The following is a 72,089-nucleotide window of genomic DNA, read 5'->3' on the forward strand; positions in this document are numbered from 1 at the left end:
TGAACGTCGACAGGAAAACAACAGGTTCAGAAAACAGATCTGAGACGATTGTGTGGTTCAGACACTGACACACAACAGTTGTGAGCTAATGGAGTTACACAACCGGACGCTCCGGCCGACTCACAGAGAAAAACGACTCAATTAGCCGACAGCTTGTAGGAAGAGAAACGTCAAAGCCTGATGGATTCTGTAACGAGCTCAAAGACAAAGACACATTCATCATAATCCAGGAGTGTGTGTGTGTGTGTGTGTGGGGGGGGGGGGTGTTGCTCATTCCAACAGGTGCAGGTGAGCACCAGCTGCTGGAGGAAGAGACTCCACGGAGCAGCAGGAAGAAGACGACTCAGGCTGCACTTTGCAAAGCAACAGAAGCTGATGCTCATCAGCAAACAGCTTTCAAAGAACCAGGGACTCAGATTCTGTAGAGAAACACAACAACTACATCATCTGAAACAACACACGTGCAACAGATAAGAACACAACAACCTTCTTCTTCTACCGATTTGCCTCAAACACCCGAGGCTGCAGGATGAGATTCATGTAATAATTATCAGAACAACTCAGGTGAAAACACAACATGTTGATCACAGATGAAGTTTTGCAGCTCGTCCTGAAGAAACTCTTCACAGGTCGAGAGACAGAGACACACTCTGAATGTTTCTCTTCATTAAAACATTCACAACAAACAAATCTGCTCCGATTATAAAACGATTAAGAGACTTTCTGCTGTAAATCTCAAAAAATCACAAAACCAACGTTCAGGACAGAAAACAACACAACAAACATATGGTGTTGTCAGCGCCTCATTATTTCTAAACTAAACAAATGTGCTTTGGTGCTTTTACAAACCTCATCAAGGAGCCGTCCCACTAAACACCTCGGCTCCTCAGCTGCTTTTATTCTCCAGGTTTAATTTATGTGTCTGCAAACATTGTTGTTGCTCCGCCTCCAGGGTCACAGAGACAAAGACAGGGAATACTGATGCCATGCAAATCAGATTCATTCTACATTATTCATCCCTCCTCCCCTGGAGCCAGAGTCCTGTCCTGGTTCTGGTGAGGAGCAGTCGGGTCGTTGACCTTTGCCAACAATCATCATGATAACGTTTCAAGAGTCAGATTTTTTAGTGCGTGGAAATCTTTACCTGAAAAGTGGAGAAAAAAATGAAATGTAGAGAATCTGAGACATGTAGAGAATAAAGATGTGAAGGGAACTCTCAGACTTCAGCAGGTTCTAAAGGAAACATGTCTCCTGAGCAGAAGATCATTATTAATATGTTCCACTCACAGATCTGCTCGTTAATCTTCCCCTGCTTCACGCGGAGCAGAGAAACCACGACAAGCAACATGATGACTCACAATGTTTACAGGGAAATATAATAACCCTCAGAAGACCTGGTTCCGTGTGGCAGCGGTTTCCTGCTGGAGCGATTATTATTATTATAAAGAGATTAACTGGGATTTAGTTCCCGTTTCACATTTATTCTCTTTTCAATTTTCTCCGACGTGCTGGAGACCGAGGATCAAGTGCAGAGAGGAAACTGAGTTGGATGAGAGTCATCACTTACTGCCACTCAAACAGAAATCTATGGAGCTGTGGATTTTTTGCATTCGCAGAAACAAAATCAGATGTTGGTTGATGATGGAAACTTCTGATTAACTTCTGTAACTTCATATCCTGTGAGTTCAGTCCAGAGCCAGCAGAGCAGAGCAGAGCAGAGGAGAATGACCCGGGTGGTTTAGTGGTTTTAATTATTACTGCAACTCCGGTGAAGCCACATTCGATTCAGTCCAGGGAAGCTGAAGATCTCAGACACTGTTTCTCCTGGATTCTACTTTGTTCACCGATGCAGTAAATGAGACGAGGGACAAAAAGAGTTTGATCTGAAACGTCTCAGAGTCTGAACTCAATACGAGCATCGGATAAAGAGTTTGGATCAATATCACAACTCAATGACTGAGAGTTATGAGATTAGTAAAAGTCCCTCGAGCTTCTTTAAACACTTTGACAGTTTGACACGTGACCTCTCTGACTGTAACCATGACGATCTGAACCATGTTCACATTCTGCTCTGTATTAATAAGCTGTGGTCAGGTGTCGACGGATGGAAGCAGAATCACCAGATAATCACTCCCATGTTTATTGGGGGCTCATCAGTGTTTCCCACTAATTATGCATATTGCACTTTGACACTGTTCACTGTTTTGCATTTCACTTTTTACTTCACTTTTTATATCTTTTATATATTTTTATATAGATATGGTTATGTCTAAATAAATGCTGCCTTGTATAAATATTAGAAATAGTGAGTAAATATATATTGTTTTTTTATTATTATTATTGTTTTCTTATCTGTGGTGTATTTATTGTGTTTTTATGTTTCTATGTTCATTGTATGCACCAATAACCAGAGCAAATTCCAGGTAGGTGTAAACCTACTTGGCAATAAATACCTTCTGATTCTGATTCTGATTCTGATTCTGATTCTGATGATCCAGACACGACTCAGACCAGATGAACCAGCTCCTCATTAAAGCTTCTCAGTGAGAATCATCAGGAACCTGGAGACCAGTTCTGACGGATATGGATCGACAGCTGGTGGTTCGATCCCCTCGAGTGAAACCAGATCAATAACCGATAGAGATGAAGACGAGTGGATGAAGACGAGTGGATGAAGACGAGTGGATGAAAGTGGATGAAGACCAGTGGATGAAGACCAGTGGATGAAGACGAGCGGATGAAGACGAGCGGATGAAGACGAGTGGATGAAGACCAGCGGATGAAGACGAGTGGATGAAGACGAGTTGATGAAGACGAGCGGATGAAGACGAGCGGATGAAGACGAGTGGATGAAGACCAGCGGATGAAGACCAGTGGATGAAGACCAGTGGATGAAGACGAGTTGATGAAGACCAGTGGATGAAGACGAGTGGATGAAGACCAGTGGATGAAGACGAGTTGATGAAGACGAGTGGATGAAGACCAGTGGATGAAAGTGGATGAAGACCAGTGGATGAAGACCAGTGGATGAAGACCAGTAGATGAAGACGAGTGGATGAAGACGAGCTTCAGAGTCCAGCTTCTATGGAGCAGATACGTTAATAAGTACAGTGGAATATAGAGATCAAACGTTTATATGGATCAAGACGTATTCGTCCTTATCTTAAAATCTGTTGTTTCCTTTCCCTCCAGTTCCTCAAGCTGCTTTCAGACGTGAAGCGAACTCTGTGTTTCCTCCGGAGTGACGTGAAGCTCAGAGGTTTGTCAGAGTCTGAACTGGGTTCGGATGCAGAGTCGACCCAGTGGAGTTACTGGTTTCATTAGTGAGCAGCTGAGGCCGATGGTCAGGATTAGGGTTGCAAAATTCCGGGAATATTCAAAGTTGGAAACTTTCCATGGGAATTAACGGGAATTAACGGGAATTAACGGGAATTAATAAACTTGAAATGTTGTGGGTAATTTATACTAACTGTATTTACCTTGTCATATACAGACATAAACGTTTTGTTGTGTCATAGGCTGATTTGAGCCCTGAGGAAACTTTGGGCACTTGACTATATGCTTCTGCATCGTTGTGTCATTCTTAACATAGGTCTTTGCACAGTATTTGCAAATGTACACAGCCTTTCCTTCTACATTGGATGGGGTGAAATGTCTCCACACATGAGAGAGTGCACGTGGCATTGTTCTGTAGAATAAGATGAGAGAAAAGTTTGTAAAAAAACACTAATGCAATGCCAGAGATATAAATAGTTAGCCAAACAATTGGAATCGTCTGTAAACATATTTTACAATTGATGGATAAATGAATGGAAATAGTCTAGATGAACAGATGAACAATCCTCAATCAGCATGCTCATATATTTTCCCAGTAATATCATGGAAACTTACCTGACTAGTCCTTCACTCTACAGCAGGCCTCAATAGCCCTGCTGTAGAGTGAAGCATGCTGGGAGTTATCTGTGCATGTGATGGAAGAATGACCAGTGGAGGGTTGGAACTCAACGTTCCATACATCTTTAAAATAGAGTTTTGAATGATGTTTTTATTGCTCAGCGTTTAATTTGCATGGTTTGTTTTTTTTCTAAATTCCCCAAATTCCCGAGCTTAATATTCTTTAATCTTTAATTAAAGATAAAACCATCTAAAGAGAAAGTGAACTCATCCGTCAGCCTCCACCTTCTCAATCCTTACTCACGTGTTCATAAAGCAGCGAGCAGGCTTCCTAACAAAGACGTTCATTCAACACATAAACATAACCAGCACCAATGATTCTCCTGCTGGAGAAGAGACGTTTTCACAGTGAAAAATCCATCAATCCAATATGAATTTAGGACCTTTCAAGACTTTTTAAAGACCTGCAGCCACTCTGGTTCATATTCCCGACAATATGATGAAGACAAAGATGTTTCAGTTCACACAACAATAAAACTGTGTCACTGACTTCCAGCAGGAATCCTCCCAGCAGCCGGGTGCAGCTCTCGTTTCCTGAGGATTGATGGACACCATCTTTTCCTCCCGTGTGTTTCCACTGATTCGCGGCTGAAGTGAAAACAAGGTTGTGATGCAAAAACTGTCAAATTAAGACGAATGACCATAAGCCGTTGATTCACAGCTTTCTAAACCAGATGACATTAATCTACCCGAGCGTGTTCACAGTCGAACCAGCAGGAGGCGACAAGCAGAGCGGCACCGGGCTGTGTGAGGTTTCAACAGATATAGTTCATCTGAAGAGGAAACAGTTACAGTAACGAGACGATTTCCATCTCAAAACAATGTGTCAGAACTGAGAGAGGCTTGGACGAGCGGTTCTCAGACTCTGCAACAGAAGTGTCCCGTCACTTCCTGTCTCCGGCTGCTGGGACGTCCTCACCTGAAAGATCCAGAGAGTTCTGTATCGTTGTAAATCTCCTGCTGCGCGTTTCATTTTCCAGAATTAACGTCTGAAACGTCAGAACCTGAAAGTGACTTTCAGGTTCTGATTTGCTCCACTAATAAAACCATCAGCAGCTGTGACCGTTTATGTCCAAAGCATCTGTTGAATGAGGACAGCGATACATCAGGTTCGATTTCCCTTTTCAATCGAGGTCAAGACTAGGGTTGCAAAATTCCGGGAATATTCCAAGTTGGAAGCTTTCCATGGGAATTAACGGGAATATACGGGAAATGTTGTGGGTAATTAACACTGAACTGTATTTACCTTGTCATATACAGACATAAATATAAACATTTTGTTGTGTCATAGGCTGATTTGAGCCCTGAGGAAACTTTGAGCACTTGACTATATGCTTCTGCATCGTTGTGTCATTCTTAACATAGGTCTTTGCACAGTATTTTCAAATGTACACAGCCTTTCCTTCTACATTGGATGAGGTGAAATGTCTCCACACATGAGATAGTGCACCTGGCATCGTTCTGTAGAATAAGATGAGAAAAAAGTTTGTAAAAAAACACTAATGCAATGCCAGAGATATAAATAGTTAGCCAAACTATTGGAATCGTCTGTAAACATATTTTACAATTGATGGATAAATGAATGGAAATAGTCTAGATGAACAGATGAACAATCCTCAATCAGCATGATAATATATTTTCCCAGTAATATCATGGAAACTTACCTGACTAGTCCTTCACTCTACAGCAGGCCTCAGTAGCCCTGCTGTAGAGTGAAGCATGCTGGGAGTTATCTGTGCATGTGATGGAAGAAATTCCCAAAATTCCCGAGCTAAACTTCCCATGGAAAGTTTCCGGAAAGTTTCTGGAAATTTACCGGAAACTTTCCGCCCCTTTGCAACCCTGGTCAAGACGCCTCCAGACGTCCTCTTCATCAGCTCAGACGTCCACAACATGTCCAGGTCTTTAAAGAGGAAACTCTTCAGACTCTTTCATCTCTCTTTAAATCCCACGAACAAACACACGCAGGAGTTTCCTCCTCTTCTCCTGCTCGGAGGATCGTGATGCACGTTCCTGTGAATCAATTCTCCCAGAGGTTCAACGCTCGTGAAATCTGGAACAGAAAAGATGCTCCAGTCAAATCTTTATTTTTTAGATTGTTTGACAGCTCGGCTTCTTCTTTGCACCTTTTAAAATAAAGAGGATGATGAGCTGCACGTTGAGGTTATTAGTCGTCATGAGATGTTTCCCAAACACCTGTCGGACCTCAGAATGATGGAAATACACTTCTCCTGATCACGTTAACAAGAGACTTCTTTCAGGAGCGTCCACTGGAAGTCTCTGTGATCTACACCAGCAGCCACCGGACAAATGGAAAATAAATTCTCCTATCAATCATAAATCATCTTCTTCTGTCGGGAAGGCGTGGATCTGCCTTTGTGAAGCATTATTTACACAATCTGCTCACGAAGCCACTTCACAGCTGATTTATGTTCTCCTGCCTTATTTCATGCTTTTCATTATGGCTTCAGTATTTCATGGTCAAGTGGTCCATGAATCCTGGACACGCCTTCTATCTCCTGGGAAACGATTTACAGGAAAATACATTTGCATAGTTTACTTTGAGTTTTGTTAAAGTTTAGCTTTTAGTTGCTGAATGCCGAATACTCAGAATGTTACAGTTGGTGGAACTTTATGATGACGCCCCCCCCCCACCACGTCCCTGTCAATCTCACGCATGATGAGACAGATTCACTTCCCCCCCCCCCGAGGCTCATTAACCACCAGCGCACGTACCAACAGTCCATTTGGATTTTTTAAAGCACCGCCTTTCCTGACTCTGCTCCCGACAGGATATGAAAGATGAGGAGATCACAGACAGTGGGGGGGGGGGCAGACACAACAGGAGCGATGGCTATCAGCTCGGCCGGGACCCCCCGCCCCCCCGCCCCAGCCCTCCTTCTCTTTCCTAAAACCAGGACCAGAGACGACTTGATCAAAATGTGTGTCATCTCGGTCAAAACCTGTCAGAACTCAACTACAGATATTTCTGATTCTGGTTTGAAAGTAAATAAACAGTAAGAGTGAAATGTCAGTTTATTGATTTGCACACGACGACACTTTTCTCTTGAATCTGTTTTTTTTAATGACCAACTTCTGCTACTTCAAAGTTTTTTAATCAGGTTTGTGAAACTTAAATACAGAAACAAATCTGAGGAACTTTCCACGTCAGCACGAGGAGACGAGTCCGTGGGATCGATTCCCTTCAGTCTCTCGTCTCGGTTTGAAGAGTTTAAACATATTATCAGATTGTACGCTGATGCTGAACAGATGTTATGGAACTGAATAATCTTAAGACCTGGATTTTCTGAAGCAACAGATTGGAAATGTTCTCTTCATCTCTCAAACTCTTCACTTCCTGTTCTGTCTCTGTCTCTGAATCTCCAAACGTCCTGGAATCATTTCATCGGTAACTTTCTTCAGCGGTGGATTAATCCACATTTGGCGAAATAAGAAATTCCAGGCATTGATAAAACATCGACTGAGAGGATAAGGTATTTTTATTGGATTTATATAATCATATGTATCCTCTGATGAGATTTGAAGGTTACGTTTCCTTGTCGATATTCCTTCCTCGTCCCTCACACATCGCAGGGCTCTGATTGGAGGATCAGTCTGGTTTCAAACCTGCTTCATGTAGGTGAGAGAGAGGGGGGGGGGGTCTTATCTGCCTGAGGACGTGAGCAGACTTCCGATCCTCCACATGTAGATGGTGAATAAGGGAAACTCCTCTGACAGCAGGAGGAGATGCTGCTCCAGGTGCCGGAGGAAGCTCGTCTGCTCCGACCCGGTCTCCAGCCGGCCCCGCACCTCCGGGTTCTGCAGGAGCTGCTCCAGGATCCAGAGCAGGCGGCAGGAGTTGTGGTACCGGTCCACGGGAAACTGGTCCAGCCTGGAGCTGTCCTCGCCCTGCGGAGAGATGAGTCAGAATCAGGAGGACAGGAAACACTGATGATCACCATGGAGACCAAACACAGGAACCCGAGAGGAACCGGAAGGACACGTCCTCTGCTCTGAGGAACCGTTCACACCTGATGTTCAGGTTCAGGACTGAACTGAAGAGTCTGAAGCTCTGAACCAGGTGTGAACGAGTCCTTCAGCATCAGGTGAGATACGCCTGCTGATCCCACAGGAAGGAGACCTGTGGGATCAGGGACACGTGGGTGAGAAACCCTGGACCACAGTGTCCTCTCAGAGACGATGATGCAACATGAAGCAAGTCCACAGCAGCAGCTTCTCCACCACAGGCACTGTGTGAAGCTGGATTGTTTTCAGATCACACACCGAGTCAAGTTCAAAGACTACAACACAATCATTAATACCACATTTTAATTATTCAAATAAAAGCTAGTAGATTCCTTCTGGCTACAATATATAAGTGTGTGTGTGTGTGTGTGTGTGAGCGCCTGCATATGGATGTCAAACATTCCTCCAGGCTAAAACCTTTAGAGAGCAGATAGAATGTGACAACACCCATTAACCCCTAACAACACACAGACACACACAGACACACACACACAGACACACACACATGTCGTACTCAACTCAAATCTGAAGTTTCCAGCGTCATTTTAAATTCTTTTTGGGCGTATTTTTCCTGCAGAGTTTTCAAATATGCTCAGACTTCTATGAGAGTGAATTAACGATATTTACACAGTTTGCTGCGTTAACTGTGGAAGCGATGGAGGGAACATGTTTCCTGAGCGCCGGGTGAGGAAGGTGGATCTGCTCCTCTTCACCACGATGATCATCTGAGCTCCTCCTCTTCACCACGATGATCATCTGAGCTCCTCCTCTTCACCACGATGATCATCTGAGCTCCTCCTCTTCACCACGATGATCATCTGAGCTCCTCCTCTTCACCACGATGATCATCTGAGCTCCTCCTCTTCACCACGATGATCATCTGAGCTCCTCCTCTTCACCACGATGATCCTCTGAGCTCCTCCTCTTCACCTCGATGATCATCTGAGCTCCTCCTCTTCACCACGATGATCATCTGAGCTCCTCCTCTTCACCACGATGATCATCTAAGCTCCTCCTCTTCACCACGATGATCATCTGAGCTCCTCCTCTTCACCATGATGATCATCTGAGCTCCTCCTCTTCACCACGATGATCATCTGAGCTCCTCCTCTTCACCAGGATGATCATCTGAGCTCCTCCTCTTCACCACGATGATCATCTGAGCTCCTCCTCTTCACCTCGATGATCATCTGAGCTCCTCCTCTTCACAACGATGATCATCTGAGCTCCTCCTCTTCACCACGATGATCATCTGAGCTCCTCCTCTTCACAACGATGATCATCTGAGCTCCTCCTCTTCACCTCGATGATCATCTGAGCTCCTCCTCTTCACCACGATGATCATCTGAGCTCCTCCTCTTCACCACGATGATCATCTGAGCTCCTCCTCTTCACCACGATGATCATCTGACCTCCTCCTCTTCACCACGATTATCATCTGAGCTCCTCCTCTTCACCAGGATGATCATCTGAGCTCCTCCTCTTCACCAGGATGATCATCTGAGCTCCTCCTCTTCACCACGATGATCATCTGAGCTCCTCCTCTTCACCACGATGATCATCTGAGCTCCTCCTCTTCACCAGGATGATCATCTGAGCTCCTCCTCTTCACCAGGAATGACCATCTGAGCTCCTCCTCTTCACCACGATGATCATCTGAGCTCCTCCTCTTCACCACGATGATCATCTGAGCTCCTCCTCTTCACCACGATGATCATCTGAGCTCCTCCTCTTCACCACGATGATCATCTGAGCTCCTCCTCTTCACCACGATGATCATCTGAGCTCCTCCTCTTCACCACGATGATCATCTGAGCTCCTCCTCTTCACCACGATGATCCTCTGAGCTCCTCCTCTTCACCTCGATGATCATCTGAGCTCCTCCTCTTCACCACGATGATCATCTGAGCTCCTCCTCTTCACCACGATGATCATCTGAGCTCCTCCTCTTCACCACAATGATCATCTGAGCTCCTCCTCTTCACCATGATGATCATCTGAGCTCCTCCTCTTCACCACGATGATCATCTGAGCTCCTCCTCTTCACCAGGATGATCATCTGAGCTCCTCCTCTTCACCAGGATGATCATCTGAGCTCCTCCTCTTCACCTCGATGATCATCTGAGCTCCTCCTCTTCACAACGATGATCATCTGAGCTCCTCCTCTTCACCACGATGATCATCTGAGCTCCTCCTCTTCACCAGGATGATCATCTGAGCTCCTCCTCTTCACCTCGATGATCATCTGAGCTCCTCCTCTTCACCACGATGATCATCTGAGCTCCTCCTCTTCACCACGATGATCATCTGAGCTCCTCCTCTTCACCACGATGATCATCTGACCTCCTCCTCTTCACCATGATTATCATCTGAGCTCCTCCTCTTCACCAGGATGATCATCTGAGCTCCTCCTCTTCACCAGGATGATCATCTGAGCTCCTCCTCTTCACCACGATGATCATCTGAGCTCCTCCTCTTCACCACGATGATCATCTGAGCTCCTCCTCTTCACCAGGATGATTATCTGAGCTCCTCCTCTTCACCAGGATGATCATCTGAGCTCCTCCTCTTCACCACGATGATCATCTGAGCTCCTCCTCTTCACCACGATGATCATCTGAGCTCCTCCTCTTCACCACGATGATCATCTGAGCTCCTCCTCTTCACCAGGATGATCATCTGAGCTCCTCCTCTTCATCACGACGATCATCTGAGCTCCTCCTCTTCACCACGATGATCATCTGAGCTCCTCCTCTTCACCACGATGATCATCTGAGCTCCTCCTCTTCACCAGGATGATCATCTGAGCTCCTCCTCTTCACCAGGATGATCATCTGAGCTCCTCCTCTTCACCACGATGATCACCTGAGCTCCTCCTTTTCACCTCGATGATCCTCTGAGCTCCTCCTCTTCACCTCGATGATCCTCTGAGCTCCTCCTCTTCACCACGATGATTCTCTGAGCTCCTCCTCTTCACCAGGATGATCATCTGAGCTCCTCCTCTTCACCTCGATGATCATCTGAGCTCCTCCTCTTCACCACGATGATCATATGAGCTCCTCCTCTTCACCACGATGATCATCTGAGCTCCTCCTCTTCACAACGATGATCATCTGAGCTCCTCCTCTTCACCTCGATGATCATCTGAGCTCCTCCTCTTCACCACGATGATCATCTGAGCTCCTCCTCTTCACCACGATGATCATCTGACCTCCTCCTCTTCACCACGATGATCATCTGACCTCCTCCTCTTCACCACGATTATCATCTGAGCTCCTCCTCTTCACCAGGATGATCATCTGAGCTCCTCCTTTTCACCAGGATGATCATCTGAGCTCCTCCTCTTCACCACGATGATCATCTGAGCTCCTCCTCTTCACCACGATGATCATCTGAGCTCCTCCTCTTCACCAGGATGATCATCTGAGCTCCTCCTCTTCACCACGATGATCATCTGAGCTCCTCCTCTTCACCACGATGATCATCTGAGCTCCTCCTCTTCACCACGATGATCATCTGAGCTCCTCCTCTTCACCAGGATGATCATCTGAGCTCCTCCTCTTCATCACGACGATCATCTGAGCTCCTCCTCTTCACCACGATGATCATCTGAGCTCCTCCTCTTCACCACGATGATCATCTGAGCTCCTCCTCTTCACCAGGATGATCATCTGAGCTCCTCCTCTTCACCAGGATGATCATCTGAGCTCCTCCTCTTCACCACGATGATCACCTGAGCTCCTCCTCTTCACCACGATGATCACCTGAGCTCCTCCTCTTCACCACGATGATCATCTGAGCTCCTCCTCTTCACCACGATGATCCTCTGAGCTCCTCCTCTTCACCTCGATGATCCTCTGAGCTCCTCCTCTTCACCTCGATGATCCTCTGAGCTCCTCCTCTTCACCACGATGATCCTCTGAGCTCCTCCTCTTCACCAGGATGATCATCTGAGCTCCTCCTCTTCACCTCGATGATCATCTGAGCTCCTCCTCTTCACCACGATGATCATATGAGCTCCTCCTCTTCACCACGATGATCACCTGAGCTCCTCCTCTTCACCACGATGATCATCTGAGCTCCTCCTCTTCACCAAGATGATCATCTGAGCTCCTCCTCTTCACCACGATGATCATCTGAGCTCCTCCTCTTCACCAGGATGATCATCTGAGCTCCTCCTCTTCACCACGATGATCATCTGAGCTCCTCCTCTTTACCACGATGATCATCTGAGCTCCTCCTCTTCACCACGATGATCCTCTGAGCTCCTCCTCTTCACCAGGATGATCATCTGAGCTCCTCCTCTTCACCACGATGATCATCTGAGCTCCTCCTCTTCACCACGATGATCATCTGAGCTCCTCCTCTTCACCACGATGATCATCTGAGCTCCTCCTCTTCACCAAGATGATCATCTGAGCTCCTCCTCTTCACCAGGATGATCATCAGAGCTCCTCCTCTTCACCACGATGATCACCTGAGCTCCTCCTCTTCACCACGATGATTATCTGAGCTCCTCCTCTTCACCAGGATGATCATCTGAGCTCCTCCTCTTCACCAGGATGATCATCTGAGCTCCTCCTCTTCACCAGGATGATCATCAGAGCTCCTCCTCTTCACCACGATGATCACCTGAGCTCCTCCTCTTCACCACGATGATCCTCTGAGCTCCTCCTCTTCACCAGGATGATCATCTGAGCTCCTCCTCTTCACCAGGATGATCATCTGAGCTCCTCCTCTTCACCACGATGATCATCTGAGCTCCTCCTCTTCACCTCGATGATCATCTGAGCTCCTCCTCTTCACCACGATGATCATCTGAGCTCCTCCTCTTCACCACGATGATCATCTGAGCTCCTCCTCTTCACCTCGATGATCATCTGAGCTCCTCCTCTTCACCACGATGATCATCTGAGCTCCTCCTCTTCACCTCGATGATCATCTGAGCTCCTCCTCTTCACCACGATGATCATCTGAGCTCCTCCTCTTCACCAGGATGATCATCTGAGCTCCTCCTCTTCACCACGATGATCATCTGAGCTCCTCCTCTTCACCACGATGATCATCTGAGCTCCTCCTCTTCACCAGGATGATCATCAGAGCTCCTCCTCTTCACCAGGATGATCATCTGAGCTCCTCCTCTTCACCAGGATGATCATCTGAGCTCCTCCTCTTCACCAGGATGATCATCAGAGCTCCTCCTCTTCACCAGGATGATCATCTGAGCTCCTCCTCTTCACCACGATGATCATCTGAGCTCCTCCTCTTCACCACGATGATCATCTGAGCTCCTCCTCTTCACCACGATGATCCTCTGAGCTCCTCCTCCTCACCAAGATGATCATCTGAGCTCCTCCTCTTCACCACGATGATCATCTGAGCTCCTCCTCTTCACCACGATGATCATCTGAGCTCCTCCTCTTCACCACGATGATCCTCTGAGCTCCTCCTCTTCACCACGATGATCATCTGAGCTCCTCCTCTTCACCACGATGATCCTCTGAGCTCCTCCTCTTCACCACGATGATCCTCTGAGCTCCTCCTCCTCACCAAGATGATCATCTGAGCTCCTCACATCACAGAAGCAGTCGGAGGATTTCTTGGCATCGTCTGACTTTCACATATTGTTTTCGGTGAATCCATTTAAAACATGAGACGCGGCTCAGGACTGGAAATTAAAATGATTTAATGAAGGATTTGTTTTGCCAAGAATGTTGTGATTTATTTCAAACATAATTTCATCCGCACTGAAGAAACATTGCATCCTATTTCCAGGCGTGGGCATTAATTAATATGCTGATTGTGTTGTTTTTACACCAGAAAAACAACTGAAGCAGGAAACAAACATTCTCTGGTTCGACTGTAATGAGATTTGAACCAGTGAAAAAACACTTCTCCTTCTGAGTCTTTGCTGCGAACACCAACCGCCTGAGGGATGATTACGACTGTTGATTCTTAAGGTCTTCATTAAATGTTCTTTTAACAATTCAACTATGTTTACTTCATAAATGTAAGGAAATATCACAGCTATAAATATAATAGCTTCCTGTCAGGCTTCCTGGAAAGAGGAAGCCGCAGATGTTGTACTTTAATCTCCAAACTGTCCGGTGCTAACATGGCCAAAGAATTTATGAAGACGTGAGCCGTGAATCAATGGGATGAGAAATCGATATCAGGAATGAGAATGTGCCGGAGCGTCCGTGAAGAACATGGAGGAGACGGAAATTAATCAAACACAAACTGCTTCACATCTGAAGACATGTCCAACCACAGAGACGCCTGAGGACAGTTCTACCAACAACAGCCTCAACACACACAAGAGAATAAAAAGCTCTGGGACAGAATCAACCTTTATTACCCATGATCCTCTGCTTCCTGACCCTGAAGAGCTGCAGCTTTAACAAACTCTGTTCAGAATTCTTCATGTTTCTCAGTTTCCTGCTGAATCTTGGAGATAAACTCTGGTTGTTAATAACTTCAGAGTGTTTCTAACTCGGGGGACCCACTCACCAGGGGGGGGGACCCACTCACCAGGGGGGTGCCCACTCACCGGGGGGGGGGGAACCCACTCAGCAGGGTCACAGAGAACAGACGCTCAGGGAGAGAAGGAGGAAACTTTCTCTTCTTCACACTCACACATCAGACTCACTCTCACCAAGCTGCTGCTTTCAGGTAGAAAAGTTTCATAGCGTTGCTTTAAAAAAATGAAATTTCTTAATAAAAAGGAAACCACATACTGAACATACATAATATTTCGATAATAGATAGTTTAACATTGCTCCAAAAGGGGATCAAGCGTGGCGCTGACAAGAAGTATCCTATAAAATCTTCTTACTTCAGTTCTATATTATTTATAAATCAATGTTCTTGTCATGAAGGAAAAAAACAACAATGCAGTCTGACGAATCCATCAAGTAAGAGCAGGAACGAACTCTGAGAGAAGATGAGACAAACAATCAACTAATCAAAGCTCAGTTTCTTTTCTTTTGTCCTGATGAAATCCCCCCCGAGGCCAGAAGCTTCTGCTACAAACCTCGAGGTCACTTCATGAGAACTGCGCCCGTGCACCACACGAAAACAACAGAATCAGTTTCTACAGCAGCAAAACCAAGATGGAAAAATTACTTCTGATGCACATTCTATAGAAATGTGATTTTTAAAACAAGTCAAGTTTCTCTCTTTCCCTTTGCCAGGGGAGGTCGGTTCTTCAGGACTCAAATAAAACAGGGAGTCAGATTAACGGATCAGAAAATGATGTCAATTGATTATTGATGCAAAGTTCTGTTTTAAATTAATTTCAAAATTCAAACATATCATATCCCGAGTTTTTTCTTTCAAAAACAAGTTAATGAGAGAGTTAATAGAAATATAAAGAAATCAACAGAAGCATCAAGCAGCTGGTGAAGCTGTGTTCATCTGTCTACAATAACTATTACTTATTAAAATAAGGTTTAATAACAGTTTCAGGTGTTTCTTTGCCGTCTCTTACCGACACTCCCACTGGATTTGACAGTTTTCCTTCACATTAGTAGTTTAAGTTTATGACTTTCAATAAAGGAGCGTCTAGCAGTGTCTGTTCAATTAATAAGTCTCTCACTAGATATTAAGATCCTAACGTTCATGGTATTATTCCATCTGCCCTCTTTGCCTGCATGTGTCTCTCCCTTTGTTCCCTGACTTTCCACATCAGCTCCTTCCTGCTCATCTGACAGAAACATGCATGTTCATATGTGCAAATTAAAAGGCGTCAGCTACCAAGGTGTCGATCTGAGACCAGGGAGCAGGTCCGACTGGATCATCACCTCAATGAGAGCGTTGGAGAGAAGAACCTGCGATGAAGCGAATCTGGACGTGAACTAACGACCTGCTGCTCTGAGTGAGAAGATGGAACCAGCAGGACTCGCTGATTGACTCGTCTGCTGGCTGGTTGGAGACCTCGGGATCGGGGGGGGCGCAGGCTGACAGCCAGAGGATCAGCTGCCTGTTATTAATCCAGACCAACGTCCTTCTCCCTCCACGCCAGAGACCGGACAGACTTTCACGTCCAGGTCAAATCACAAAGTGAAATGACTTCATCTTCAGTTTGATCTTTATCAGCTGTGATCCCGCGGAGCTCCGATGAGGCGGAGGTCGAGCAGAAGGTCATTTCATAATCGACTTTCCAGGTAAACGTGATGAGTCGTGGCTTTGAAGCTCGGCACCGGGAGACTGTGAAGAGTCTTTGAATATCTGCAGGAGGTGGAACTGGAGCTCAACTGGAGCTGTGCCCACCCTGATGATTAAAGACCACCAGAATTCCTTCAGAAATTAACTGGGATATCTCTTTGCTTTCTTCCAAACATTGTTTTGTAAAATAAAAAGCGTTTTACATTCTGCCAAATGGAGTTATACCTATATTACATTATTCTGTAAAACACTGACGTATTTCACTTTCCACCATCCTGTGGATTTGAAGACAAAACAAACCAATGATGAAAATAATTATTATTCACAATCCAACAAGAGAGTTCATCTTTCACTACAGTTCGTGAAGCCTTGTTGTTTCATCCATTTACTTATATAAATGGAGATGGAGCTTGAGTAACAACTATTTTGTAAAATAAGCAAAAATCATTTTAAACTAAGTAAATAACAAGTCTGAAAACTGACCTAAAACACTTATGACTCAATAAAGACAATAAATTAACATCAGGCTAAATAATGTTCAAGTAAAGTGACAGAGATCGAACATGTGACACAATCAATACATCGTCACTTAACTTCATCTCTGGGTTGATGCAGGAATAAGAAGCAGCTGAACGTTCTGAGTTTGGAGGATCTAAAATAAACCCTGTTAATTAGCACTGATGGGATTTGGAAATATAAAAGGCATTTTTCACCAAGTTGGGCGAGAAACTCAATTGTGGAGAAATGAGAACTCGTGGATCTGTATGCAGCTCGGAGCCGGGAGCTCCGTGACCCAGATAACATCGTCCGTATTAATCTATAGAATATTTCTAAGTTGTAATAACAGTGTCATCAGTATTTCCCAGAGCACGAGGTGATGTCTTTAAATGTGAGTTATAGAAAAGAGAGGAGCAACAGAGAGATGGAAAAGAGAGGAGCAACACAGAGTGATAGAAAAGAGAGGAGCAACAGAGAGATAGAAAAGAGAGGAGCAACAGAGAGATAGAAAAGAGAGGAGCAACACAGAGTGATAGAAAAGAGAGGAGCAACAGAGAGATAGAAAAGAGAGGAGCAACAGAGAGATAGAAAAGAGAGGAGCAACACAGAGTGATAGAAAAGAGAGGAGCAACAGAGAGATAGAAAAGAGAGGAGCAACAGAGAGATAGAAAAGAGAGGAGAAACACAGAGTGATAGAAAAGAGAGGAGCAACAGAGAGATAGAAACAGGAGCAACAGAGAGATAGAAAAGAGAGGAGCAACAGAGAGGTAGAAAAGAGAGGAGCAACAGAGAGATAGAAAAGAGAGGAGCAACAGAGAGATAGAAAAGAGAGGAGCAACAGAGAGATAGAAACAGGAGCAACAGAGAGATAGAAAAGAGAGGAGCAACAGAGAGATAGAAAATAGAGGAGAAACAGAGAGAGCGCTCACAGTGTGAGGCAGTGTTAGTGGAAAGAGAGAGAGAGAGAGAGAGAGAGAGAGAGAGAGAGACAGAGAGAGAGAGAGAGAGAGAGAGAGAGAGAGAGAGAGAGAGAGAGAGAGAGAGAGAGAGAGAGAGAGAGAGAGAACCTGACAGAGTGATAATGAAGCTCAGTGTGAAAGGCAGTAATTTACTGATCAAGGACAGAAGCTGATTTGTCGCCGCAGAGGAAAAGAAAAACCCAGTGAGTGAGTGACGTTCTGGAGGAGGTTCTCCACCACAGACCCACTGTACCACAGACCCACTGGACCACAGACCCACTGAACCACAGACCCACTGTACCACAGACCCACAGACCACAGACCCACTGTACCACAGACCCACTGGACCACAGACCCACTGTACCACAGACCCACTGTACCACAGACCCACTGTACCACAGACCCACTGTACCACAGACCCACTGGACCACAGACCCACTGGACCACAGACCCACTGTACCACAGACCCACTGTACCACAGACCCACTGGACCACAGACCCACTGGACCACAGACCCACTGTACCACAGACCCACTGTACCACAGACCCACTGTACCACAGACCCACTGGACCACAGACCCACTCCACCACAGACCCACTGGACCACAGACCCACTGGACCACAGACCACTGTACCACAGACCCACTGTACCACAGACCACAGACCCACTGCACCACAGACCCACTGGACCACAGACCCACTGCACTACAGACCCACTGTACCACAGACCCACTGGACCACAGACCCACTGTACCACAGACCACAGACCCACTGCACCACAGACCCACTGGACCACAGACCCACTGCACTACACACCACTGCACCACAGACCCACTGCACTACACACCACTGCACCACAGACCCACTGCACCACAGACCCACTGTACCACAGACCCACTGGACCACAGACCCACTGTACCACAGACCCACTGCACCACAGACCCACTGTACCACAGACCCACTGCACCACAGACCCACTGTACCACAGACCCACTGCACCACAGACCCACTGTACCACAGACCCACTGCACCACAGACCCACTGTACCACAGACCCACTGTACCACAGACCACTGTACCACGGACCCACTGTACCACAGACCCACTGTACCACAGACCACTGTACCACGGACCCACTGTACCACAGACCCACTGTACCACAGACCACTGTACCACGGACCCACTGTACCACAGACCCACTGTACCACAGACCCACTGTACCACAGACCCACTGCACCACAGACCCACTGTACCACAGACCCACTGTACCACAGACCCACTGTACCACAGACCACTGTACCACAGACCCACTGTACCACAGACCCACTGTACCACAGACCCACTGGACCACAGACCCACTGTACCACAGACCCACTGTACCACAGACCCACTGTACCACAGACCCACTGCACCACAGACCCACTGGACCACAGACCCACAGACCACTGTACCACAGACCCACTGTACCACAGACCCACTGGACCACAGACCCACAGACCCACTGTACCACAGACCCACTGTACCACAGACCCACAGACCCACTGCACCACAGACCCACTGTACCACAGACCCACAGACCCACTGCACCACAGACCCACTGTACCACAGACCCACAGACCACAGACCCACTGTACCACAGACCCACTGTACCACAGACCCACTGTACCACAGACCCACTGCACCACAGACCCACTGCACCACAGACCCACTGTACCACAGACCCACTGCACCACAGACCACAACAACAACTGGTAGATGTAACCAAGTCTTCCAGTCAACAAAGGATTCTGAGGTTCTAGAGCCACAGCAGTGGAGCTCCATGCCGCTCTCATGCTCTAAGTGCTTTCTTTGGATTTACTCTGGACCCGAGTCTGACCTCCGGTTCCATCGCTAAAGAAAACAGGGATTTATTTTAATAGTAAAGCCTAAAAAGCGTGTGTGTGCTTCACAGATGTTGTGTTACAATGCCTGGGGGTCCAGACCTTTTAGGTTAAATATCTTACACAAGAGGTCAGAGATATAAATGTCACAATGCAGAACGTCTAGAGTTCACCACACAGGAGGGATCGGTTCACTTCCTGGGAGCAGGTTGCTTTGAGACTTGTTGCTTTTGTATTTGGGGTCGAATATGAAACTCGATTATCCGCCCAGCAGTGATGAGGAGCAGGATTCCGCTCTGTGGCCTCACACAGGCCTGATGCAGCCTCATGCCAGTGCTGGTGAGAGCTGATCTGTAACGACTCCTCCTCATGGGACCACACACCTTCCTCACATCAGCCCCACGCTGCACAACAACTCCCAGGGATTGATTTTCTTGTCTGGTAGACGTGTCCTGTTGCAGTGTTTTATTTTTCCCTCCCCGACCGCATCTTTCAAGGCTGCTCACTGACAACTGGCAGGAAATCGATCCCGACTCATCTGCGTTCTGTGAGTTCATATCTCCACATCTCCCCGGCCTGGGAGGCACAGGAGCAGGTCGGTCTGTCACGCACACAAAGGAGGAAAGTCCCGTATCCACCTGGTTTGCTGTGGGTTATCTCTCCATCAGGAACCCAGGAGAAGTCCACCAGGCTGGATGAGTGCTGATCTGTTAAATGGTCTCTGAGGCAGTGACGGCTGCAGAAAGGAGCTCGGTGCTGTCACGTCTGTCGGCTGGAGACGGCTGATATGACAAGAAGAGATTCCCCTGAAGACAAGAAGCCCATATTCACTGTGTTCAGCCACTCGGAGAAACTCAATGAAGAAGACGAAGGACTGAGACTCTTCTTCATCACTCGGGCTCACCTACCATCAGCGGAAGCTTCTATTTTACACTTTTACATTATTTAATTACATTGTACGCTTTTGTTGAAATAACAAAATGTACATGTTTTCATGTTTCCTTATTTAGAAAGTTTTGGATTCAATATGTTTTGTGTCAGATTCTTGAATTTATAAATTTCTAACAATTTGAGAACTATTACCATGGTTTTATTTACGTTTTAGCTTATAACAGATTGTATAACGATGTGAAGCATTTGAAGATTTTCCCATATGAAGTCATAGTAATAACAAATACCAAAACTGGAGGAACATTTCTACAGCAGAGTTCAAAGGGTTATCACATGTACAAAACACTTTGTTCCACCTTTTTGCTCGATATTAAATCAAATATAAAAATATTTAATAGCACAAGACGCTATAGAAAAGAACATGAAGTCAGATCAAAAGGCCCCATTAACTCTGCACCTACAGCTGTGAAGTCCTTGATGAACAGAACCAACGCCTCTTCACGGAGAAATTCAGATTTATTCAGATTTTAAATTATAGAGGATGTAGAACACCTACAGTAGCGTGTGTGTCTGTGGCGTGTTTGTGCTTTAATAGAGGACTTGAATCACGTCAGCGTGACAGCGACTCCACAGAGGTGTTCAGGTTCCTCTTTATCAAGTCACTTTGATCGCCCGGCCTCGTTCTCCTTCCTGGCGAGGACGCTAATGAGATTCCTGCGATCCGAGGCTGGAGGACGACTTTGATCCTCAGCTAATTGTCCTTCTTTTTTCTGCTTCTCCCCTTAATCTGATGATCGTTCTTCAGATGTGTGTCATGCACCAGCGGACAGGTGGGGGGGGGGGGTCACACCACCAAGAACAGGTCACCTCACGGAGAGGACGTCTGTCGTCCAGAGGTTGTTCCACGACGGCAACCGACCGTGACAGTGCACCGACAAATATGGACTTATGAAAACAAGCTTATTGTACAGTGTTTAAAAAAAACTATTAAAGCCCGATCAACATTTGCTTTATCAAATAATTGAGAGTTATCTATAACTGACAGATTTAAAACCGAGTGGATGGAGCGTTTTAGCCTATTTTAGCCCAAGTTTGCAAAAAAAAAAAAGGAGAAATCTTGTGGATTTCTCATTTCTTCCACTATAATTTAGAAAATTCTACAAAGTAATCAGGCCAATTCCAGCCCTTTGTTGTTCTGGATTATTAATCTTAAGGATTGTTGTCCTATTTAAAGTTACTGCAATAAAAGCATGTTAAGAAATTGATGTAAAGAATTGCTTGAGGGATTTTAATTTGAAATGGTATTATCTATGTTTAACCGCAAGATTCAAACTTACTCTACTAAAATATGAGTAATTATTCTTTAGCGAGGAGCTAAGTTGCTTTAGTTGAGGTAAATAAAGTCCTGGAACAATATTTAATGGAGTAAAGTGAGTAATTAATTGGCTCTGGAGCCGTATTGATTTTGTTGCCAGAAGAAGAAGAGCGAACACATTGTAGATTTTAATTCTCCTTGCCGACACCATGGTGTATTTAAAGTTAGGAAAGTCCGACACTTGGGGAATAAACTGGCAGACGCTTCCATCTCTGCAGCTCAGGCGAAGTTTGGATGGGAGGGTTTTGGCAGTTCTGCCTAAATTAATTTTCATCTGAGCCAAATTCCTGCTCTTCAAACGCACTTGGCGATGATGCAGATTGGTCTAAATATTGGCTTAATTAAATCTTAGCCACTCTGCTTAAGACTTCATACATCGGAGAAACCACACGAGTGTCGACGCAGCGCTCGGATGATTTAGCTTCTTTCTGAACAGATTTGTAGGTCAATCAGATTGTTACTCAGCCATAATGGCTTTGGCATTTTAGGTTGATGCCTGTGAGCTGCTGGCGGCCATTACTCAAGCTGCTTGGGAAAGTTACAGCTCACATTTATGTGGTGCACGATTACAGTGATCGTAGGTGACATTAAATAATGCTTCTGTCCAGTGAAAATGCCGAGTGAAGAGCAGCAGGAACAACAAGTTTGTTTCCACAGCCTGAAGAAACAAACCACAAGATGATCATGAAACATACATTTCTGCCACGTCTGCTCTGTAACTCGGCGCCGTGGAACTCCTCTGTGCATGTGTTCACCACAGGAAGCATGTTTTGGCCCACGTGAAGAGGAGCAGTGGAGTGGTGGCTGCAGAGTTTCAGTGTGGGAGGACGATGACAGAGAGAGACGGAGACAACAGGCGACTCCACAGCCAAGGGACCAAGGAATGATAATTAATGAAGCCATCAGCACAGATGCCACCGGAGCCGCTACACAAAAGATGTGGGAGAAAACAACATGCCTGGAAAATACAAAGTGCAGAGATAATAACAGAGGACATAGATCTACAGTCATAACTTTAAAGGGCATCAGGATCTGGAGCTCAGTTCATCTTCCATAACAGAGCAGAGGCCGTCATATCAAAGGAAAAATGTCAGCACTACAATGAAAGATATACACTAACGTTAGATATGGTTCCACTCAATCGGCTTTACAGGCACAGTTAATAAAACATCGCTCTAGAACCAGTGTGAGACAAAGGTTTAGACTGTAAATGAAGATGGACATCGTGACGCCACCTTGATCGCCCCCTAGTGGCTGGATGCAGGGCAGCTCATAAGTGCTCTGATCATCACCTTCTATAAGGACATGTTAAATAAATGCTTCTCAAAGACTGTGTGTGTTGTTTCATTCAGATCTTACGACTCTGATGCTTGTTCAAGTGTTGATGATGATATAAAAACATGGTGAAACGTTATGATTGACAGCGGATAAGTCATCATGACGCCGAACACAACAATACACAACCCCAGTGTGAGGCTGATAACAAAGAGAGATCCAGAGAGCTGATAGCCTGAGACTATGCACCTTGGACTTATTGCACCCGATATAGATAGAACTTGATTTACAAGCTTTAGTCCTCGGGCAGGTTCCCCCGGTGATATTACATTTACCAAAATAAAAGAGAAACGCAAGCTGTGGTGAATTAAAACGTCACAACAACTCAGCAGCTTCTAGAAGGAGTCGACATCAACAGATTCAGGAAACATTCATGAAGTCTGCAGCTTTAGTTTGTCCTGTCAAGGTTTTGTGTTGCTCCCTGACCGGTTGTGATCCGACGTCTTCAGGCATCGTGATGTTTTCAACGTGATAAACTTTGGAGACAGACGAGAATACAATCTGTGTAAAATAGGGCAAAACACTGTAAGATAAATATTAGATGCTCCTACATAAGCAGAACTGTTCTGTTCCCAGCTGTGATTTGTAACTCCTTCCCACAGACGATCTCTGTGAATCTCAGCTTTGTCAGCTTGTCGGCTTCGTTCTGTCCTCACCACCTCGGCTGTGTCCCTCAGGGGAAAGCAAAACCAATAACAGGCCTTCACAGGGAAACAATTGATGAGGACAGTCTTATAGGTTTGTTCCTGCTGCAGAGCTTCCTGTGAAGGAGGCTGACTCAGCTGTTAACGGAGACGTGGAGATTGTGGCTGGTGATACACGAGGAGCAGAGAGAACTAAACCATTGTCTGCCAACAATCCCTGAAACTTCCAGGTGCTGATAATGAGTCTCAGGGTAAAATCAGCCGGATTTTATTCAGACCAGCGACACTGAGAGAATTTAAACATGTTATCACCAGGTGCAGAAAACACTCCGAGTCACACGGTTCATAAACAGAGATGTTCACTTCTCAAAGTGATACATTAAATTTAAAAAAAATGTAAAAAATTACTAAAAATTTTTGAAACTAACAATTTAGTAGCACTTAAATGGGAATTACTTATAGCATTTTGTAGTTTTGCTTTATTTTTGAAGAAATTGTTCTTTCTTGATTCTTGTTGTTCTTGGTTTGTTCCCTCGGGGTTGATGTACTTATTGTGAGTCGCTTTGGATAAAAGCATCAGCTAAATGAAATGTAATGTAATGAAGCCAGGGTGGAAACAGGTTGTTTCAATAGAAGTCTGAGAAAATCTGTACATTGAAGAACCTGGAACCAAACTTCAGGTTCTTTACTTCAGATCTTCCTTCTTCTCTCAGTAGAACATCAGCTGGTGTTTCTCTGCAGCTTCCATCACACCTGATTCCCCTCCACTGGGAGAGAGGATGCTCTTTCAAAACAAGAGTCCCATTGTTCAGGGACTGATGGATTCAGAGTTCTCTCACGGTGACTCGGCTCCTTGGAAACAGCCGTTTACGAGCCGACAGACGCGGAACCTCTGACGTTGTCATGGTGACACATGTGAGAACAGGAACAAACCAGCTTTACATGAAGCCTTTTTCTTGGAAATGTCCTTGGTGTGCACAGCGGCTTCCTGCCGTCAAACACCACTCACAGGGGTAAAGCACTTCCATTTACCTCTCTGGTTCCAGGACAAATTCAGAGACATTTAGGAAACGGTTTCCTCCTGGTATGTAAAGACGACATGGGGGGGGGGGGCGGACTGAGAAAAACAATATTCCCCGAGCGCTCACTGTGGCTGCGGAGCCTCAGAATGCAGATTGAGCTGGCAACGGCCTCAAGAGGCATCGGCTGTGATGCTCATTTCCTCCGGCTGTGCCACCAGCGCTGAACCCTGCACCCCCCCCCCACAGCCAGATTTAATATCCCCAAGCCAAACTTAATATCATTAAGGGCAATCATCCCCGACCCTGGCTGGCTGGGAAACTCACCAGAGCTTCCTAATGAGACAATAACACCAGAGCTTCATGGGATGGGATTCTGAAGTGGAGCGGATTCTCATCGGTTCAATTAAGCAAATATTTCCTTTATGACATGTTGAAGGATCCTGTTCAATCGGATCTAAAATGATAAACCTTCATAGTTTAAACATTTATTCTTTGTTTACCGGGAAGCGAACGCCTCTTACGCTTCGTCAAGTTGTACGCTCGCGATGACGTCATCATTTCACATCTGGTGCAGACTGTGGTAACGACAGGAGACGGCGTCTGGGAGTTTCTCTTCACCGCTCGCAGGAGATTGTTGTTTGCATGATTCTGTTTTAATGAATTCAAGATAAGATGGTAAAATATGAACTATTTGTGTACAAGGAAGCTAAAGTTTCATAGTCACATGAGAGAAGCAGAGAGAAATGTTCTGAGTTCAATCTTTTGGATCGAATCGTTTTGTTCATTTAGAAAAACACGTCAGACTTTTGTATTTAATTAATATATAACACGATTTCAGAAGTGGTTTATCGACAGAACTTTTAACTGAGGTCGTCCAGATTTAGAGCTATCAAGCATTTTGAAGATTCTCCAGGAAATAGCATGTGAGGACCATTTATCTCCTAATCAATAGGAATAAAACTGAGTGAACTAAAATGGTCTTTGAAGCTTCTTTTTCTAACGTTTTATTGAACTACAATTCTTCACAGTTCTCCCTCTGTAGAATTAAAATTAGACCTCTGCCAGTTGGACAGATAAGAGGATGAAAGTCTGAAGATGGACGAGTTAAGTAAGAGTAAACCTGTGAATTAGCTCTAACTGCTCAGGAATGTTCCTTTCAATTTGATTCATCATAAAAAAAACCCACAAACACTAAGAATCTGAAGCTTTGAGACGAGTTTACATCAAATTAGGCTGTAAAAGGCAAATTAGTGAAGTGATTCCTATGTTTTCTCTCACCTTCCAGTAAATAGGATGAAGAGAAAGACCGAGCCAGACGCAGAACTCCCACAGTTTGCATAAAACACCGACGCTGGCACAGTGACAGCCGAGCTGCAGAGTGTTCGCCTCACCGTGGGGTTTCTGCTGCTGGATTTCATGGTGGCTTTGTCCTGAGGGTCTGTGGTTGTTTGGGTTGTGCGACAGCCTGACACGCCCTCTGACACAACAACACAACAACACAGTGCCCAGGTGGAACAGCTCATCTGTATGCTGCGCCGCTCCAAGGACAGCAGCATCGCTCAGGATCTACTCTACCCTTGAAAACAGCCGAGGCCAGCTCCTGTGAGTCCGACGTCCGCTGGAGATATACACACAGCTTCAGCTTTTAGTTCCTGTTAGAGGCTGTAAATAAACATGGGCCACGTCAAGGCTCTAAAACCACAACATCACAACAGGAAGCCACAACATCACAACATGAAGCCACAACATCACAACATGAAGCCACAACATCACAACAGGAAGCCACAACATGTCGCCTGTTCGAGGCGGCAGGGAACATTAGCGGCCGCTGGGATAACACACCAGAATCTTCAAGTGAGTCGTGACTGGTCGAGTGGTATCATGGGTAATTCAACACACACACACACACACACACACACACACACACAGAGACACACCTGTACATGTGCATTTGCTCCTGCGTATGGTTGCAAAGGGGTGGACAGTTTCCGGTAAATTTCCGGAAACTTTCCACGGGAATATTAAGCTCGGGAATTTTGAGAATTTTGAAAAAAATAAAACTATGCAAATTAAACGCTGAGCAATAAAAACATCATTCAAAACTCTATTTTAAAGATGTATGGAACGTTGAGTTTCAACCCTCCACTGGTCATTCTTCCATCACATGCACAGATAACTCCCAGCATGCTTCACTCTACAGCAGGGCTACTGAGGCCTGCTGTAGAGTGAAGGACTAGTCAGGTAAGTTTCCATGATATTACTGGGAAAATATATTAGCATGCTGATTGAGGATTGTTCATCTGTTCATCTAGACTATTTCCATTCATTTATCCATCAATTGTAAAATATGTTTACAGACGATTCCAATAGTTTGGCTAACTATTTATATCTCTGGCATTGCATTAGTGTTTTTTTACAAACTTTGTTCTCATCTTATTCTACAGAACAATGCCACGTGCACTCTCTCATGTGTGGAGACATTTCACCTCATCCAATGTAGAAGGAAAGGCTGTGTACATTTGCAAATACTGTGCAAAGACCTATGTTAAGAATGACACAACGATGCAGAAGCATTTAGTCAAGTGCCCAAAGTTTCCTCAGGGCTCAAATCAGACTATGACACAACAAAATGTTGATATTTATGTCTGTATATGACAAGGTAAATACAGTTAGTATAAATTACCCACAACATTTCCTGTTTATTCCCGGTTAATTCCCGTTAATTCCCGTATATTCCCGTATATTCCCGTTAATTCCCATGGAAAGTTTCCAACTTTGAATATTCCCGGAATTTTGCAACCCTACTCCTGCGTGACTCCACGTCCCACAACATGAAGTGAGGCAGCTCCTGCTCACGGTGGTTTCTCTGTCAGCTGCTGGTCTCGCTGCCTGTTTCCTGTCTCTCGCCCGGTGGAGCTGCTGAGGTTTCTACCATGTGAATGATAACGAGGGAATTAAGACGCCGCTGTGCGAGCACGAGGCCGAGCCCTTCAGCCGTCAGCGCTCGTCCTTTCCACCTCTGGAACACACAGGCCTGAGTCAGCAGACAGATGGGAACGATCTGCTCTCCTAACCACCAGCTGCACACCGGTGACGGCCTGTCAGATGTTCTCTACGGTGACGGATGACCCGACACCTTTAAATGCTGCTGCCACGACTCAGGAGCAGAATACTAACCAAACTGACACGTTCCTGAAATGCACCGACGCTAAAACACCGATCCTTCCACAGCAGAATTTATTTAAAATAACCTCCTGAAGAAGAGAAAAGGGGAAGAAAGGACTTTTTCCGTGGATCTGAACAAAGGATGAGAGAGTCTCAGTTTCCAGTCAGTTCATGAAGTCAAACACCACAGAGACAGAAAGGCAAGAAGATCCTCTCCTGGCTGAGGGAAACAAGTCCACGTCATAACTGATTATCCATATTAAAATGTGAGAAAACAGTGAAAAATGTCCAAAGACAAACAGCTGATTCTCCCATTACTTTAGAGTTCTAGTTTAAAAACATGATGAACTGATGATTGAAATCTGATCGGATGTTTCAGATAACGAGCTGGAAAAGTTTCGTGACATTTAACTGAAAAGCTTCGGGCTGTTTTTCAGACAAAAGACTGAAGATGAGCTGGAAAATAATCGAAAACCAAATAACTTACAACGATGATTTAATAAAGAAAAGTGGAAGAAAGTTTCAGGTTGAAGCTTCTCAGATGAAAACATGTTGTTCATCTGAAACATCGGATGAGGCTTCGATTGGTTAATTTCATCTGGAAACATTTAGATTTCTGAATTGATTATTATGATATAAACGTGAAAGAAAACCTGCTAGTTTAGTCGTCAAGCCTTGAGACATTTCCACAGATGTCTCAGAGGACACCTCGTGATGAGACACATGAAGAGGACAGATATCTGTGAGTCTCTGTGATCTGCTGCAGCTTGATGAATGGAAGGAGACGGGGGGGGGGGGCTTTGCGGAGGAGGGAGATTCTAGTTTCACTTTGCAATCGCAGGTTTTCCCGAATGCACAGAGGAAAACGGCCGAGCTCCACTTGCAGGAGACAGATTCACTTCACTTCAGATACTCATTACATACGTCTCCAGTGGAAAGTGGGATCAGCTCTTTCTTTCTCTGACTCTCAGAAAGTGCAGTGTTGATAAAAATCTCTTTCTGGCATCGCCCGAGTCGAGAGGCTCTCTCTCCCTCCCTCTCTCTCTCCTTCTCTCTCCCCCTCTCCCTCTCTCTCTCTCATCTGTATCCTTACCCTTATTTCACATTTCCATTTCCAAAGGACCCCCGGGGCTCTGCCTTTCAGGGGAAGCAGGCCCGGGCGGCTGCAGCTCTCCTCTGGCCTGTGACTCAGGATGGCGAGCGGCGTCCACAGAGACACGTTTCAATAGACAGCAGACAGGAAGCTGGTGGGACGCCGTATCGATCGTGGTCGTTCAGCAGCGACTGAGGCAACGAGTCGATATCACGAGCGTCTGAAGCCGAAGCCTCACACACAAAGGCTCCGGCTCCCAGAGCAAGGAGGGGAAACAAATGAGTGTACGAGGCAGAGAGAGAGAGAGAGAGAGAGTCAGTGGGGGGGGCAGTAAACAGAGACAGAGCTGCTGAGTCGTGAGCTCGGGGGGGTTTGATGTTTATATGATGTGGACACTGTGATGTCATTTAATTAAACTGAGGCTCATCAGGAGGTCGGCCGAGGGAAAGAGAGAGAGAGACGGATCAATGTTGACAGAGGCTAAAAAGAAGAAGAAGAGGAAGGATGGGGGGGGGGGGCTGTGATTACCTGGAGGAGGAGCCAGAGCTGATCGGCCACGGCGCTGACCTGAGAGAGGAGGTGACGGATGACGAAGGACTTGGACATGTTGCTGCTCCCCAGAGCGAGAAGGTACTCCATCAGCTTCTCTGCCGTCTGCAGCTGAGGTGAGAAGAACAAGATGACATCATGAAACCACACCCCCTCTCTGCTGATTGGACGAGGGACACGCATCAAAAGAACACACACACACATGTCTCCTCTGACAATACTATACTATACTTCCACCCTCCACATTTGAACATTCGTACATTTGCACTGACTGTTACTTTGTTTTTACTACTGTATTATATTTATATTTTCATCCTGCTCATAGTGTATTCATCGTCCCTATATCTTACAATTCCTGTTAATACTGTATTATTCCATATATATTTCTTACTGTACAGATCTTATTTATTACTTTTTCACTGTAATATGCACAATACTCATAAACTTCCTATTGCCACACCCCCTCCTCCAACCACTGATCATTTGAACATTTGTACATTTGCACTACTGTTACTTTGTTTTTACTACTGTATTACCCCACCTATAGTGTATTCATATTTATATATATTTATATTTTCATCCTGCTCATAGTGTATTCATCGTCCTTATATCTTACAATTCCTGTTAATACTGTAATATTCCATATATATTTCTTACTGTACAGATCTTATTTATTACATTTTCACTTTAATATGCACAATACTCTGCACTTTTACTGCCTTTTTTGCACTTCTGGTTAGACGCTAAACTGCATTTCGTTGTATATGTACTTGTACTGTGCAATGACAATAAAGTTGAATCTAATCTAAAAAAATCTAATGTCTACTCTGATGTCAACAACATACAAATCAAGTCTGTCTGCAAGTTGCATTTAAGACATTTCAATTCAACATATAAAGTTAATCTGTGTTCATTATTGGGGCATGAGTTTTGTATTTGTCAGACTTCCCAGAAATATATACAATTACCATGTATATTATTAATTTACCAATTCAAATAAATTACTCAGTTTCACATAATGTTGAATATCTGGAACAATCCACCAAAACATGTTAATGAAATTTAGGCTTTTAACACAAATGTATTCAAAGGTTTGAAGACCTCCGGGCAAATTACATATTTCACTGCTGTCTGACTTGAAATAAACGAAATACAAGATTCACAACTTAATCCGTGGCAGACACACAAGGCTCAGTTAGAGCTGCTGCTAGGGTTACACATTTCCGGGGAATATTCAAAGGTGGAAACTTTCCATGGGAATAAACGGGAATTAACGGGAATATACGGGAATAAACGGGAATATACGGGAAATAACGGGAATAAACTGGAAATGTTGTGGGTAATTTATACTAACTGTATTTACCTTGTCATATACAGACATAAATATAAACATTTTGTTGTGTCATAGGCTGATTTGATCCCTGAGGAAACTTTGGGCACTTGACTATATGCTTCTGCATCGTTGTGTCATTCTTAACATAGGTCTTTGCACAGTATTTGCAGATGTACACAGCCTTTCCTTCTACATTGGATGGGGTGAAATGTCTCCACACATGAGAGAGTGCACGTGGCATCGTTCTGTAGAATAAGATGAGAAGAAAGTTTGTAAAAAAACACTAATCTAATGCCAGTGTGCTTAGCATGCAGCCACAACCTAATTCACATTCACTGCTTTGCTCATAAGTTGAACAGCCCCACACATCCTGTCCTCAGTGGGCAGCAGCTCCACGGCCGCAGCTGGGGACCGATAAATGTTTTGCTCAAGGGCATCATAACTGTCTCAGTGTGGGGGGGGGGGTGAACCAGGCACCCTGCACGTACTGTGGAGAGCCGAGTGTAAACGCTCTCATCTCGCTGCTGATCAAACAGACGTGTTTTGGCTGCTTGCTTCAAACGATGGAGAAGAGAGAAAAAACGAAAATATAAAACCCGCCTGAAATTCAATTTGCCTTGTGTCGCCCCCCGCCGCTGATTACCCCCCCGAGCGCCGGATGACACGCCGGGACACGCCGGGAAATTGTCTCCAACGATTATCCCATCAAGATATTAGTTCATAATTTGAAACAATTGAAGAGAGGAGATTGTTATTGAGTTTCACGGAGCGGATTCCGTTTGAGTGATGATGATTTCTCTCTCACTCCGTTGAACCTGTTTCACCTGTTTGCTTGGAAACAGAAACAGAGGAAAGAGAAATGATGACGTCTCTGAGCCGAGCTTTGGGACTCGGCTGTTTTCAGACTTGCAGTGAACTAGGGGTGCAACGAGTAGTCGACGTCGTCCACAAAAATCGATGACCAAATAGTCGCCGACGAATTTACCCGTCGATGATTCGTTGGTGACGTCATAGCGCGTGTTTCTCGTGCCGCGCAGCGGAACTAAACGGCGTTTTACCGGAGGTGCTGATGGAAGTACCTGAGGAGTGAGCCATCTCGCTTCCTTCCTATCTCTGAAAGTCGCGCATGTGCAATAGCGACGAAACATGGACCGATGTCGGCGTCCGCTGCCGCGCGCAGTAGGAAGTAAAAAGTTAAGGAGAACTTTACTCTTAACAGCCCGAAAAAAACTACCTGCAGTATCTGTACGGCGGACCTGCTCTCCAGGGCAGCAGGACACGTGCATGTGAGGAGGAGGAGTCACGTGTGACATCGTAACGGAGATGATGCGGACTCGCCTCTGTCAGATGTTATATATACACGTATATATCTGTGCGCAGGATTCTAGCATCCATTACAAAAATATGGTTTAAACTTTTTATTAACGATTTTAAAAGTGTTATGTTATCCTATTGACTGACAAACGTCTTGTTTTAATCACAATTATTTAGTCAGAAGAAGACTGTAGTTTCGTTTGTTGATGTTTTTATTGCTGTTACTTTCCGTCATTTTTGTTAACAGGAAAAATGAATACTTGATTTTTAATTTATTTGTTTTATTAGCACTTTGCCTGTCCTTGGTTTTAAATGGACAAAAACTTGATTTTTCTTTGCTTTTGTGTCAACAGTACCCTTATATGAAACAAAGTTTATTAAAAGACATTTTTTTTTAATGAAGTATCAATATTTATTGCCTTTATTTTCAGTCATCACATGCCTCGAACAACCTCAAGCTAAATTTAAAAGCTGCTTGCTAAATAAGAGCAATTGAGAATTTGTGTCATTCATAATCCGATTAGTCGATTAATCGTTTCAATAATCGGTGACTAATCGACTATCAGAACAGTCGTTAGTTGCAGCCCTACAGTGAACTTTAAAATAAATGTAATTTTAACTAAATAGAAGAAAGAGTTTGATGTTTAATGATTTTTCACTTCACTTCACTCGTCCAGTTACTTTAACACTTTGGCTGCTTTGTGTTTAAAAGGCTTCATCTCCCACACAGTTGTTTTCATGTAAACTGCAAAGCAAAGCTGAGACTGTACTTCATAGATTTTCATGAATTCAATGTGCTCAGAGTCTCAATAACCAAAACAATGTCCGACTACCGGCCTCGACTGTTGTTCCTCGTACTTTATTTCTAAAGGCCAATTTATGCCTCTCCGTTGTTTCTATTACAGACAGATAAGACCACCCTATCCGTCGTGAAACGTCCTCTCCGAATGCTTCCGACAGCTTTTCGTACACGTCTGATTTTTCTAACTATCCGTCTTCATGTTGGAGACCCGACGGACCGCTCTTGGCTGTGATTGGTCCGCGAAGGACATCATTTCCGTATGACGTCATTTCCGTATTTCCGGACCTCAAACTTTCTGTTTACATGTAGCAACAAACACGAACACAACTATGATTCTACGATTAATGTGACGTGTGTGTTAAGCCAGCGGAGTTGTCCGGCTGACGGTGGCTCGTTAGAGCACTGAGGTCATGTGTGCACGGTCACAGACGGTTATAACGAGCTTTCAAAACGGCGCTAGCAGGCTAGGCTAGCGGGCTAGGCTAGCCACCATGCTAACTGCGGTGGTAACAGTGCAAGAACCCGCCGTCACGACTTTAATTCCACTTCTATCATGACACTGTTTCTATAATACCGTCAGGTTAGAAGCAAACACTGGGTAGTAGTAGTTAGTGTCGGGAGTCCCTGCTGACTGTGTGTGGAAGCTGGGGGGGGAGCTAGCTCCGGGTAGCTTCTAGCTACATGTAGCCTCAAGCAGATTCAAGCTGTGGAATCAGCAACACAGTTCGGAAACAAGACCGGGGAACCGCTGCGCTAAGAAACGATTACATCAGCATCTTGACCCGCTGGGTGTCACTTTATTTAGTTCTGTTAGTTGCCATGGTTCAGTGTGTGGGAGGAAAGCAGGGAGGAGATGAAATAAACAAACGTGGACTTCTTCTACGCCAGATGGGGTAGGCTTCTGAGCTCGTCTTCCGTTGCGCCACCTATGGGTTTGGCGGGGAATTGTTTTTAGACGGATAGTCGTCGGAGAAGTAAAAATCAAAAAGACTCTTTGTCTCCCGCTGAGACCTCTCCGAGAAACGGATACGTAGAAGTATATAAGAGCCTTAACTTCTTCTGTGCATGACCTCTGAATGTGTCTGATGAGATGGCGTTAACCCGCTCCTCACTGAGGGTTCATGACCAGACAGTCTCTATAAGACAAAGTGATGAAGCCATTCTCCGTGTTTACAGGCCGACGCTGTGAACCTCCAGCCGACGCTGTGAACCTCCAGCCGGCGCTGTCTGATGGAGCGATAGCAGCAGAGATCGAGCGCTCGGTTTGCTCCTGAGACGAACTGGATCCAACACAGGAGAAGGTAATAACAGTTCCTCCCGTGGACGACAGGGTGACAGGGTGAACAGGAGGAGGGTGTTTATCAGGCCACTCAGGGTTCTCCCCTCCGAGAGGTGATTACGTCTTGAAGCTCAACACTGTGGGAAAGTGACATTTGAACGACGCCTCTTCGGATTCAAGATCCGCAATTTCAGTGTCTGAGCCGCTCGTCCTCTCTGCTTCGCCCTGTGACATCTCCAGGTGTGTGAGAGAAGATGAGGCAGGAATAACAGCAGCTCTGAAGGCTGAGCCCGCCGCTGGTGAATTGCAGCTGCTCGCCATATTACTCAAGATGGAACACACTCAGAGCGAACGCACTCTGCTGACATTTCCTCAAGGTTTCATTGTTTGTCTGAAGGGAAGCGTCTCTGAAACAGGAGGAATGTGGCAGGAAAACATCCGAACAACGGACCAGGGGGTTTCCCATCATGCTCCAGCAGCCTGTCGGTGATGTTCAGGTCATCAGCACTTTGAAATGTGGTAAACGAGCTTAATGATCAGAAAGGAATCAGACTACGTCTCAAACAACTGAATGATTAAACAATAACATTTAGAAACAGTTCCTTGTATTATCAAATGGTCGCTCTGGTCAATCACTGGAGACGATCATATAATTAGTCATTGTGATGGGAGTTCCATGTTTTAACTTTAAATAATTTAACTCCACTGACCCGAGAGAAGAAATTCGACACATCTCATTTCAGCGACTCATGAAGACACTAAATCCTTGACAATCCGATCCCACTACAAATATAAAACTGTTTTCCAGCAGCGTGTTTAATAGATTAGTCTGGTGTCAGGATATCTGACTGGTGTCCCTGTGGTGGGGGGGTTCTCTCCTAGCTGGCTCTTCATCTTGTCACGAGTCTTTTCAGTATTCTAATTACCCCCCCGCCCGTCCTCTCTGACCTCCCCGTCAATGTCTGCACGGTCTCAAACAATCAGTTTGACGGGCAGTGATGGAGTGTTCACCGGGCGTCAGACACATAAAGAGTTCATCAACGCCATCATCATCAAAGTCCTCTGCAGCGCCCTCACAGAGGAAGCTACAAGGCAGGCGGATTGACATATTATGAGGAGGTTGATAACTGCTCGTAGAGAAGCTTAGTGAGGTGCAAGACACAAAGCTCGGAGGTCAAAGTCACAGCTCTGATATGTGTGGACTAGGGATGTCACGAGAACCGATACCTACGATACCTGTCGATACTAAGATAACAAAACGATGCCCAAGTTTTTGAAGTACCGTAGGCACCGTCAGCTTCGATGCCAGCAGCTGTTAGCAACTTAGCATTAGCATCGGTGCTGCGCTAGTCGACGTTTACATTCTGAAAACCAAGACGGCAACTGCGGCGTTCGCCCCACTTCGACTTGTTTATTAAAAAGGCACAAAGAGTCGTGTATGGAAGTATTTTGCGTTTGACGCCGGGTTTACACCGGACACGGAAGCAACGCCGCCGCGTAGCGCTAATCCCTAGCGCGCCGGCACTTGGTTGTTTACACCGGAAGCTGAAGCGGCGCCTGGGAGTGGATGGGAGCCAGCTGTTAATTAAGGCTTGGTGCTGCGCTTACGAGTCGCTTTGGCGTCGCTTCAGCGTCCGGTGTAAACCTGGCGTGAGGCAGATGTATCATTTAATGCATAACGTGTATCACAACAAAGCGTCACTCACATGCGTCCGCAACTACCGTATAACCCTCAGTATATGCGCAGCGCAAGCACATTGAATTACCGTATATGACATTAACAACATCCAAATAATGCACTTTTTTTTTACCGTGGTATCGAAATTGGCATCGACAATCGTGTTATTTTACTGGTATTGGCACCGACTACTGAATTTTTGGTATCGTGACACCCCTAGTGTGGACGAGTGTGTAGAGGTGACTCACACACTGACGTCCACGGAGGCTACGGACAGTTTAATGTTTGATCATAGGCTCAAATCTCTGAAAACATACATTTGCCTGTGATATGATGAAGCTCGACCACTGAAGGGGTTTGAAGTGTGATCACTGAGAACCTGCAGAGTTTTGATTTCACCATCGATCCCTGAAAGCAGCTGAAGAGGCTTCGTCTGGAAACCTCTACGATCATTAGCTGTGTACAGGTCCTCGAGCTCCATTTGGTTGTACGATGCGTATACGTGTGTATTTTTGTTGTTTTTAAAGAACTGTTACGTAATGTCAAACAGAAAAGTGATATCATCAGGTTTTCACAGCCAGCTCCACAGAATCAATGTGATAAAGCGTTTTTTCCGAAGCTGCCTTAAAGAATTGCAGGTCACCCGCCCCACGACGGTTCATCCATAACACAAGAGGCACAGAAACCAATTTCTCGCGGCACGGCGACCTCCACACGCCGGAGAGCGATGAGGAGCTCGGAGTCTGCCGACCCGTGCATCACCCACAGCCCAATGATCACATTTTAAAAGCTTTCTCCGGCTGCATGAGCCCACATTCCACTCAGAGTCCTCACCCCGTCACTCAGGCCCTGTCCATGCTCACTCTGGGAGAAAATTAAACAGAACCAAAGGATGAGGCGAGCTTTAGGAGAGAACATCAGAAGAGCAAATCAGAAACATTAATTACACATGCAATGAGCGTCGCAGATTGGTGATATCAAACAGTAATACTATCAAAGAGGTGATTTTTACTTTTAGACGATATAATCTCTCCACAAACACAAATTCCTCCAGAAGAGCTTCTAAACTAATTCAGTGGAAAGTCTCCTGGGAGTCTGGGTTTGTTCCAGAGCCGTCAGCCATGAACCCGGTGAAGACACCGGCCTGTAGGAGCTTCTCTTTCTTTCAGTGTGTTTGCTGCGGTTCAGTGGCTGCACACAGTTAATTCATTACGTCCCTTAGTGTCTCTGGAGACACTGGGAGGACGGAGCTGCTCAGTCTCCATCAGCATCAGGCTGCAGCAGAGGAGACGAGGAGGCAGGAGGCCCGACACAGGTAAACACCACAGATTCATACCAACCTGCCGACTTCAGCTGAACAAACACTGTCCTCTCTGAGAAACGTTGTTTGGAAAACTCCAGCTCACACTGAACAAGTCAATGGAATGAAAAGCAGCTGGAGACTCACGGTGTCCTCAGGACCGGTCAGGCAGCGCCAGAGAATCTTCCAAGGTTGCTTGCTTTCATTATGCTAACGAGTAGGTCTGATCATCTCTCAGAACAGCAGCTTCATAATGAACCAAAACAACGTGCACGTCTCTGAGATAGTGTTCTGCTCCGTCGGTTCCGTGTGGAGGTTTCTGCAAGTTTCACACGCTCGTAACGTTTTTACCATCCACACAGACGTATCACACTGGTACGTCTTTCTGACCAGAGGAGGAAACATGGAACAGGCAGGAAGGACAAACCAGTCTGGTCCCATGATTTCTGCACGTCTCCCCTTTTCACACTAGAAACTCTGTCCTATCAATAAAAAGCTAAACGCCAAAAAAGTCCTAAAACATTGTTTATAACCTGTCGGACAAGAAGTGAACAAATGTCAAAGCTTTTTCATTTCCATATCAATTTGGTGAGCTTAGTTTTCAGGCGAATATTATGAGAATTGGCCATTTTTCTTATTCTTACATTAAAGTAAACTCACTGGTTTAATTGAGTGTTAGACTGATAGTGTGGGTTAATTGAAAAACACACATCATCACTTCTGGATCTATGGATTCAACACGCTTCCTCTACATCATGATGAATCACAGCCTCTATCCTCAGTGTGAGGCTCAGTGAGCTAATGGGTCCCTTTGTTTCTAATTCAATCCACATTCCAGTGATTGGTTGTCTGGCTCTTAAGTAACCTGTCCTCCGGCTCCGAGACAACTTGCCTCTGTGGGCATTCAAGTTTCTCGGAGACAAATGAAGTGTGGTTCTAATCGAAGAGGTCATTCATTTTAAATTACACCCTCCTCACTAAGATCATCCGTTTCTCTGACAAGCGCTCGACATCCTCGGCAACGCTGCCGTAGAGAAACTCCAATTTCTTCTCCATCAGTCGACAGAAACAGGAAGGGATGTTTCTCCTGCAGCCGTCTGAGGAGGGTAAGCCTCAAGAAGTTCATCCTCTTCAGCTCAGACTCACTTTCATCTCCACTTCCCAGCTGCCAGCCGCTGTCATGACAGGAACATGTGTGGGCCCGCGAGGGGCTTCATGATGGAGGCGGAGGCAACACTAGGGTTTATGGAGCTTTAGTGAAGGTTAAAGCCAATAATCGAGGATACTTTACTTAATCGTGAAAACAACCTTGCCAGAGTCATTAGGAAGGATTCAGATGATCCAGCACAGAGGCTGAAAGCTGCTGGTTCTGTCTCAACTAGAGCTTCACTCACTGGAGCTCATTCCTCCACCAAGGCCCAACAGACACTTCAGTCAAATCAATCCTCGCTTTGCTTTGTTCCACGAGCCATGAATTATTCTCTGAGAAATAACCAGATGTCAAAAGGTGTCACAATGTTAAAGAGCTGCTGCTGCATGTGCACTGAAGGACATGAATAATACAGGTCTCATAACCACCCGTTATTGTCTTGAGAAAAATGGAAATACGTCATATATGTAAAACAAAAACAAACTTTCTTTGCCATCACTTCTAATAAAATATAAAATCATATAACACTTCAGCCTCTTGTCATGGGAACAACTGAGTCACGGTTATTACAACTAATTTGATAATCTACACTTGTGTTTAATGAAGTGCACATGTTCTATGTTACTTCATTATCCTATTGACACATTCATTGGCCCGGTTTAACTGTGGTTAATTCCCCAGCTCATTGTGTGCTGCCACCGTGCTCTAATTAATTATGAATTATTGTGCGCAGGCCAACATGGCGTCTGTGTGGCGCCGGGGACTCACCCTGCCGGGCGGGTTGAGCAGCAGCATGGCCGTCAGGTCGCTCAGAGAACCTTCCACACGCCTCAGGAACTCTGCAGACGGAATCCTCTGGGAGCAGAACAGGTCCATGGCCCGGGCCGCCACCCGGCAGGCCTGCAGCACCAGGTCACACGGCCCCAGCGGGGGGGGATCCCGGCACGCCACCGCCACCGAGTGCAGGAGCTGGCACACGGAGTCCGCCAGCACGGAGCCAGCCCCCCCGTCAGGGCTGAACCACAGCGCCTCCAGGCCTCGCTGGTCTCCTGCTGCTCGGTGCAGGGCGCACAGCGCCTGGAGGAAGTGCACGTGGGGGTGCATGGCTCTTTCATGGAGACTGGAGGCTGTTGGCGGCTGCGGGGGGGAAGCGGCGGGCCGGGGGTCTTCCTGGAGGAGCTCAGGAGTCGCTGAGTCACAGTCAGGCTGCGGCTGTGAAGGACCGAACAGATCCTGTGAAGAAGCTTCGTCTGCAGCGTGCTGACCTGGAGGAGTCCAACCAAAACAACTTTATGATTATTAAACACTTTCACTTCTGGATCCACACCCAGTGCAACTACAGCAATGTAAAGTTCATTACTGTGACTAATTAAAGCACATTCAAAATCCATACAGCTATTTTTATTGCGTATACAGATTTAATCTGTGTCTGATCCAAAGCTTCATCCTCATAGATTGTTTATGGTTTTATATTTCACAAAAGATCAAATAACCGACACTTATTTTAAGATGATACAAACTATATAGATTTCACATTTGACTGACAATGCACAGGAAGCATATAATGAGTGTTAGGGCCATTTAATCACTTCTGCATTGGCTTACAGTCTATTTCCTTTTTTAATCTATGAGAAGACAAAGCTTATTAAGAAATGACAGGAAGACTGAAAATACAACAGAAGAGACACAATTAGAATCATGTCAATTAAAAGTCATAATTATATCAGAACTATTAAAGCACATAATTACAGTCATTTTCAGAATCCTCCCTGTGATCAGAGAGAAGCTGCTTCTAACCTGAGAACTGACGGACGTGCGTCTCAGGGTTTAAACTCAAATAGACTTTTCTTTTCACACAAAACCATAAACATCCAAACATGAGGACCAACAATTCTTCACATAAAAGTTATATTCTGACATTTTGTCTGTTGCTGCTGTTTCTCAGAAATCCCTGCAGGAAGTTAAAGACGTCTTTTTAAAAGAGGAACATTTTCTTCTAAAATGATTGGTGTTTCACCACATGAATCTGAGAGCGGCTGGACCTTGATTTTCATTTTCACAGGTTGAGCTGAAGCGTCTCACATCAGCCTTGAGCTTTTAGATTTAGAAGCACAAGTGTTTTGCGACATAAAGAGAACAATATTTACACCAGTGTGAGTGTTATTATACGGAGCATGGATTCAAAATGACTCATTCTCTACTGAGAGCGTAATGAACGATAAACTGGGTTCCTGTAGAGTTCACCAAGTTGCACTCGAGTCTTTATGAGACGTTTTAACACAAACAGAACTCGAGTTAAACAACATTTTCAAGGTCATACTGATGGAAACTGAAATCTATCAATGACTTTATTAACTGTCGTATCACCAGGACATCACAGTCATCTGCCTTGTTCACTCATGCTGCCACAACATTTCTCTTAAAGACCCAAATAAACTTGTTTTATAGCAGAGAAGAGTTTAATGGACGCTAACATTAAAAAATAACATATCAAAAGACTAATTATATATATTTTAACATATTTAAGAGTGTGACGGCCAGAAATTCAGATGATTGAACTTTCTAAAAACCGCTTGAAACCCTTTCCTCTAGTCCTCATCAATCTGCTGAGAGGAAACAGAGACTTCATCCTTGTCAGAGAAGCGATTAGAACGTTCAGCTTGAAACCTGACGAATCAACATTCATGAGCATTATGAGCGTGATCATTAGCAGCGTTCAGGACAGATTGTCCCCTGAGGACTCGTGTCAGACGGCGTCCGTCCTTCAGACGTCTTCTCCTCTCACTGAAGGATTCAGCAAAGCGTCTGTGGAGCTGCTTCAGACCTTCACTGAACTCTAGAGAACACATGAGCCAGTTGCTCCGGACTTTTGATGGAACTTCCCCCCCCCATGTTCCTGTTGTTGTGAACCAGTCGGACCCGGACTGTTTTGCATTTTACTTTTTATTTAACTTTTTATATCTTGTATATATATATATATTTTTTTTATATACAGTTATTTCTTTCTTATGTGAAGTAGTTATTGTGTTTTTATGCTTTATGTTAAATGTATGCACCTATTTACCAAAGAAAATTCCAGGTAGGTGTAAACTTACTTAGCAATAAATCCTTTCTGATTCTGATTCTGATTCTGATCGTCTGCTGCTGCTTCAGACCTTCACTGAACTCTAGAGCAGTGGTTCTCAAATGGGGGTACTTGTACCCCTGGGGGTACGTGAAGGCACTCCAGGGGGTACTTGAGATAAATGTATTTATTTAAAATAAGTGTCCATTGAAAATTCCTTTAAAAATAGTTATTTAATAAATATTCAATAAAATATAAGTGTAAGTTCATAAACTGAATAGTATATTCAGTAGGCTATTCATTTTCATCATCCTAAAAAACCAAGACCCATTAAATATTTTTATTTACAAGTAGTTCAAGAGAGACCACTACAAATTAGCAATGTTATGCACATGGATGGAGTTTTAAATGTTTTGTTGATGTATTCTCAAATGTTTGAAATTTGAAAGTGCAGTTACAAAGTTTAATAAATCAGACACAGCGAAACTAAAAAATGCTTTGCGCTGGTTAGGGGGTACTTGGCTGGAAAAAAAATTCACAGGGGATACATCACTGAATAAAGGTTGAGAACCACTGCTCTAGAGAACACATGAGCCAGTTGCTCTGGACATTTGATGGAACTTCCCCCCCCCCCATGTTCCTGTTGTTGTGAGCGAGTCGGACCCGGACCATCTCCTGCTGCTGCTTCACATGTGAAACACAAACTCTACAGAAACGGTCCAGGTCTGAGAACAGCTTCTGTCTTTATCAAGGTGAAGTTCTGACATGAGTCCACTTCTCTCTGGCTGCTCTTGTGTCTTCAGGACACCGAGTGGATTCATCTGAAACCTCAACTTTCCAAGGATAGAAAATCACAAACCAGAAACTAAATGCAACATTTATCTCCCGTCCCTCAGACGCAGTGTTTGATGGTGAATATCTGATATTCTTGTTTCCAGTGACCAGCTGTGTACGTGAGGAGGAGCCTACCTGGCGTCTTCGTGGCGTTCCGTGCTACCGCCGTCACCTTGGTGATCATCAGCTCCTGGCGCAGCCTCAGCACCTCCTGCTCCAGCTCCTGGGCTTTCTCCCTCCAGCCGTGGTCCTGGCTCCTCAGCCGGGAGCGCAGAGCCATGGCGTGCTCGCGGCCGCTCATGCCCGCCGGCCGGCTCTTTATTATCGCCACGGCAACGGCCACTTGGGCCTTGGTGCAGAACTGCAGCAGCGGACTCACGCCTGTCAGGAGGAGCGATGGTGAAGAAGGAGATCAATAGAGGAATTGTGACGGGTAATGATTTCCAGTTCAGGTTCACCGCAGCAGAGGGAGGTTCGGTCACGACATCACTTAACCTCCACCTCGACCTCCACCCCCCCGCCACTTTTTATGATTAAAAACTTACTGAAATAACAAGCTGGGCTCTGACAGTTCATAGACAAAACAATTTAATCAAGAGAATTATCTGCAGAAAACTGCATTTGGAGTTTGTGTAAGATTTATATTTATAATACTTGTTAATTGTTGTCATCACCTTGTGGCAGATCCTGGTCCTTTTCTTACCAGAACGACTGTACTTTTATATAAAGTTCACTCTCATAACAACTTTAAAGTCTGTGACAAGGTTATTATCATAATTAATATGAATCTGTTTCTCACTTATCTATTTGTCTGTAAACACTCATTCAGGTCACTGTAACAAACCATGAAATCAAACCATTAGAAGTTGCTTTGACTTCAGGTTATTCATGAATTCATCTGTTAGTAATTTATTTGACTAATTTAGTTTAAGGTTTGGTTAATGAATCACCTGAAGAAAACATGAAAATGTTCTTTAAGCTACATTTGATAATCAATCAAATCAGATTAATTACAATGATCTCAAACTGTAGAAGCTAAAACAAATTAATCTGCTGTTGTGTTTTGATTATTAATGACCATAATTAATGAGTATAATCTGCCAGTCTGACGTCACATTAGCACAGCTAGCGGCTAGCTAAGCACAGCTAGCCATCTATGCAGCTAGTGGCTAACTTAGCACAGCTAGCGAGTAGCTTAGCAAAGCTAGCGGCTAACTATGCTCAGCTAGCTAAACAACGTTGCAACAGAAGTAGAAATAAATCTTCATATTAATCTAATGTTCACTGTGAACTTTGTAATTTACCTTTTAAACAAGCGTCTCCACTCGTCATCCCCCGGCCTCTGTCCCCCTGCTAACCTCCATCCACACGTTAGCTTCAGGCTAACCGATGCTAGCTCAGCTCCAGCTGGACTCAGGTGTGACCCCGGAACCTTTGACCCGGCAGGTTGTGTGACCCGGACCAGTCCGCCATGACACCAGCCCGTTGTATTTAATTAACTCTTAACAGGTTCATTCATATTATTGTTATTGTTGACTAATTATGATTCTATCATTATTTCTACCTAATAATCACCTATTTATCTCAGTATTAATTTTATTTCTAACAGGTTAAAGATTAAAATGTCTTCTTTAAACTTCTATTTTCATTAGTTCATAGACGAGTGAATATTGATTCATATTTTTATGTAATATGGATTTATTTTTAAAACGAACTTTCAGTCACTGGTGAGGAATCATTCTCTATTTTATTGACAAAATATTAAATACAAGAACAAAAGCTTTGCATCACAATAAAACTATTTTAATTATGTTAACAGAATATTGGCAGAAATAGCACTTTTAAAAGATAAATACACATCATATTCAGCCTAAATGAAATAAATGTTTAGCCTAATTTATATTCAAAGTTGTCACACTCATAATAGTCTTCATCTTTTTAAATATATACTTTATTCTATATACTCTAAAACAAACATATGTACAAATATATATATATACGAATACACAGACTACAGGAGAAGAAGATTTTAACACTTTCTAAAAAAGTTTTCTCACTGAAACATTCATGTACAAATGTTAATAATACATATTAATACACAGAGGCTGAAAACCTTCTTCATCACACAGTGAGAGCAGCTGGAAGCAGAGTTCCTCTCTCTCGGGCCGAGGCCGTTCTCCTTCCCAGGATCCTCGTCTCCACCGGTCAGGACGGAGCAGGTGAAGGTCAGCGCCGAGCCAGGAGCTTTGCTTTGTGACTCATCTCTCTGCTCGACCAATCAGATCAATACAACCTCCACCGGAGCTGTGTGGACGCAACGTGCAGCGAGGACACGGCGAGGGCGAAATAAAGCCTGATGAATGATTTATGAATAAAACCCCACTTTTGTGGAACAGGAGGATGAACGTGCTTTGCTGGAAGGAAAATAAATAAAGTAAAATCTAAGTTGTGCAGAAAACCTTCATTCTCAGTGAAACAAACAAGAAAACATCATCACTGCTTCATCTGTCCTCCATTGACCCCCGGCCTCTTCCTCAAGTGGTGATCAGAGTCGGTTGGCCTTCACACCTCAGTCATCGCTCCCCCTCACAGCAGTGACCTCTTGACCCTGGATCCTCTCTGGCCGACATCCTGAGAGGCAACAGTTCTGACTCGGGCTTCATGGATGTGAAGGAGATTCTGGACCCTGGGGGAGATCTGCAGGAGGAAAGTTTATTAAAACACACACGCATCGAGACAAAAGAAAAGACAAACATTTGAATGCTGAAGAATAGAAACAGGTATAGACTAAATAATAAAGATCAATAATAAACAGTTACACAGTTTGTCCACCAGAGAGCAGTGACAACTTCAGGTTTACACTTAGCTATAAAATGACGCGGACTCTGACGTCTCGATCTGTTTATGACAGATACAATTTATAACTTTAAAAAAAGAGATTTTGTTTGTTTACTAAAATAACATAAAAACAATAATAATTGTAGCCCTGTATAAAAATCACTAGGATACAGTGCATAAAATGTATCTCAAAATAGCATAACAAATGTTGTATTAAAAGAGAAAGTTCCTGATAATTAGATAAGTTCATATTATTAAAAATAGTAGTTAAAATAAGGATAAATACGGGATAAAATGTAATAAATATAATATGTACAGTTAATAAGTTTAGCTGATTCAGAGACATGTGAAAGGTAAAGATTTTATTTAACCTTGTTAGTGAATTAAAGGGTAAATTGAGAACGGTTTAAACTATTTAAAGAGACCCTGTATTTTATTTTGTGCATTTGAGAACATTCCTCAGTTACATTTCATATTGTTGTGCATTTATTTTGTAAATATTTTACTTCCTGAGAGAGGAGCTCATAACAATTTCATTTATTTCATATTGTAAATAAACACCTGTGAAGGGTTTGACTTAAATACAGTTGTGGTGGTCTTTAATATTAATTAGAGGAATTTAAACAATAGATAAGATTAGTTTCAAATATTCTTCTGGGATCATATTCATTTTTTTGTGTTTACGAACTCAGGCCCAGGAGATCTGGGTTACATAATGAATTACAGTGAAGAGCTCATTCACACTAAACGATTCGGTTATATAAATAAATTATAAACAGTTTCACAGAATGTTGCAACAATCAATATCAGTATGTCTTCAAGAAATGAGACACATATTGTACTGCTAAAATAAAAATAATGAAGAGTTATTTCAGTGTTCGAAAATTAGAGGGGGGGTGAGGATGGAGGAAGAGAGAGATAGGGGGAGCAGAGGGAGGGAGGGAGAGAGGAAAGAGGGAGGGAGAGAGGAAAGAGAGAGAGGGGGGGGCAGAGGGAGCGAGGAAAGAGAGAGAGAGGAAAGAGAGAAAGAGGGAGGGAGAGAGATAGAGAGAGGGAGGGGGAGAGGGAGAGGGAGAGGGAGAGAGAGGGAGGGGGAGAGAGAGAGAGAGAGAGAGAGAGAGAGAGGGAGAGAGAGAGAGGGAGAGAGAGGGAGAGAGAGAGAGAGGGAGGGGGAGAGGGAGGGGGAGAGAGAGAGAGGGAGAGAGAGGGGGGGGGCAGAGGGAGAGAGATAGAGAGAGAGAGAGAGAGAGAGAGAGAGAGATAGAGAGAGAGAGAGAGAGACAGAGAGGGGGAGAGAGAGAGAGAGAGAGAGAGAGAGGGAGAGTGAGAGAGGGAGAGAGAGAGAGAGAGAGAGAGAGGGAGAGAGGGAGAGAGAGAGAGAGAGAGAGAGAGAGAGAGAGAGAGAGGGAGAGAGAGAGAGAGAGAGAGAGAGAGAGAGAGAGAGAGAGAGAGAGAGAGAGAGAGAGAGAGAGAGAGAGGGAGAGTGAGAGAGGGGAGAGAGAGAGAGAGAGGGAGAGAGGGAGAGAGAGAGAGAGAGAGAGAGAGAGAGGGAGAGAGAGAGAGAGAGAGAGAGAGAGAGAGAGAGAGAGAGAGAGAGAGAGAGAGGGAGGGGGAGAGAGAGAGAGAGAGAGAGAGAGAGAGAGAGAGAGAGAGAGAGACAGAGAGAGAGAGAGAGAGAGCAGTATAAAAGAGCGAGTCTCTCCTCAGCAGCGCTGAACTTGTTCGGAGAGACTGAGGATTAAAAACCTGCCGGAACATTTGATCACAATAATAATTGTTATCGTTATGAACTATTATTAATATACATTACTGTGATGGTTTCATTCTGAGGGGACTCGGACTCTCCGTCTCTCGGACTGTGGGTGAAGATGAAGATGATGATGAAGATGGAGAAGCGGCTCCGCGCCTCCTCTGCTCCTCTTCCTCCCCTGGAGGTTTAAGTTGATGAGTGAGGAAGATGCTGCGGGTGGATGAGTGAGGAAGATGAAGAAGAGGAGGCTGCGAGGCGTCAGCAGGGAACCACCTGTGGTCTGATGGGGGGGGGCAGAGCCGTGTCCTCCCGGCTGCAGGACGCAGGGCAGTGAGGACCCGGAGGACCGAGCCGGAGGGACACAGGGGACAGACCCGGAGGACTGAGCCGGAGGGACACAGGGGACAGACCCGGAGGACCGAGCCGGAGGGACACAGGGGACAGACCCGGAGGACAGACCCGGAGGACCGAGCCGGAGGACAGACCCGGAGGACCGACCCGGAGGGACCGACCCGGAGGATGGAGGACCCCGGTCCCCTCAGCCAGCTGCTCAACCTGTCCACCAACACCACCCAGGGCCCCCCCCACCACCGGGACTCCAACCTGGCGCTCCGGGTGGGCGTGGCCGTCACCTTAGCCCTCATCACCTTCTCCACCACGCTGTCCAACGCCTTCGTCATCGCGACCATCTCCCAGTCCCGGAAGCTGCACACGCCGGCCAACTTCCTGATCGCGTCCCTGGCGCTGACCGACCTGCTGGTGTCGCTGCTGGTGATGCCGGTCAGCGCCATGTACACCGTGTCCCGGACCTGGACCCTGGGCCAGGTGCTGTGCGACATCTGGCTGTCCTCGGACATCACCTGCTGCACCGCCTCCATCCTGCACCTGTGCGTCATCGCGCTGGACCGCTACTGGGCCATCACCTCCGCGGTGGAGTACTCCACCCGGCGCACGCCCGGGCGCGCCGCCGCCATGGTGCTCACCGCCTGGGTCATCGCCATCTGCATCTCCCTGCCGCCCTTCTTCTGGCGCCAGGTGAAGGCGGAGGAGGTGACCAGCTGCAACGTGAACACGGACCACATCTTCTACACCATCTACTCCACCTTCGGAGCCTTCTACATCCCCACGCTGCTGCTGCTGGCGCTGTACGGGCGCATCTACGTGGAGGCGCGCAAGCGGATCCTGAAGCAGGCTCCGCACCGGCCGGGCAAGCGGCTGACCTCCGCGCACCTCATCACCAACTCGCCCGGCTCCGTGGCCTCCAGCACCTCCCTCAACTACGGCACCACCGAGGCCTCCTCCTGCGACGCCACCTCCTGCAGCGTGAGCCAGGTCAAAGTCACCGTGTCCGACGCGCTGCTGGAGAAGAAGAGGATCTCCGCCGCCAGGGAGAGGAAGGCCACCAAGACCCTGGGCATCATCCTGGGAGCCTACATCATCTGCTGGCTGCCCTTCTTCATCTACACCCTCCTGGTGCCCGTGTGTGAGGCCTGCTTCCACCCGGAGCTGTTCGACATCTTCACCTGGCTGGGCTACCTCAACTCCCTCATCAACCCCATCATCTACACCATGTCCAACGAGGACTTCAAGCAGGCCTTCCACAAACTGATCCGCTTCAGATGCTGCAGGGCCTGAAGGTCCACCACGCACACAGACTCACACACACACACACACACACACACACACACACACACACACACACACACAACCTCCTCCAATCATGTGTAATGTCAGAACCTTCTGCATCAGCTGGTTTTCACTGAGGACAACATCAGCAACATCTGGATTGTTGCTGACTCAACGCTTTGTGGAATTAGTTGAAAGACAGAAACCATGAGTGGATTTAAAGATGTGGAAGCTCTGACACCGTGTCACTGACTTGGAGAAACCTCCTCTTCCTCCTCCTCCTCTTCCTCCTCCTCCTCCTCCTCCTCCTCCTCCTCCTCCTCCTCCTCCTCCTCCTCCTCCTCCTCCTCCTCTTCCTCCTCCTCCTCCTCCTCCTCCTCCTGTAGGACAGTGGCCTACAGACTCACTTTGCCATATGAGTTTGCCGGTCAACACCTGTTGACTCTTAAGCACAAACAGCTGAACGAAGCTACACACGAGCCCCACGGGCAAAAAATATACAATTTGTGTTTCATTTTCCCGACTCAATACGGGAAATACTGGTGCCTACAAGTTTTAGTTGAGTTCCTCAGACGTGTTTCTGGCCCAGACGCAGAGGAGAGCATGATTCAGAGTGAGAGGAACAAGAAGATGACGCCTTGGTTCATGCCTGTGGCCAGTGTGTGTGTGTGTGTGTGTGTGTGTGTGTGTGTGTGTGTGTGTGTGTGTGTGTGTTCTTTTCTCTTCTTGCTGTGACTGATGTTCAGACCAGGCTCCACACTGAAGCTGAACTGTTTGCATCAGTGTGATTTTCACCTTCATCAGCTGAACGAGTCTGGATCTCGCTCGGGGGGGGGAACTGCTGCCGTCAGATTAATGGTTAAATGATGTGAAGGAAGAAAGTAATTGATTGATTCTTGATATTAGCAGACAGTGATTGAGCAGATCACGTCCGGCTGAACAGATCAGATGTGAGGAGACAGGGTTCCCACTCTCGTCTCCTGGAACAGCCGATGAAATGTCCCAGTGTTCGGATGTGAGATGTGCAGCTGAAGAGTGAACGAGCTGAGATGAGAGAGGTGGAGGAACGGAGCTGTGGTGACGGAGCTCTGGTTCAAACCAGCTTCTGTCCACGACACTCGTTGCTTCTGGGAATCTTCAGGGATTTTAAATCTACAGGAGGAGTTCAGGTTCTACCTCCAGATTACACACCTTGTTAAATTAAAGGTGATTTAAAGCAGCATCACTTTGAATCAGCGAACATTGAAATGCATCTGGCATTAGTGTTTTTATTCTAAATAAATCAGATTTTAGAGGCTCAATGTTTCCAAAAGCTTTTAAAACTTTAAAACATCTGAATTGGGTTATGTGTAGGGACGGGAATCAGCAGGGACCTCCCGATACGATACTATCACGATACTTAGGTGGCGATACTGTAAGTATTGCGATTCGATATTACGATTTCCTGCGATTTCTTTTGGTTATTTTTTTTTTTTTAAATACTGGACCATGGAAACATGTTGAATCATCCCTTCAATACAACACATTCAAATTCACTTAGAGCTTTACAAGTTTTATTTCAAATATTAACATTAACTTAATGACTGCCGGGCAGCCAATAGAGAAAATAAATAAAAATGTGCCCTATTATTGTATAGCCCCTGTCAACTGCACACAAACTGACAGATTAAGAAATGTAAGCCTCTTAGGCTACTTTTAAACAATGAATAAAAGGTAAATTAAATAGAATGAATAAAAGTTTACTTAAAATATAAACTTTGAAATAAACAAAAAGTAAACAAAGCTAGTGCTTGGGTGTGTTTAGATTCTTGTGCAAAAACAAGAGCTGGTCAACATGCTCTGGGGTGATGTTGCTCCCCCCATATATCCCCCCCCGGTATAAACCAATAAATATAATTAAAAATTATTTATTTTTAAAACATTTTTTTACATTTTTTAAAAATCGATTTGGGAGGCAGCATGGCGATTTAAAATCGTCATTCACAAGAATCGCGATTTGTAACTGAATCGATTTTTCCCCCCCATCCCTAGTTATGTGTAGGGGCGTGGCCAAATGACAACACGTTTACATTGAAATTGGTAAAACGCGGAAAAACGCCTCTAAATCCGACAGGAAGTCAGCCATTTAGAAATTTATCTGAACTTGAAAATCTGTGCTAACCATCACGATAGTTCAGAAATTGATAATGTATTTGAGTTTTTACGGCAGAGCGTCGTGTTGTTGGAAGTTTTGAGTGAACGAGGTCAGATCCGCCCGAATTGAAGACGATATTCAGTCATAGCGCCACCTACTGGACACGAGAAATATATTCATATTAGGTTTTCCTCGTTTATCGACCACTCAGAGCGCTTCTCGTTTCTCACACAGTGAAGATGCAGCAACAGGGGGGAGAGAGGGTCGTCCACTGGGGGTTCGATCCCGGGCTCCTCCAGTCTGTAATCTGAAGTGTCCTGAGGTACTGAAGCCCCGAGAATCTGTTAACAGGGTGTGAACGGCTGTGAACTGGTGTGAATGGGTGTGAATCGGTGTGAACAGGTGTGAATCGGTGTGAATGGGTGTAATCTGGTGTGAATGGGTGTGAACTGGTGTGAATCGGTGTGAACAGGTGTGAACAGGTGTGAATGGGTGTAATCTGGTGTGAATGGGTGTGAATAGGTGTGAACTGGTGTGAACGGGTGTGAATGGGCGTGAACTGGTGTGAATGGGTGTGAATAGGTGTGAACTGGTGTGAACGGGTGTGAATGGGTGTGAACAGGTGTGGACTGGTGTGAACGGGTGTGAATGAGTCTGAACGGGTGTGAATGGTTGTAAACTGGTGTGAATGGGTGTGAACGGGTGTAAACTGGTGTGAATGGGTGTGAACTGGTGTGAATGGGTGTAAACTGGTGTGAATGGGTGTGAATAGGTGTGAATGGGTGTAAACTGGTGTGAATGGGTGTGAAATGGTGTGAACTGGTGTGAACTGGTGTGAATGGGTGTAAACTGGTGTGAATGGGTGTGAAATGGTGTAAACTGGTGTAAACTGATGTGAATGGGTGTGAACTGGTATGAACGGGTGTGAACTGGTGTGAATGGGTGTGAACTGGTGTGAATGGGTGTAAACTGGTGTGAATGGGTGTGAAATGGTGTGAACGGGTGTGAACGGGTGTAAACTGCTGTGAACGGGTGTAAACTGCTGTGAACGGGTGTAAATGGGTGTCAACTGATGTGAATGGGTGTGAACTGGTGTGAATGGGTGTGAACTGTTGTGAACGGGTGTGAACTGGTGTGATCTGGTGTGAACTGGGTGGGAATGGGTGTAAACTGGTGTGAATGGGTGTGAACTGTTGTGAACGGGTGTGAATGGGTGTGCACTGGTGTGAATGGGTGTGCACTGGTGTGAATGGGTGTGAACTGGTGTGATCTGGTGTGAATGGGTGTGAACGGATGTGAACTGGTGTGATCTGGTGTGAATGGGTGTGAACGGATGTGAACTGGTGTGATCTGGTGTGAACTGGGTGTGAATGGGTGAATGCGGGTGAAGAGAGGTCAATAGCACTGGGAAAGCTCTATATAAAGATACAGAGCATTTATCATCAGTGTTCAGTGACGAGCTGATGATTTATTTTTGGTTCTTTTCTTTAACGGGGACGTTTTGCCTGAATTCACCTAAAGAGTCCGAGGAGCCGAGGATGGAACGAGGAACTCTAGTTCTAGAGCCGCCCCCCCACTTGCTCTTTAATATTCCCTGGAGAGACGACCAATCAGAGAAAGGGGTTGTGTGTAAACTGGTGACCTCCAGACAGAGCGGTGCCATGTGACTCTCAGCATTACAAACTGAACGTGACTTCAATAATGTGAAATGTAAAAATAATGAAAACATTTCTTTGCTGAATTAAAGAAAGAACAACTCTGCTGCAGTGTGTGAAGAAGATGGCCGCCAGACATCAGGCTCCCACATATCACGTCTTTATTTATATCCCTGCAGCCGTGTCGGGTGATGGACAACCCCCCCCCCCCCGCTCTGTACAGATCGATCAGCTCAGTGTGACACTCTGTAAATCCAGTTGCATCTCATCCAGGTTGGTTCTGCTGTACAATGCTTCTGCACACACACGCAACGCACTGTAACGCTCTGCTCTGGAGGAGGAAGCCCCGCCCACCTGCAAGCACAAGAATGCACTGCTGCTGTTGTGAAACCTGAAAAAAATGATCAATAAAAAGGTCTCTGGCATCAGGAGGTGACGATAGTTTGATCACATGTTCTCGTTCTTCAGATTCTCTGCTCGAGTCCGAGGCTCAGACGCCGTAAAACACTGAGACAGGAAACCAGTAGATGTTGGTGAAGATAGAAGGTTTCACAGGCGAGATGGATTTCATGTGACAACGTTAACGACTTGTGCCCGAATGATTGAGTTTAAAAAACTGATTCAAAATGAAACGTGATCGAGGTTTGATATTTCACTGTTTACATATAACTATCAATAAAAGGTAAACAGAAAAACAGCCAAATATATAAAACTTGAATGAAGTTACATAAAAACTAAATTCAATCTTTTTTACAAGGTTTATTCTTTAAAGTAAAAGTTTTCAATACGTCTGTGAAAGGTTCATTTCAGCTGATATTTAATTGATAAATTGTTCTTATTGTAATTAAGCAGCTGTAAAAGCACAAGGAGGACGTGAGCGCTGAATGTTTCTGTTTCCTGTGTGAATTTTTCTGCTTCCCGTGTGAATGTTTCTGCTTCCTGTGTGAATGTTTCTGCTTCCCGTGTGAATGTTTCTGCTTCCCGTGTGAATGTTTCTGCTTCCCGTGTGAATGTTTCTGCTTCCCGTGTGAATGTTTCTGCTTCCTGTGGGAATGTTTCTGCTTCCTGTGTGAATGTTTCTGCTTCCCGTGTGAATGTGTCTGCTTCCTGTGTGAATGTTTCTGCTTCCCGTGTGAATGTTTCTGCTTCCTGTGGGAATGTTTCTGCTTCCTGTGTGAATGTTTCTGCTTCCCGTGTGAATGTTTCTGCTTCCCGTGTGAATGTTTCTGCTTCCTGTGGGAATGTTTCTGCTTCCTGTGTGAATGTTTCTGCTTCCCGTGTGAATGTGTCTGCTTCCTGTGTGAATGTTTCTGCTTCCTGTGTGAATGTTTCTGCTTCCTCTGTGAATGTTTCTGCTTCCTCTGTGAATGTTTCTGCTTCCTGTGGGAATGTTTCTGCTTCCTGTGTGAATGTTTCTGCTTCCCGTGTGAATGTGTCTGCTTCCCGTGTGAATGTTTCTGCTTCCTGTGTGAATGTTTCTGCTTCCTCTGTGAATGTTTCTGCTTCCTCTGTGAATGTTTCTGCTTCCTGTGTGAATGTGTCTGTTTCCCGTGTGAATGTTTCTGCTTCCTGTGGGAATGTTTCTGCTTCCTGTGTGAATGTTTCTGCTTCCTGTGTGAATGTTTCTGCTTCCTGTGTGAATGTTTCTGTTTCCCGTGTGAATGTTTCTGCTTCCTGTGAATGTTTCTGCTTCCTGTGTGAATATTTCTGCTTCCTGTGAATGTTTCTGCTTCCTGTGTGAATGTTTCTGTTTCCCGTGTGAATGTTTCTGCTTCCTGTGAATGTTTCTGCTTCCTGTGTGAATGTTTCTGTTTCCCGTGTGAATGTTTCTGCTTCCTGTGAATGTTTCTGCTTCCTGTGTGAATATTTCTGCTTCCCGTGTGAATGTTTCTGCTTCCCGTGTGAATGTTTCTGCTTCCTGTGTGAATGTTTCTGCTTCCTGTGTGAATGTTTCTGTTTCCCGTGTGAATGTTTCTGCTTCCTGTGAATGTTTCTGCTTCCTGTGTGAATGTGTCTGTTTCCCGTGTGAATGTTTCTGCTTCCCGTGTGAATGTTTCTGCTTCCCGTGGGAATGTTTCTGCTTCCTGTGTGAATGTTTCTGCTTCCTGTGTGAATGTTTCTGCTTCCTGTGGGAATGTTTCTGCTTCCTGTGTGAATGTTTCTGCTTCCCGTGGGAATGTTTCATGTTGGGCCTGATGTTGTTCTGGAGTCAGACCAGATATTTAGGATTTGATGTTTTCAGCCCAGTTCTTGTTTGATTGTGAACACGATGACACTCAAACCTCCTGATGGATTTCCATGGAACTTGGTGGGAAGATGCCGTAGAGAACATAAAAGAACTCATCATATTTCGATGCAGATCCAAGAATATTTTCTCTCTTTCTTTATGAAAGTGAGATAGAAACTTTCTCAATATTCTCACTGCAGATGAAAATGTGACCTCCTGACAGAACTGGTATTACTAGAGAATAACTGTAGAAATGATCCTTTTAAATTCCTCAGGTCAAAGAACCTTCAGCTTAAGACCTGATTGGAGGTTTGCAGGTTTCTGAGGTGAATCCTGATGTAGTTCAGCTCCTGTATCTTCTGTCTGACACCAGAACATTCTGCTCTTCATGTCACTTTATAACAAAAGCAAGATGATTAATCCTCTTCCTCTCAACATGCCGACAGCTCTGCTCCGTCCTCATCTTCTTCATTGTGTCACGTCGGCACATTTGGCTCATTAGCATCCAGCCTGCACTCAGCCGCTATTCACAAACCCTGAGCCAATGTCATTCTGTCCTTTTGTCAGAAATTAATATTGTTGGCTCCCTTTGAAATGGACGGGGTCGCTGTGGCCCCCTGATTAGCGTCTCCATGGTTCGATGCTTGGCCGTAACCCATGGCAACGCAGAGCCGGCTGGAAACGTGTGACGCAGCAGAAGCCAAATAAACAATTGGAATATGTGTGAAAGCAGCGAGGTGCCGCTCCTCATTCATCCTGAAACAAGATGCTGCAGGTTTTAATCATCGTCGTCCGGAAGAGAAGACGAGTCGGTGATGATGGAATGTGGAGCAGGTTCCTCGTGGAGATGAAGGTTCCTCGTGGAGATGAAGGTTCTTCGTGGAGATGAAGGTTCCTCGTGGAGATGAAGGTTCCTCGTGGAGATGAAGGTTCCTCGTGGAGATGAAGGTTCCTCGTGTAGATGAAGGTTCCTCGTGGAGATGAAGGTTCCTCGTGTAGATGAAGGTTCCTCGTGGAGATGAAGGTTCCTCGTGGAGATGAAGGTTCCTCGTGGAGATGAAGGTTCCTCGTGGAGATGAAGGTTCCTCGTGGAGATGAAGGTTCCTCGTCCCTCACAGCTCGTTCTCTGTCTCCTCTCGATAGAATCACACACTTCTGGTTCTCCGGTGCTTTGGCCTCGAACGCAGCCGAGACAAACACATTTCATCCAGTCGCTTTCTGTCACCTGCTCGACTCTGAAAGTTTTTTATGACAGAACTAACTCAGCTCCAGCTTCACCGGGAGGTTCGAGCTCTGCAGCTCAAAAAGAACAAAAAGGGGACGTTTGGAAACGTGCAAACAAAAGCAGGAGGATTCAGCAGGAATGTGTTAAATGAGCAGGAATCGATCTCCTGTCGGGGATTTACTGGGACGGCGTCTTAAATCCTTCTGCCTCCCGGACGCCAGCGGTTCTCGGGGGAGAAGCTGTTCATCAGATCCACGTGTCCGGACCTCGTCTGCACGCAGCTCGCGGACGTGAGGGAAACACGAGGCTCGGGTGATAAAACCCCTCATGGCATAAAGGAATAGTCATGAGTAGAAATCTGTTTTCTGATCGTACACAGCTTCCATTACGTCTCAGAACAACGTTTAATCTGCGACTGGATTCTGTTCATCGGGATTCTCTGCGGAGGACGAACCAGGAAGTCGATGCTAACGTACAAAGACTATAACACTAGAGACCAGTGGTCACGTCCTCAGCTAGTTTGTGTTTATACGACAAAATAACAGTATAATTTTAACTCTGCACCAGTGACACCTAGTGGATAGAGGCAGCAAGTTTTTGTCCATACGTCCCATTCTTGTGAACAATATATCTCAAGACTGCTTCAAGGGAATTTGTTCAAATTTGTTACAAACATTCAGTTGAACTCACGGAGGAACTGATTAGATTATGGTGGACAAAGGTCAAAGGTCAAGGTCACAGTGGCCTCACATGTTCTCGTCCTCTTGAGCCTGATGTGTCTAGTTTGACTCGAGGCTCTTGCTTCAGATTTTGACCAGACGTCACTTGAAACTCACTTCAGAGGTCAAAGGTCACAGTGCGCTGGTTGGTGAAGCTGTGGAGGAAACAGATTCTCTACGTTATCGTGATGTTTGAGCAGATATCACGACATGAAGATGTTTGATGAGGCAGCGCTGAAGTGTGGGGGAGCAGAACACACACATCCGCCCACACACACACACAAACACACACACACACACACACACCTGTCCTCAGCGTCTGTGTGTTCATTCTGTTAGTTTGTGTGTTTTTGTTTGTTTGGCAGTGGGATGTTCCTCAGAGCTTTAACTCGCCCACACACTTCATCACATGCTCTCATCTCCTCTTCTTCTTCTTCTTGTCATTTCACTTTCATCCATCAATCAACAAACCTCTTCCACTCGAGGCTTGTTCAGCAGCTGAAGAACCCAACGGAACCCAAGTCATGTGACGTACGCTGAAGCACGGGAGGTGGAGTCAGGAGAACCAGCACCTGAAACCACGTTCTACGGATTAGACACAGACAGAGACTTTAAGACTGTCCTTTACCTGTCCTTCACCTGTCCTTCACCTGTCCCTCACCTGTCCCTCACCTGTCCCTCACCTGTCTCTCACCTGTCCTTCACCTCTCCTTCACCTGTCCTTCACCTGTCCCTCACCTGTCCCTCACCTGTCCTTCACCTGTCCTTCACCTGTCCCTCACCTGTCCTTCACCTGTCCTTCACCTGTCCTTCACCTGTCCTTCACCTGTCCCTCACCTGTCCCTCACCTGTCCCTCACCTGTCTCTCACCTGTCCTTCACCTCTCCTTCACCTGTCCTTCACCTGTCCTTCACCTGTCCCTCACCTGTCTCTCACCTGTCCTTCACCTGTCCCTCACCTGTCCTTCACCTGTCCTTCACCTGTCCTTCACCTGTCCCTCACCTGTCTCTCACCTGTCCCTCACCTGTCCTTCACCTGTCCTTCACCTGTCCCTCACTTGTCCCTCACCTGTCCCTCACCTGTCCTTCACCTGTTCTTCACCTGTCCCTCACCTGTCCTTCACCTGTCCTTCACCTGTCCTTCACCTGTCCCTCACCTGTCCTTCACCTGTCCCTCACCTGTCCTTCACCTGTCCTTCACCTGTCCTTCACCTGTCCCTCACCTGTCCCTCACCTGTCTCTCACCTGTCTCTCACCTGTCCTTTACCTCTCCTTCACCTGTCCTTCACCTGTCCTTCACCTGTCTCTGTTCTCAAAGAGCAGGAAAATCATTGAAACTGACAACTGGAGTCTGGAGATATCTCTGTCAAAGGTCAGAGGTCACTGTGACCTCATGAAGTGATGTCATCTTAAGATTCCTCTGAGAGAATCTTTTCAAATCCTTCACCAACGTTCAATAAAGCTGCGTTCACGCTAAACGTGAAGCACATTTTCACGTAACATTACTTGAGTGAGTTTTGGTTAGAGGTTAGCCCGACCATGTGTGGGAAGACCACCAGGGGGCGCACACTGCTCAGGGAACTGTCCTGTCTCCTGTAGGAGCTGAGTCTGAGGTTTGATGACCTGTTGGCTCGGGGGCGGAGCCAGGACCTGAGTTTCATTCTCAAAGCTGATTGGCTTCAGCAACACTGTCACTAATCTTTATGCTAATATTTCCACTTGAATAGTTAATGTGATGATGATGTTTATCTGTTTTACCGGATGAGGCAAAGCAAACACAAAGCTCATGAATCTCCTGAAGCTCCGCCTCCCTCCTGCTGTGAGTTCCATCCACTCCTCTTCACCTCCTCATGACCTCACGGCTCCTGGAGGATCTGTACAGATGTTTCTGAGTGTGTGAGCGGTCGCTTCCTGGTTGAATCCTCAGCGTCTGCCGTCTGACAGCCAAACTCCAGACCAAGAGAATTTGAAAACATAAATCATCACTTTAAACAAATGTTCTTTTGTATAAAACCACTTCAGAGACGACCAGTGAATCTGTTTCTCTCCTGCTGAAGGATCCAGTTTGTTTAAATCCTTCCTGACTGATGTTCCAGCTTTTCTTCCATCTTCAGTTCCTCTGGATCCAGATCTTTGACTTCAGCTCCGTCTCGTCTCCTCAGGGTTGTTTTGTCTTCTTCTCTAGACTCTGAGATTTGGATCATTCACAGAAGAACCCGTTGAAATATTACAGAGGTTTAATTATAAACTATATTTTCTCCCATTAGTGAAACACATTTTCCTAGACTAAAATATCTTGAGTCCAAATAAAAAGTAAAATTATTCCCAAAACTGAGGAGGAATCATATGAGTTTAATTTTTCCATTAGGTTTGTCTCAGCTTCATATTCTATTTGATTTCCCGTCAGATGAATCGTCTGGAGAACTGAACCTCAGCTGCTGTCAGAAAATGAACCAAATAACATAAAATAAAACCTGCTGCTACACATGAACTCAGACACATTTTAATATGTTTTTGGTTTGAAAGTGATGAGAGAATTCTCGCTCTGTCGACTTATTGACTTCCTGTCTCTTTCATAGCGAGCGTCCTCGTTATCGATCCTATTCGAGTGTTTTCTCTCCCAGCGCTGAGCTGTGGACACGATGTGAACTCACTGGTCTCCCAGTGCATCCTGGGAAGGACTGAACTCTCCAGGTTAGTGGGTTCATGACCTATACTGCATCCAGCCACTAGGGGGCCATCCAGATGATTAGGCTTCACTTTTGGGGCTGTTGCATCGTTAGCTACTTTGAGCCATAGATATATATAAAGACTAGATATCTCGCTCGACGGAGCCGGACGTCACCACATGGCGGCCATCTTGTTGCGGGAGGCTCTCTCACCCATAACATTGTGTTGGTAGTTGTAAATAACTTGCTCAATTTTCAAGCGATTTTGAAACGGTCTGGTTTGTTATAAACGTCAGAGATGTAGTTATGACACTGCATAAATTATTAATATTTTTTAGAAAATAACATAATTATTCATAAGTACACAGTGTCATATCTAAATCTCTGACGTTTATAACAAACCAGACCGTATCAAAATCGGTTGAAAATTGAGCAAGTTATGGTTATTTACCAACACAATGTTATGGGTGAGAGAGCCTCCCGCAACAAGATGGCCGCCATGTGGTGACGTTCGTCTCCGTTGGCCGGCAACGCGGCCGAGTCATCTAGTGTTTATATCTGTGCTTTGAGTGGCTGCACTCGATGCTAGCTAGTAGCTCGTAGCTCGATGGGTTTGGTCACATCTATCATCAGCGTTGGAAGGAGCCTTGATAAAAAGACGTCTGATCATTGGTCCTAAGACGCTGCCTCTGGACCCGTTTCTGATCCGACACACGGATCTGATCTAAACTGTTTTGCAGAACACGAAGAGTTGAAGCTCCGAGCTGCAGCAGAGAAACTCTGATCGTGTTTCAGATGAGAATCACATGATTGGTTCTGACACAGAGGGTCAGGTCCCTGCACCACTTTCATCTCATCTACAGGAATCATTATCATCAGTGTGATATGAATGATTCTGGTGTTTGATTTGCTGCAGTTGGAGACGATGAGAAAGTTTGAATAATCTTTGGTTTATTAACCTTTAGCTCTTCTGTCTAGTTAAAGCTTAAAAAACGTTGCAGGAATCGAGACGTTAAAAACATGAGCAACAGTTTTAAACTATTTAAAATACGTTTTAATTCTGAGGTGAAGAAACCGGATCAGAGACGCAGATGAGGATCAAACACTAAGATTCATGACGATGAATGTGAAGTTTTAAATCCTTTTTAAATCCTTCACACTGGAAACCCAGAGAATCGTGAGAACCTGTGTTGATATAAGATGGAATCCGTCACATGAATCACTTTCCTCTTCTTCATTAAAATGCTCTTGAACGTCGTCGCAGTGTAAACGTCCTGAAGCCGACGCTGTGATCTCAGCGTCTGATGGAGCGGCGCCGGCTCGCTGTGATGTTCCTGTTTACTCGCTGCTGCTCGTGTGATGAGAAAACATTTGCTGAGGATTGGCAGCAGAACAGGAAGTGTCAGATGAGTCTGAGCTGCAGATCCACGCCGGCGTCTGACGAGCAGGAGGCGGAAATCAATTGCATATTGGCTTTTAACAATCCTGAATTCATTTGAAGAAGCAGTTTCACACAGAGCTCTTTCCTCTGGAGGTTCAGATCTGTCACGGCTGGTTCCACGTGTCCCCGCCCGACTTATCTGTCCACTCAGGAGTGAGAGCAGCTCTCTGGAGATAGTGGACGCTAAATGTCAAGATCCTGCAGGAGCTCAGTCTGGATCCAGTTCCTTTCATCTGCTGCTGTTTGATGATCAAAGGCCGCGGACGTCGGGTCGAGGCCCGAAGAGAAGAAGAGAAGAAGAGAAGAAGAGAAGAAGAAAGAAAACACGTCAGAGTGGAAACAAACCAGCTTCCACATGGTGACTCATGAAACCCTCCATTTATCACGGTTCTACCACAGACTGTAAATAAGGTGAATCATCTGGATCGCCCCCTGGTGGCCGGCTGCAGTAAAGGTCAAATCTCCTCCATGTTATCAAATGGGACATGGATGGTTTCTGTCATTTTAAGGTCGTTTTTTGGTTCAAGTGTTTCTGATGAGTTTGGTTTTTAAAGGTTGATGATGTAAAAACAGGCTCAGACGTCAATGATTGACAGATGAGACTGACTCATGATTGGCAGAGAGCATGTGAATGGGCGGGGCATCTACACTCCCTCCTTTCCACGATCACTTCAGCAAATCAGCGTTCGTGTCCAAGACATTTTGTCTTCATGTCCTGATCGAGGGAGGAAGTGGAAACCACAACAGCTTCTTATCACAAGAACCCGTGTTCAGCTCCTCCTGATCTGTTCGATCTGACTCTGATGGATCAGTTCTAATCAAACTGATTTCATCCTGAAATGGTCCAAGGAGGAAACAGAGGTTGAGCTAATAACCGAGTGATAACCCATGCTGGTCCCAGACTCGTCTCTCACACTCGTCTTCAAATCACTATTTAATTGGCCTGTTTTTGGTCGTTGCAGGTTTGGCAGCTCATTACGTTTCCTGTGTGTGTGTGTGTGTGTGTGTGTGTGTGTGTGTGTGTGTGTGTGTGTTGCGTTGCTCTGGAGGGATTTACTGTACCGAGCAGTTTCCTCCAAATAACACCGGAGAGCTTTGCTATTAATGAAGAGCGTCCAGTCGTCTGTGTGTGTGTGTGTGTGTGTGTGTGTGTCTGTGTGTGTGTGTGTGTGTGTGTGTGTGTCTGTGTGTGTGTGTGTGTGTGTGTGTGTGAGATCCTCATCGTTCACTTTAAGTTGTGTGTCTGTTGTTCATTGATTCATATAAATTGCATCTCTGTCGAGTCTCCTCAGCAAACCTCGCTCTGCACTGATGAAGTTTACGTTTCTGTGTGTGTGTGTGTGTGTGTGTGTGTGTGTGTGTGTGTGTGTGTGTGTGTGTGTGTGTGTGTGTGTGTGTGTGTGTGTGTCTGTGTGTGTGTGTGTGTGTGTGCTCCAGGAAATTGGGTAAGGGTTAGGGAACAGAAGGTGGGATACTTCAGGTCAACTCCTCCTCAGCTCCTCCTCAGCTTCTCCTCAGCTTCTCCTCAGCTCCTCCTCAGCTCCTCCTCAGCTTCCTCTCAGTTCCTCCTCAGCTTCTCCTCAGTTCCTCCTCAGCTCCTCCTCAGCTCCTCCTCAGCTTCTCCTCAACTCCTCCTCAGCTTCTCCTCAGCTTCTCCTCAGTTCCTCCTCAGCTTCTCCTCAGTTCCTCCTCAGCTTCTCCTCAGTTCCTCCTCAGCTCCTCCTCAGTTCCTCCTCAGCTCCTCCTCAGCTTCTCCTCAGCTTCTCCTCAGCTCCTCCTCAGCTTCTCCTCAGTTCCTCCTCAGCTTCTCCTCAGCTTCTCCTCAGCTTCTCCTCAGCTTCTCCTCAGCTTCTCCTCAGCTCCTCCTCAGCTCCTCCTCAGTTCCTCCACAGCTTCTCCTCAGCTCCTCCTCAGTTCCTCCACAGCTTCTCCTCAGTTCCTCCTCAGCTCCTCCTCAGCTCCTCCTCAGCTCCTCCTCAGCTTCTCCTCATCCTTTAACACAATCTCTATATTTCAGGTTGTGAGTCCATCTCATCCTCTTAGTGTAATAGTGGAAATAGTGTTTTTCATCTAACAGTACAAAGTGTTGTGTTCTTTACCCTGGAATGGGCTCTTTATATTTCAATACTTTATGTTTTAATACATTACATTGAAATACTTTATACTGAAACACTTTATACTAAAATCTTTTTTATTTAAATACTTCTCATTATTATCAGGATTCATCCTGAGGGTAACATGAGTGAATTAAAATGTTGAGTGGATGATTCATTATTATTCATCCTCTGGGGATCATGATCGTTTGCAAATTATAATATATAATATAATAATGGAGTTTATTAACTTATAATATAATATAAAATATTTGTCGGCGACACGGATAAAATAATTAAATTCAAAGACATTAAATTAATTGAGCAATATAGTTTATTGTGTTAGATTGGGACACGAGTCTGAAAGAGGAAACCTCCGCTGCAGCTTTAATTCAGTTTCCTGTTGTTTCAGCTGATTCTGAGTGTTGCTCCACACCCATTTAACTAGAGGAGTTAATGAGTTTAATCAGGAGCTCACGTGCCCCCCCGAGGAGGCGTTAGGCCCCTTGATTAATATTATAAACTATTCTTTGTTTATTATGATATTCACTATGTGTTTATATTTGCTGATGGCTTCTAATGCAGCACGAGAATCGATCAATCTTCTTTTAAATCCTGACTTGGTAAAAGGGATGACTGGTTTGGGGTCGTTCACCCTGCAGCTGATAAATAAAGGAGAAAGTATGTTTTATATATATTTATATTATTAACGTGGACGTTTCTCTGCTGCAGAATCAGCGAGAATAATCCAAACAAGTGATGAAAGAGAAAACTCTGAAATCAAATCTGACATTTTCTCTGTGACACAACATGAGTTGTTTGATGTGAGCCGACCTCCTGCTGGCGAGCGGAGAGGAAACTAAATGTTGGAGCTAAGCAGCGATTCCTCTCCTTGAATTCACAAAGCATCATTGTCATGCAACACGTAGCTCGCCTGTCCACCCGTTGCCAAGGGGATATACTGTCGTGGCTTTCATCTCCATCTCTGCACATCACAATCAGAATGGACTTGATAAAAGGTTTTCATCTTTTCATACCAACGTGACCGTTTCCCAGCCGGCGCCTCCCAGCCCGACCACGAGCTGCAGAGGCTCTTTAAACGCACAAGCTTTACTTCCTGAACCCGTGCAGCCGAGCGGCGTCCGACCCGAGTCGCCGCCGCTCTCAGACGCCGCAGTTACACACAAGTCTGAAACTGTTGTTGTACGACAAACTGTTGTTGTACGGCCTAAAATCATCTGCTCGACAACTACTGAACTACCTGGGATCCTCACTGCAGCTAGGAGAGTTCTGTAGACTGTTAATAAACATGGACGAGGATATGAAGTTGTCTGCGATTGTGAGTCAGTGGCTGCAGCTGTGTGTTACTAACTGTGTGTGTGTGTGTGTGTGTGTGTGTGTGTGTGTGTGTGTGTGTGTGTGTGTGTGTGTGTGTGTGACTAAAGCTACAAGGCTCCTCAGTTATCTCATAATAGGATTTATTCAAATTCCACTTAACAAAGGAAACTGCTCGGGGGGGATTTTCCGGCATGCATTTTTGAATTTTTTAACATTATTAAATTTGATAATTCAATTAAAAAAAACAGACTGGAGGGCAGAGAGGCGGTTTCATGAGATAGTGATGGTCTGAGGTGGAGAGACAGGAAGTTACAGGAGAGGACGGACAAGAAAATGTCAGAGTTTGTGACTTTCAGAGTGAAGCAGGTTTGTCCTCCTGTCCTCTGCTGTCTCAGCAGGAGAGGACACCTCCAGGGGAAATGATCTCCTCTCCTCAGCTCTGCTCCTCGACCCCGATGGAAGACGTCTGAAGGTCAAGAGGAGATGTGAAGGAGCAGCAGCCTGTTTTCTGCTTGTCTGACTCAGCTTCACCTGTGTCTCGTGCTGCAGGAGTCACCTGCCTCGAGTCGCCTGCCTCAAGTCGCCTGCCTCGAGTCGCCTGCCTCGACCCTCCAGGAGTCACCTGCCTCGGCCCTGCAGGAGTCACCTGCCTCGAGTCGCCTGCCTCGAGTCGCCTGCCTCGACCCTCCATGAGTAACCTGCCTCGGCTCAGAAGGAGTCGCCTGCCTCGGCCCTGCAGGAGTCACCTACCTCGAGTCACCTGCCTCAAGTCGCCTGCCTCGAGTCGCCTGCCTCGAGTCGCCTGCCTCGACCCTCCAGGAGTAACCTGCCTCGAGTCACCTGCCTCGAGTCGCCTGCCTCGAGTCGCCTGCCTCGACCCTGCAGGAGTCACGTCGCCTGCCTCGAGTCGCCTGCCTCGACCCTGCAGGAGTCACCTGCCTCAAGTCGCCTGCCTCGAGTCGCCTGCCTCGACCCTGCAGGAGTCACGTCGCCTGCCTCGAGTCGCCTGCCTCGAGTCGCCTGCCTCGACCCTGCAGGAGTCACGTCGCCTGCCTCGAGTCGCCTGCCTCGAGTCGCCTGCCTCGAGTCGCCTGCCTCGACCCTTCAGGAGTAACCTGCCTCGAGTCGCCTGCCTCGAGTCGCCTGCCTCGAGTCGCCTGCCTCGAGTCGCCTGCCTTGACCCTCCAGGAGTCGCCTGCCTCGAGTCGCCTGCCTCGAGTCGCCTGCCTCGAGTCGCCTGCCTTGACCCTCCAGGAGTCGCCTGCCTCGAGTCACCTGCCTCGACCCTCCAGGAGTCGCCTGCCTCGAGTCGCCTGCCTGGAAAGATGTGTTAGATTACACTGAGATTAATGAGCCAGAGGCAGCTGACCAATCACAGCAGGGGGCTCTTAAAGAGACAGGAGCTGAAACCCAGTGTGTGAGACAGAGGCTGAAGAGAGGAGCTGCAGCGATGGACAGTTGATTTGAGCAGTGATTGAGCTGATGGATGAAACCCAGCAGGACTCAGGCTGCAGAGGTCAGAGGTCACCTGGTGTTTAACTCCTCTCGATACAGACCACCTGACGTGTGATGTCACCTGAACACAGACGAGTGCACGAGGCAGCGAGCCACGCCTCTCCATCAGGATCCATCTCTCTGTGCAGCAGCCACCACTTCCACTATCATGTCTAGGGTTGCAAAGGGGCGGAAAGTTTCCGGTAAATTTCCGGAAACTTTCCATGGGAAGTTTAGCTCGGGAATTTTGGGAATTTTGAAAAAAACAAACCATGCAAATTAAATGCTGAGCAATAAAAACATCATTCAAAACTCTATTTTAAAGATGTATGGAACGTTGAGTTCCAACCCTCCACTGGTCATTCTTCCATCACATGCACAGATAACTCCCAGCATGCTTCACTCTACAGCAGGGCTACTGAGGCCTGCTGTAGAGTGAAGGACTAGTCAGGTAAGTTTCCATGATATTACTGGGGAAATATATTAGCATGCTGATTGAGGATTGTTCATCTGTTCATCTAGACTATTTCCATTCATTTATCCATCAATTGTAAAATATGTTTACAGACGATTCCAATTGTTTGGCTAACTATTTATATCTCTAGCAGTGCATCAGTGTTTTTTTACAAACTTTTTTCTCATCTTATTCTACAGAACAATGCCACGTGCACTCTCTCATGTGTGGAGACATTTCACCTCATCCAATGTAGAAGGAAAGGCTGTGTACATTTGCAAATACTGTGCAAAGACCTATGTTAAGAATGACACAACGATGCAGAAGCATATAGTCAAGTGCCCAAAGTTTCCTCAGGACTCAAATCAGACTATGACACAACAAAATGTTTATATTTATGTCTGTATATAACAAGGTAAATACAGTTAGTATAAATTACCCACAACATTTCCACTTTATTCCCGTTAATTCCCGTATATTCCCGTTAATTCGCGTTAATTCCCGTTAATTCCCATGGAAAGTTTCCAACTTTGAATATTCCCGGAATTTTGCAACCCTAATCATGTCACATTCTGCTCCTTATGTACACACCAAGAAATTATGCAGCGTTGTTCTTATGCAGCTGAGGCAGCATCCACAGCATCTCCAGCACGGAACCTTTCATATCAAATCACTGGACCTGAGAAAGTCTTTATATCCAACTTGTTCCCACTCAGCCGCCCCCCCCCCCCCCCAGTCTGGTGGAGGGAACACATCACCTGTCAGAGGGGGAACGAGCCGAGGACCATCATGGGGAACGGGTCCGGTGTGAAATGAAAGGAAATGCATCTGAATGAATGATTCATCTGACATGACAGGATAATGGCTCCTTCTGTCAGGAGGAAAACTGCTGCGTGTTCAGGTGTGAGGAGGAGGAGGAGGAGGAGGAGGAGGAGGAGGAGGAGGAGGAGGAGGAGGAGGAGGAGGAGGAGGAGGAGGAGGAGGAGGAGGAGGAGGAGGAGGAGGAGGAGTAGGAGGAGGAAGAGGAGGAGGAAGAGGAACAGGAGCTGGATGTGATGTGCAGGTCACAGAGCTTCACCCGAGGTCATAAACCTCCTTTGATTGTCACGCTGACTCCAGGCTCTGGATCTGGTTTTAATTAAAACCTGTTTCTGCCTGATGGCCGTGAAGCCGCCGGTCGTCAATGTCTCTGAATGTGTAATTTGATTTGTATTTTCATTTCTTTATCCTCCCAGTTGACAGACTTTGGGCTAGAAGGAGATTCATATTCATGGTCCCCAGGGGAAGATGTGTTTATGTGTGATTGACCCTCTGAACAAGTCCCAGTTCCCTCTCTCACCTTCAGTGTGTAACCTGCCTTATTGCTCTAATAACCAGTAACGAGTGTATTTCTATGAAGTCCATGCACACACTGGACCAATCAAAGCTTCATATGATGATACATTTCTTTGACCTGGACTGGGAGAGAGGTTCTTGCAGCAGCTTTGTTTATGTTGAAGATAAATGAAAAACCATTAGTTTAAAGCTGCTGTGCTGGTTTTTCTTTTGTTGATGCAGAGCTGCTCATAAATCATGAAGCTAATTATCGTTGTGATGCTGAATGTAAAGTTCTTAATGTTCTGTGTACATTTTTTTATCTTTACAGCAAATAAGAAAACATCAGGTCTAAAGCTGACTCAGCAGATTGTGAAACAAAACCAGGAGTTCTTCATTCAAATGATCAGTGAACGATTAGAGAAGGAAGAGGAGATGTGAGGCCTCATGAAACTAATGAAGTTCAGTCCCTGGAGGTGAGGAGGCTCCAGCACACGTTCACACACCAACATCCTTATTAGGGTTCTGTAAATTTCAATTTTAATTATGGCGTTGTTGCATTGCATCGCCCTCTCAGCAGCAGACACACACATCACATTCACCTGCTGTAATGAACCACACGTGTGTGTCTGCTGCAGAACGAGAACAATCCCATCTGAAGCCTTCAGGTGTTTCTACATCATGATGCTGTGAGACCTGGAAGAGTTGCTGGTTCAAGTCCTTACATGCAGATGATAAAGAATAAGGTGCTTATTTAAAAAAGGATCTTTTAGGAAAAGATGTCCAGGAGGTTTATTCCAGATGTTTCCATGTGACTCCTGGTGTGTGTGTGAACATCTGCAGGAGAACGTCATGTTCTCTCAGATATAAAAGAACAAATCTGAACAAAGAAGAAGAAACATGTTTTTGTTTTTCAGTAATTTCATTTTTAACCCAAGTGACGCTGCATAAATTAAAATGAAACTTCTCTGAAGTGAATGTGACTCTGAATATTAATGTGGCCGACGCAGCAGCTTTGACAAATTGCTGTTTGACTCCTGACGGAGGAAAGAAAATGAATTTCACAGTCTCATCTCTAAATCCTGAAATATTAATTTTCACCTCAAACACAAAGATTTTTTTTATTATTTTTTATCAAAAACATCAGAAATTAAAATCTGTTTTCAGACATGACCTTTGGAAAATATCCATAAAATAGAGTCTGGACGTTTTTCCAGTTTCACGTCCGTCAAGTGTTCGAAACCTTGTGAAAATCTCCACGTTGCTTCTGAAATGTTTCAAATGAAATCCGACCAGTGACTCATGCGACTGTTGTTAGTCACAAACGAGCAGAAACTGGTCAAACACTTAGATCAACATCATACTTTTCATCTACAGCTTTTAATAATGAGTGAAGGTTGTTAATTGAGTCTTAATCAGTCACATCCGTCGTGTCTTTTATAAAACGTCGAGCGGCTCGATCGTCAGTCGAGAGAAACTGAGAGAGAAACCGAGACGTTTGTGTTTGTGACCTCAAACGTTTCTTTTGTTTCCTGCCTCGTTAATAAAATAATCTTTCACTGCATTGAATTTCTTTCACGTCTCTAAGTTCAGCTCTTTGCAAACATTCAGATCCGCTGAGGACTAAAGAGATTTAACTCAGGATCAGGAAACACAAGGATTCAATGTTGAATAACCTTAATTTTAAATGTCTGTTTTAATATATATTTTTATAACCTTATAAAAAAACCTTGGATTAAACGAAGACAGTTTCTGTTCCTCAGCTGAGAGAACAACACGAGCAATGAAGCAGTTTTTACATTTCTCTAAACAACAGAAATCAATCATGAAAAGTTGATTTCCTCTGATCTCTTTACACTTAATCAACCAATAGTTTACAGCATTAATGTGACATTGCAGATATGAGTCACTATCAGAAAACACAGATACAAACAAAGGTCAGTGGCTGACATCAGATTTACAACTGCACAGGAAATGTAATAATCAAGATTTAACGTCTTTTGGTTCCTTTTGTCACGTTTGATTTCACATGAGAACAGGTTATGATGCAGCTTCTTCCTCTGGACGGTTTCTTCTCATCGCTGCTTCATGAGAACAACGAGTGTCTCCGAGTGTCCCGGTGAGGACGTAGTGATGAGTTCTTCTGATCCATGTCCTCGTCCTTCGTGTGAATCGTCTCCCAGGACCAGCTCGTCCATTCCCTCATTACACCGGTGATCACTAATGCTCTGTGTCCATTCATCACACTTATCCACTGAAATGACCCTGATCTGGTGCTAATGGAAACTGGAGTCATTAGCAGGTCTGTCGCATGATTTCCTTTTTCTTTTTTTGGTTTAATTGTGCTCGTTGAAAAAGTGTCGGAGGCAAACGGGACCAAGTGTGAATATTAAAAACCAGCGATGAAAGATGAGCTGGACTCAGAAACATCCCAGTGGAGCGAGAACAATAAACATCTCCACAAACTGAATGTTCTCCAGGAGCTGTTTGTGCTGCAGCTCATTTGGGAAAAAGGATAAAAAATAAACTCTTGTTCAGGAGGAAAGTCTCCGAAACGACTGAGAGAATGATGAATAATAAATAATGATTTTTAGACTCATGTAGGAGATACCTGCTGTTAGACTCTGTTTAATAAATCAAGACAGCTGATTGGCTGCTCAGGGAGAGACTCCTCCCACTGATGGGAATTCACCAGTAGAGTCCAGATGTTTAATGGATTTACAGCTGATGGATCACAAGGAGCTCTGAGAGGAGGAGGAGCAGCAGAGGAGAAGTTACCATGTGACTCCTCCTCCCTGAGGGTCTCCTCTTCACCTCCTGCACCTCCTGCAGACTCCTCCTCCTCTCACAGCTTCTCATGCAGGGGACCATGTGACTCCTCCTCCTGACGGTCTCCTGTTCACCTCCTCCAGACTCCTCCCTGAAGGTCTCCTGGTCACCTCCTGCACCTCCTGCACCTCCTGCAGACTCCTCCTCCTCCTGCAGACTCCTCCTCCTCTCACAGCGTCTCATGCCGAGGACCATGTGACTCCTCCCTGATGGTCTCCTGGTCACCTCCTGCACCTCCTGCAGACTCCTCCTCCTCCAGACTCCTCCCTGAAGGTCTCCTGGTCACCTCCTGCACCTCCTGCACCTCCTGCAGACTCCTCCTCCTCCTGCAGACTCCTCCTCCTCTCACAGCGTCTCATGCCGAGGACCATGTGACTCCTCCCTGATGGTCTCCTGGTCACCTCCTGCACCTCCTGCAGACTCCTCCTCCACCAGACTCCTCCCTGAAGGTCACCTGGTCACCTCCTGCACCTCCTGCAGACTCCTCCTTCTCCAGACTCCTCCCTGAAGGTCACCTGGTCACCTCCTGCACCTCCTGCACCTCCTGCAGACTCCTCCTCCTCCAGACTCCTCCCTGAAGGTCACCTGGTCACCTCCTGCACCTCCTGCACCTCCTGCAGACTCCTCCTCCTGCAGACTCATCCCTGATGGTCTCCTCTTCACCTCCTGTTCACCTCCTGCACCTCCTCCTGCAGACTCCTCCTCCTCCTGTTCACCTCCTGCACCTCCTGCAGACTCCTCCTCCTCATGTCCACCTCCTGCACCTCCTCCTGCAGACTCCTCCTCCTCTCATAGCTTCTCACTGTGCACACGAGACCTGAGGCCAATTCTCAGCTGAAGTTAATGAGGTTAAGTTGTAAATATGCTGTGTAGAAATTGCAAATGATGAGTTAACGAGGCAGCGCTCGCTCTCAATTAGTCCTAATTGGGTCGATGTTCCAGCCCCCCCCCCCCCCACCCCCCCCACTTTACCCAGACTCATTACGAACCTACAGAACGCAGATATACGTTTGTTTCTTTATATAAAGAAGATTAAAGCACCGGGTTTTATTCTATAACTGTGGGATTCTGCTCATGTTCTTCATATAGTCTAAATCAGGAGTCCTTCTGGGACTGGGGGGGGGGCACAGGGGACCAGGGGCTTTAAAGGTGATGACAGAGCTGCAATGCATCATGGGAGAACGCTCGTGAACGCAGGAAGCTGCTGGAACGACCTCAGTTCAGACTATTAAATAGTTTCCTTTCAAGAAAAGCACAAAATGAAACGTAAGGATTCATATCACGGAGTGGAGACTGCTGCACGTTCAGGTTGTGTTAGGAAACGTGTTGTCGTGTGTGTGTCTGGGATTAGCTCCCCACTCTGTGTGTGTGTGTGTGTGTGTCTTGATCCAGGACTGAACATCACACATCACTTGTCACCGTGTCCTCAGACGTTTGTTCAGAACGAAGATGTTTAGAGGATAGAAGCTTGTTGTGATTCTTGGACCTTGAGCGATCGGTGAGCAGCTGCAGAACCAGACGAGGACGAGTGAGTCTGAACTCACACACATGGAAAATACATTTTAATTTACCTGGGACACGTTGTTCCATTTAAAACCTTCACTTCAACCTTTTGTCATTTAGATTAGATTTCTTTATTTATCCACACAATGGGAAAATTCACTTGTTACAGCAGAAAAGAGAAAAACAGAATTTAAATAACAGTGCCGAAGCAACAATAAAAAAGAAAGATCAAAATATATACACTTACTAAACTACACATAATGAGTGTACAGAAACAAAAACAAAAACAACCTGCAAAACAGACACTGTGCAAAAGCAGGTACTGGGGAGAAAGTGGAATGATGTGAGTGTTATTGTAATGAAAACAAAAGTATTATAAGTAATATTGCAACAGTAGTGACCATGATACAGAAAAAATAATTAAAAAGTAAGTGACCATAATATAAATAATACTACAAGATAGCATAAAGG

The 72,089-nt window shown here is 45.5% G+C and overlaps 2 protein-coding genes across 2 annotated transcripts; one reads left to right on the forward strand and one right to left on the reverse strand.

Annotated features, from left to right (window-relative positions):
* Nucleotides 1-7,617: 7,617 nt before the first annotated feature.
* mei4 (meiosis-specific, MEI4 homolog (S. cerevisiae)) lies at nt 7,618-43,683 on the reverse strand. Its single transcript, XM_061091960.1, has 7 exons — nt 43,615-43,683; nt 42,446-42,691; nt 39,181-39,677; nt 29,527-29,661; nt 21,102-21,119; nt 13,738-13,745; nt 7,618-7,852 (listed from the first exon to the last, which is right to left on the reverse strand). The coding sequence occupies exons 1-7, from the start codon at nt 43,640-43,642 to the stop codon at nt 7,618-7,620; spliced, it is 1,167 nt and encodes a 388-aa protein (XP_060947943.1). The 5' UTR covers nt 43,643-43,683.
* Nucleotides 43,684-47,016: 3,333 nt separating this feature from the next.
* LOC133024790 (5-hydroxytryptamine receptor 1B-like) lies at nt 47,017-48,533 on the forward strand. The gene is made up of 2 exons (XM_061091961.1): nt 47,017-47,082; nt 47,196-48,533. The coding sequence occupies exons 1-2, from the start codon at nt 47,017-47,019 to the stop codon at nt 48,531-48,533; spliced, it is 1,404 nt and encodes a 467-aa protein (XP_060947944.1).
* Nucleotides 48,534-72,089: the final 23,556 nt, after the last annotated feature.

Source organism: Limanda limanda, chromosome 18, assembly GCF_963576545.1.
Source record: "Limanda limanda chromosome 18, fLimLim1.1, whole genome shotgun sequence".
NCBI classification, from domain to species: domain Eukaryota; kingdom Metazoa; phylum Chordata; class Actinopteri; order Pleuronectiformes; family Pleuronectidae; genus Limanda; species Limanda limanda.

Bases quoted from the DNA above. Each gene is read 5' to 3' on its own strand.
- mei4 (XM_061091960.1), bottom strand. From the start codon at position 43,642: ATGACGAGTGGAGACGCTTGTTTAAAAG. The intron at 39,678-42,445 runs GTAGGCTCCTCC...GGACTCCTCCAG, and splicing joins GAACGCCACGAAGACGCCAG to GTCAGCACGCTGCAGACGAA. The intron at 29,662-39,180 runs GTGAGTCCCCGG...CCTCAGCTGCAG, and splicing joins TGCTCAACCCGCCCGGCAGG to ACGGCAGAGAAGCTGATGGA.
- LOC133024790 (XM_061091961.1), top strand. From the start codon at position 47,017: ATGAAGATGATGATGAAGATGGAGAAGCGGCTCCGCGCCTCCTCTGCT. The intron at 47,083-47,195 runs GTTTAAGTTGAT...GGGGGGGGGCAG, and splicing joins CTCCTCTTCCTCCCCTGGAG to AGCCGTGTCCTCCCGGCTGC.